General features: G+C 40.8%; 2 protein-coding genes across 3 annotated transcripts; both read right to left on the minus strand.

Annotated features, from left to right (window-relative positions):
• Positions 1 to 1,642: 1,642 nt before the first annotated feature.
• LOC119903520 (interferon alpha/beta receptor 1b-like) lies at positions 1,643 to 34,665 on the minus strand. 2 transcript variants are annotated; one of them, XM_038719755.1, is made up of 8 exons: positions 34,498 to 34,665; positions 24,432 to 24,561; positions 23,881 to 24,071; positions 20,315 to 20,475; positions 15,408 to 15,561; positions 6,208 to 6,365; positions 5,671 to 5,843; positions 1,643 to 5,465 (listed from the first exon to the last, which is right to left on the minus strand). In XM_038719755.1, the coding sequence occupies exons 1-8, from the start codon at positions 34,553 to 34,555 to the stop codon at positions 5,258 to 5,260; spliced, it is 1,233 nt and encodes a 410-aa protein (XP_038575683.1). In that variant the 5' UTR covers positions 34,556 to 34,665; the 3' UTR covers positions 1,643 to 5,257. The 2 variants fall into 2 exon arrangements, with proteins under 2 accessions (XP_038575683.1, XP_038575682.1); XM_038719754.1 differs by having other exon boundaries at positions 1,643 to 5,468.
• Positions 34,666 to 36,262: 1,597 nt separating this feature from the next.
• Positions 36,263 to 57,994, minus strand: LOC119903523 (interleukin-10 receptor subunit beta-like). Its single transcript, XM_038719763.1, has 7 exons — positions 57,590 to 57,994; positions 57,032 to 57,155; positions 54,966 to 55,138; positions 42,543 to 42,697; positions 41,542 to 41,692; positions 37,252 to 37,397; positions 36,263 to 37,074 (listed from the first exon to the last, which is right to left on the minus strand). Exons 1-7 carry the CDS (start codon positions 57,645 to 57,647, stop codon positions 36,892 to 36,894), a joined length of 990 nt encoding a protein of 329 aa, XP_038575691.1. The 5' UTR covers positions 57,648 to 57,994; the 3' UTR covers positions 36,263 to 36,891.
• Positions 57,995 to 60,369: the final 2,375 nt, after the last annotated feature.

Raw genomic sequence — 60,369 nt, forward strand, 5'->3', positions numbered from 1 at the left:
GAGACATGAGACGGAGTTGGAGTTTGTGTCTGCACACATGTGCACTGTGTTGTACTACCCAGTTCTCAGTGCAGAGCAGCGTGATTCTCTGTAGCTGTTTCCTGTTTAACAAACGCCTGAACATGAATAATTATAGGTTTCTGTATGTCCTGCTCAGAGGCACAGGATCATTTTTACTGGCACAATGCTTATATTCTCTGCATTAAAATTTATTGATCCTGATTGTGAATTTGTTATTGAATAACCCAGAGTATGATCACAGTGTCTTGGGATTTATTAGGCTAAAGTGTTTCAGTGAAACTGAATTCATGTAACTCAAATCAAAGCTTACGCTCAGTTTTTGGCTTTCTGTTTATTTCCTCTTCTGAAATCCTTTAACACTACTGCATACAGTTAATTTTCAAGTCACATCTTCAATTCAACTTTATTTATATAGCGCCAAATCACAACAACAGTTATCTCACAGCGCTTTTCATAAAAGAGCAGGTCTAGACCGTACTCTATGATGTTATTTACAGAAGCCCAACAGTTCCCACCAAGAGCAGCACTAGGCGACAGAGGCAAGGAAAAACTTCCTTTTAAGAGGCAGAAACCTCGAGCAGAACCATGGCTCAGGGTGGGCGGCCATCTGCCTCGACCGGTTGGGGTGAAGGGGGGGGGGGGAAGAGAAGAACAGAGAGAAAGAGGGCAGGAGAGGAACAGAGAAAGAGAGAGGGATGGAAGGAGAGAGAGGGGAGGGAGGCAGCCTACACAATATACACACAGAGGTACAGACAGTAAAGGTGATGTTGCTATAGACTAAATGAAAAATGGTACAGATATTTATAGTAGTGTTAATGATAATAATCGTAATGTTAATGATTACAATAACAATAATAATAATAGGACTAGTAACAATAATTGTTGCAGTAGAGGGTGTCGAGCAGGAACACGGGGGCAGCAGGTGACTCGCAACCACAGATTCAGACTCCACAGCTCCAGAGCCAGAAAACCTGCAGGAAGTGATAGGAGGAGAGAGGAGAGAGACGAGAAAGCACAAGACTACCAGAAAGGGGAGAAGTTGTGTTAGTAACATGCAATAATGGGATGAGGTTGCATACAGAGGGAGAGAAAGTAGAGGAGAGAGGAGCTCAGTGCATCATGGGAAATCCCCCGGCAGTCTAGGCCTATAGCAGCATAACTAAGGGATGGTTCAGGACTACCTGAGCCAGCCCTAACTATAAGCTTTATCAAAGAGGAAAGTCTTAAGCCTACTCTTAAATGTGGAGATGGTGTCTGCCTCCTGAACCCAAACTGGAACCTGGTTCCACAGGAGAGGAGCTTTGGCTCCCATTCTACTTTTGGAGACTCTAGGAACCACAAGTAACCCTTTTTGAGAGATCCAGCTGGACTTTGTCAAGACCTTAGACCTGTAGCTGAGACCGAGACAAGTCCGTGTAAAAACACCCAGCAGGCCATGACAAGTCCAAGATAATAAAATGTCTCAAGACCAGATACAGGTACTAAAGGCCTGAACTTGGGTAAAGTAATCTTTACCCCAGATACTTTAACCCTGGGATCAGTGTATCAGCTCGAACAGTGAGCAATGTGGAGCTCAGGATGTTTGTGTGTGAGAATAAATACACTCATTCTGTCACAAAGCTTTGATATGAGACAGGATTTATTTCATTTTTATGATTGTTCATTAACATTGGTGCAGTAGATGCAAAGATGTGAGACCAGACATATACAGTGACATCACCACTGCTTTGTGCACTTCACCAGTACACTGCTACGCAACATGCTTATATACAATTTCAACAGATGAAGCAACAGACCGTGATAGGCAGGATGCTGAGGCATAACAGACTGGAAATACTGCAACAAGTCAAGCAAGAGCAAGCTTCTGGAAATGAAAGTTACATTTAATAAATGAGTTGTCCAAAAGTATATCATTTGTCCATTTTGTGGTGTTGAAAACTTTACATTAATTTGAATTGCCCTGACTTGATATTTGTCTCGTTTGTTTACCATCGCATTCCACATGCAGATCGGTTTGACTTGTTCCTGTTTTGTGTATTTCCTTACCGTCTGCTGCCTCAGAATATCAGCCATACATCCTAGTACTGCAGACGCAGAAAAGGCAATTCATATTTTTTGTTATAAAGCAGATGATGATGAAAGTATTTCAATAAATTGTACAAGTACACAGAGCAGAGACGACCCGCTCCCGGCTCCATTTATTCACAAAATACGCTTGCTCAGCTTTTCATCTTTTTGGAATGTGAAGTAAATGATTCAGATAAATGTGTGAGGTAAAACTTTGAAGTTAACATACAAGACTAACTTAACTGTGCCTGTATGTACAACTGTACATGTGTACATGCAAGTTCTTTTATAACCAAGCTTCTCACTAAAAAGAACAAAAAACAGGCATGAAAGACGAACAGGGGTGTAAATAATAAAACCCAGATGACAAATTTGAAGAAAATATAGTCTCAAATATCTCGTAAGAACAAATGTAACTAATATGCCACCAAGATTCTATAAGAATCATAAATGTATTCAAATGCTCCTGTTACAATGAATACAAGCTTATCTCAGGAGACACATACACATTATATGCACACAAAAGCTAAAACTTTGCTTTCATAATAGTGACTACTAGGAAGTTTTATCTGGGTATAAAGTCATATTGAATTTCTTTGCTGGTTAGAGGAGAACAGAAAGGACAGAAATAAAATCCTTCCTTTCTTTTGTTTAAGACAAAAAACAACAACAACGCAGAACGAGTTCAGTATGAAATTGGATGGAAAATGTTCCATTTGATGTTGTTTTGGATGGATTTCTGGATATCAGAAGAAATCACTCAGTCAAAGTACCCTGTTTAAAGAGGATTTCTCTGTTCCAGTTCATCTAAATCACCACACATTTTAGCAACACGCTAAACAGAACAATTCTAAATATCATTTTATCAGTAAGTGGCAACGACACCTACGTGTTTCTGTTATTTTGTCCACCCATTTAAAACACCTGTACAATTACACAATGCAATTCAGCCGCCCCAAAAACTACAGGAGTCTCTAAAACCGTTTCAACAAAAACTGAACATTATGAGAGAACTTTCTGCAGAGCTAGATGTTCCTAATAAACTGGTAATTGAGTGTATTTGCTCCCTGTTCATTCAAAGCTTCCCACTCCTCGGCAACTACAACCAGGTTTTAAGAAGTCAATCGACTTTGACTTCATCTGCTTGTGTTTGTTTAATGCTACCTAATCAACACCTGTGAGCTCATTACATTAACTCATTAAAAGCAATAATAATCAGTAAACTTACCGGTGCTGCCTCTACTCATATGACTTATGACTTAAAATAATCAATAAATAATATTATATTAACCCCCCCCTCCATGTTTTTTATTCTCTTTTATAAGTAAGAACCGAAAATGAGATGGGAAAAAATTAATCATTTAATTTTCATGGCGTCTGGGCAGTCTTGTTTATTGCATCCATGGAAACGATGATGAATGCAGCCATAAAGGTCCTCACGGTGGGTTTACTTTTCTGATGACCAAACCACTGCATAACTAGATCCTCAGACACACTTAATATTTGGTTATTTGTGATGCAGATGAAGATGTTGCTTTAATCATCTAATTTGGTAGCAGATGTCAGAATGTGCTAGTTCAGGGTATCTACAGGAAGTAAAATTCAATACCTTTTCAACATATTGTAATAATATTAATTCAAATTACAGCTGTTTCAGTCTGTCTTTGTGCAAGAAGAATGCTCTAGGCTACATGATATTCTCCAACCTTGACTTTAGGCAGGCTACTAACTAGTCAGTAATCATACCCATTTATGCAGAGAGTTCAACATTTATATTTGTATTGTTTGTTGCAGCACATCAGACTTTTTTTAAACCTGCTCCATCCAGGCTGTGATGTGTATGACATTGATGAGTGTATCAGCTTTATGAAAAGTTGAATATGTTTCAATAAAAGGCACCAATTTAATTAAATAGCCAGCTAACCATAGCCAAACCCACCGATTCAGCCACTGGCGGTGCATCTCGCTCTTGTTTTTCAGGAACGGGGCTGTTCAAGTGGCCACAGAGCGACCGGCCAACCGGGTTAATCCCGTTACTCCTGATCGCCACTCCGACTATGTTTTGAACAATTAGCATTGATGGTCCGGTGGGGTGGGAGATTACAGTTGGTCGTACTCGTAAATCATTTTCCGGTTGCATGGATCTATTTTTTGGAGTGTTTAAGAGTGAAACAGGCGCACAGTAGATCCCTGCGCCTAACATTACAGAGTCGAATCACACAGTCGCTACTCACTGCCAAGTATTTTTGGCTATGCATTATAAACAGGATTTCACATTGAAAAAAAATCTTCACAATTGAATACCTTGTTAAATGGCGATTAAGACTTTTTAATGGCCTTAATTTTCGCGAAACTGATTTATCACCTTTACAGACTTTTTAAGACCCTGTAGTTATGAGGCACCTGGAGCAGAGCTGGGCTGTGGGACGTGGTGTGTGACGTGATCATCGTTCAGTCGCACGCCATACTTCTTGCCTTGCCCTTGACGACATCAAGCTCACTCTGGCAGTGGTGGTGCCAACACGTGGCCATGGGGGCAACGGCCACTGTGAGGCAATTGGAGCCCCCCTCCCTATACCAGAACAATAATGGATTTAGCCCAACCTTTCTCCAGCACTGGCAGGCTAAAACCAGGTGCAGACAGGTCTGGCTATGCGAGACTAGATCATTATTAACACAAACTGTAAAATAAGAAACCAAAGCACCTCTGTGTTCTGGCACATGGTGGGAAACATTTGGCTGTGCTGGTTGCCTGCTCCAAACGCCAAGAGAAAAATGCTTGTATGATCAATTTACCTTCAGAAATTCTTGAATTTTATATTTTAGGGAACAGAATAGGGGCAAAGCTCTGGAAACACACATATTTTTCCATACTCTCTTTCCACATATTTACCCAGGCCTGGAAATAACTAAAATCAAATTCCAGATTTTTCCTTACTGTGTAGGAACCCTGGAACAGTGAAGAGTACACCCTTCCTCCTTGGAAACTGGAAACACTGAGTGACAGCAGATCAAGATGTTCCCTGTGCGAGTTTGTCATCATCTTGTGATTTCTTATATTTTAAGTCTCACAGTGACTGCTAGAGAAAAGGCATGTTGCACATTTTCTTCCTTAATATCATCCTTGCTTCAGGCTCTTCTCAGCTAACGTCTTTTCACATGCATGTCTTCAGACACACATGTCTACAATGCCCTCGTCTGCGGTCAGAAGCTGACTCTTCAGCCCTGAAGCCATGTCCTGCATCTTCACCTGCTCCATGTCGAAGGGGGCCTGTCCTGAGGATTGGTTGCTGCTGGGCTGCTGCAGGCTGGAGCTGCCACCTGTGGAGTAAACCCCCGAGTCTCTGCTGCTGCTGCTGTCCTGACGACTGTGTCTGCTGCTGAAATACATCAAGGGGAAGGTACATTTATGACGCTGACAACAAATATCCATTCAGCACATATCACCATGTGGGGCCACTGTGGAGTCTAACACTGGCTGAATTATTGAAAATGAAATGTAATCAGTCATTTGTTATTAAATGCATGTGTGCTTTGTAAACATTAGAGTAACACATGAGCTGCATCAGAGATTAGATTGACCTGCTGTCTGGCTCCAGGTCTGCTGGCAAAACTGGCAGGGCCTCAGGGGGAGGGTTGTGGATTTCCAGGACCGGTGACTCTGGACAGACGGTCACCTTATCACACAACAGCTCTGATTCAGAATCCCGGGAGAGGAGGTGGGGAATGTCAGACCCAGGAGAGGCACAAAAATACTGGAGGGAGGATTAGGGTGAGGAGGAAGAGGAAAGAAGAGAGTTTGACCTTCTGGTGGAACTGAATATATAAACTTTAGTGAGATAAACGCTGAAATACAAATGTATGTATGTATTATTTGGTCACTTGTTTGTGAATAATCACCTGCTATATCTAGAGGTTAGCTATATGTTCTTTAACCAACAACAGATAACCTTCCTGTACTGCATTTAATTGTCCAAATTTATGACCCAGGTTATTAAAATCCCAATTTTCCTTTAAATATCTAAATGTAAACATAAGCTAGATGCTGCCTGCAGTCTACACACATCCAGCTCTAATAAGACAAGTGTGTGGCGTCTGCAGTGGGCTGTAACTGCTCACCTTCTTCAAGTGTGGAGGCAGTTGGTCGGGGGGACACAGAGTTGACTTGACAGTCTTGTAGCACCAGAATGAGCTGTAGAGTGAGAGCAGCATAACCAAGAAGCAGATCACCAGAGAGCCAAGGAAGTACACAAAGATCAGCCACCACGGAGTAGCACCTGGTAAACACAAGGACACACATGTACATAGATTAGTTCATATTTGAGCATAGCTGCATGTGGCATGTCATCTACAAACATGAAGACATGAGTGTGTCAGAGGTACAGATGCCCCTGCAGTGCTTTTTTCCCTCTGACATGTGCTATAACAATGCAAAACAGGATTTCTTAGTGAGGATGATACAAATTTAGTTCTGATTTGCTGTCAGTACATAGACCTGGGGTCCATACACAACCTTCTGGGGCCAGCTCAGTGACGAGCCTAATCGTGTACAGCTATGTACACTATAACTGTTAGGGCCTGGTCACACCAGAAGGTGGTACAGCAAAATGAATCCACACGTTTTTCATCCTCACACGTCTGAGGGAACAGATGTGCTTCTATTTTAAACAATCCAGCTGTCTACACTGGCCACAGAACAGATGGCAGTTCATGTGTGTGTAGGAGGAAACACAGCAGGCAGAGGCTGCAGGGTGATAATACTACAGTCTTTTTACTAGTGGCTTTTAGTACCCATTCCTAAATAAAATGATCAGTGTTAGGGGTAACGTTAGAAAGTAACGCATTACTGTAATCAGATTACTTCTGTCTGTAACGCAGTAATGTAACACATTACTGTTGATAACTTCAGTAATCACATTACAGTTACTAACAAAATCATCGCATTACTTGCGAACTGGTTTTTGAATTAGCCGCATAACAGGAGAGAAAAATAAATCCTACGTCCCTTTTCGGTTTGTGTAACACTTTTCCGACCTCACTTTTGACTTTCAAGAGGACGCAGAAAGACGTCTTTCGAGGATGTATTCATAATGTTTTGTGAAAGGACAGCGATACTCTAGTGCGCCTGTAAATGTAAATGCTCCGTACCTGTATAGCGCCTTTCTACATACACTACATCTACATTCAACATTCACACACTGAGCCTAAGTGCTCAAACAGAAACTAACATTCACACACATTCATACACCGGCCGAACAGCCAGGCAATTCGGGTAGGGATGCACCAATACCACTTTTTTTCAGACCAAGTACAAGTACTTACATTTGGGTACTTGCCGATACCGAGTACCGATATGAGTACTTAATAATACCATTACAGTTCTTACAATTTGTTAGTTTTATTTGCATGTTTTGTTCTCACCTGACTGTAACAAATACATCTTGATGCAGTTGCTGTCATTTTAACATTCAACTTTTCCTGAACAAACATGGCATTGTCTGCTACCCATTTCACATAAATTTAACTTGGGACACAGTTAATTTCAGAATAACTAAACATACAAACTGTTGAAGAACAAATGAAAGGACACTGTATGTTATCATATGTAAATGCTGTCTGTGAGGATTAAGCCTTTTTTGGAAAAGTGAGGGGCAGGTTCTTTTTGATGAAAAGAAGCTTCTCTGCATTATCAGCTGTGAGCCTGTTTCTGTTTTCATCCACAATATGTGACACTGAGCTAAATAGCCTTTCACTTTCCACACTACTGCATGGGGCTGAGAGGTATCTGCGTGACATTTGGGCAAGTGTCGGAAACCGCACTTTGTTAACGCTCCAATACTGAAGTGGTTTGTCTTCCCGAGAAGTTGTGTTCTCTCCAAGGTATGTCTCTAACTGAGTGGCAGCACCCATAGGTGCAGTGCTCAGTGATGTCGATGCTTGCGCATTTGCTCTCTCATCAAACACACTCTCCAGAGTGCTGCTGGCCTGGGCCTTGCGTATCTTTCTTGCAGGTGGTTCCCCCAGATCTTCCTGCTTGTCTGCCTCTCCTCTAGACACATTCTGCATCTCCTGCATCACCATCTCTTTGGCCTCTGTGGCAGTGTTTTTGTTTGAAAAAAAAAAACGATCTTTATAACTAAATCAGAGAATTATATTTTAGCTGTTGGTAGACAAGCTTGTTTGAAATAGTAACTGAATGTCGGAAAATATCTTAATAAATTTAATTGATTATTTAGGTTGATATCATAATAACATTTTCTTTTCATCATTCTCTCATCACATGATCAACACACTCACGCACACACTTAACCTTGGATCGAGTACTGTTGCAATACAGTAGAGTGGGTTTTTTCCCGTGTCAGTGAAGCGTCTCTTGATGGCTGCAAAAAAGGTTCCTTTCATTGTTTTGATACCATGGTCCTCGTCTGTTTCTTTGGTCTGAAGCCCTGTTGGGCTTCTGTAAATAGCATCATAGAGTACGGTCTAGACCTGCTCTTTTATGAAAAGCGCTACGAGGTAACTGTTGTTGTGATTTGGCGCTATATAAATAAAATTGAATTGAATAGTACTAACCTCAGCTCCTCTAATCACCTCCCTCCTTTCTTTTCCAAAACCACTTTTTCAGACTGAAAACTGAAAAATAATTGAATCAGTCTGTACAGGACAGAGCTGCAGGCTACGTCAGTTTTGTCTAAGTCTGTACCTGATGTTCTCAACATTGGACAAGTAAGCAGTAATAAAATACAGCTTCCAGTTACTTTCTATAAATTGAGCTAATGTTAAGTTACATAGCAGCTCTGTAGCTGCTGTAGAAGCTTTCCTGCTCAGCTGCACAGTCTGAAGGGGAGATGTTCACTAACTTAGCGCTAACCGGCTTCACTTTTCCAGCAGGTGGGAAACAACAGACTTTTCTTGGTCTTGAGAAGCGAACACACTGTAACAGACACCGTACATTTACTGCCAGAATATTTTCCTCCGCTCGCGTTCACCGTCACTTTCTGCGGCTCGGACAATCAAACACTCGCTACACACCTCCCGATTCAGAGTTACGCTGCTCTTATAACACCATCTGTCACGTATGTTCTGCATAGAACGAGGAGAGGAAGCGAGCCGAGCATCGAGTGCTGCCGTGCTTGCGAAAACATTTGAAGCACATAGTTTAATGATCGTGGGGAATTTTAGTAGCGGCGGTCGTGATTCATATAGAGGATATGCATATAGAGGAAACACTGAAAGAGCATTATTTAAGAGCATTATTATAATAAGGATTTGTGTTGATCTGAAAAGTATTGTAACTAGTAGTGTAACTAGTTACTTACAGCAGTGATTAATCTAGTAAAGTAATTCCTTAAAAAACAAAAAAAAACAAATAACTATTAATGTGTAATTACCTTTTTTGAGTAACTACCCCAACACTGGTTATGATCATCAAGTCTGTGGGCCTTTCTCATTTCCCAAATTTGTGCCTCCTCGATCCTCAAGCCTGTAACCCGGAAATCAATCTCAGCTCACCATCTTGAAGGACATCTCAGTTCCTAAAATGCACATCAAGGAGCGAGGATGGAAGATAGAGGAGGCATCCTGGAGGAGCTATAAGCTAGGATACATCTGCGTATCCTTTGCGGAAGTCTTTTCAGCCGCTGTGACGTTTAAAAGAGGTGTGACATGCAGCTGGACCAACCCATAACCTGAGCAGTGTTCCTGTTCTATTAATTATTTGATATAAATGATCAAATGTGTGATCAAACGTTCTGCCCTTTACTGTTTGTGTAGCGCCTCATAAAGTTGTTCTACCCACATTCCTTAATGTCATATCACTTTGATATCACTGATGTTGTTATTGTTGAATGTGATGTGTGGATGGGCAGCAGGATCATAAAAATGTACACTGAACAGCGGCTGGCTGGGTGAAGCGCCTCACCAGAGACGCTGTGCGCATTTACGCAGGTGCCACAGCAACATAAATTAATAATTAAAAATCTCCCGACACACCGACAGGATCAGTCTGGATCTAATGTTAATTCATGTTCTGTGTTCTTCTACACATCCAAAGAGGTCTCACACACAGTCCAGTTTCATACAGTAAAACAGTGATTTTTGTGTAGACCTATATGAGTATTCCGATCCACGCATCACACCAATTCATCTGCCATAATCTTGAAAAAAACAGTGCAAACATCTGCTGAAGTCAAATTATTAGGCAGTAATATCAACCAGAGTATTCAGTACTGATCTGCTCTGTTTCATGTTTTAATAGTGCCCATGTAGTCTGCACAGGTCATTACAACAGTAGAGTCCCGATGGCATCATTAACAAAACGCTCACCTTGCCAGGTGAAATGATCTCCTGTTTACAGACAAAAGGCGCACTGCCAAAAAAAGTTACTTATATGTAGTGAATGATTGGGCTGCTGTAATCTGTGACTGTTTTCAACAGATGCTAGAATTTTTATTGGAACCTCGAGATGTTTCTTTGCCTTATAATGTTGACGGACACGTTTCTGGATTGTGAGGATCTGATCTGTAGCCTTTAGTGCAGACAGCTGGTCTGCTCATCTGACAGAGATCACAGCTCAGACAGTGGACAGATGATGCAGCTGTGCAACAGGTCATATTTAATAGATGTTGCTTTAAAATGACAACTCAGAGGAAAGGATCTCTCATTTTTTTAAACGCCTGTTTCCTCGACTCCTCTCTCCTCGAGCTTGCATCTCGGGTGGGAGGGACTAAGACGCGCTGCCAGGAGTCAAGGATCAAGGGGGCAAGGAGGCAGAAATTTGGGAAATGAGAAAGGCCCCCGTGTCTCCTTGTGACGGCATCAGAATAACAGCCAGCAGTCATAGTGTGTCATAGTTGAAGACAACCACATAAAAGGTGTTTATGCGCTGAAGTTGAGAAGAACATCACTCTTAAGCACACAGCTGTAAACATGGAGGAATGAAAGAGGAATGGTGTTTGATTTCAGTGAACTTGTCAGTTTGGTCATCTGATAACACCATAACACTCAAGCATTCGAGCAAATAAATCCCATCTGACAGTGTGGCTGCTTCTTACCCATACACTCTACCACAAAAATAAAGCCACTGAGCAAAGCCACTTTTTAGGTGCTCCATTAGAAAAGTATGTTTATTTCTTCTACTGAATGATGACACAATGCAAATTTCCCAGTCCTTTCTGTAAAATTATCTTGGCCTTCATAACTGCTGCAAAGAAATCAGTCAAAAATTGGATCACACACACCCCCCCCCAAAAAAAATTTGGCATCGGAAGATATTATCTTCGGTGGACGATCCACTATTGTCTCAATCTGTCTATATTGTTTTTGTTTATAGTGAGTATATATGTGTTCTCTATACTGTAGTCTGTGTGTAATTTTCATATTGTATTATTAGTAAGCACATTGTGAGCAATGTATAATCCTGAGTCAAATTCCTTGTATGTGTACATGTACCTGGCAAATAAAGCTGATTCTGATATTTCATTTTCACCTCTGCTAACTCTATTTGTTTCGTCTAAGTGTGTGCTGTAAAAAATAGAAAAGAAAACAAAATTATATGAAAACTGAAGTCGTTGTACTGGGGCCTAAACACCTCAGAGACGCATTATCCAAAGATATAGTTACTCTGGATGGCCAGGAAAAAGAGATATTTCTCCTGGTTTAGCTTCTCTGCACTGGCTTTCTGTAAAATGCAGAATAGAATTTAAAGAGGTGGTATTATGCTCATTTTCAGGTTCAAAATCTTATTTAGGGGTAGTACCAAAACAGGTTTACATGGTTTAATTTTCAACAAAGACCATATTTTTGTCATTCTTCACATTGCTGCAGCTCCTCTTTTCACCCTGTATGTTGAAGGCTTCGTTTTAGCGACAGAGGGAGGTGTGTGCTGCAGCTCACTGTTTTTCCACTGGTGTTTTTGAGGGTGTTGGAGCGTTATGAGGAGCATTTAGCTTTCATCCCTTTCATTCCAAGGGAAATGGCTGAACTACAAACAAGCTGTTTTCAGGAAGTTCAAAGCAGAGTTTTCTGTGGGAGATGGGAACTCCCTTTGGGCTTGACTTTGGGCTTTTTCACTTTTTCACACTATTACATGCCCAAAAAATGTATATAACTCAATAAAGGAGAGGAAAAAAACCAAAAAGCATAATACCGCCTCTTTAAAATCCTTCTTATCACTTCACTCCTTCAGCACTGACAGGCTGACCCTCCCACCCCTTCAACATCTGCAGCAATGCTGGCAGCACTCATACATCCATTTCCCCAAAGACGGCCTCTGGATATGACGCTGAGCATGTGCACTCAACTTCTTTGGTCGACCATGGCGAGGCCTGTTCTGAGTGGAACCTGTCCTGTTGAACCGCTGTATGGTCTTGGCCACCGTGCTGCAGCTCAGTTTCAGGGTCTTGGCAATCTTCTTAGAGCCTAGGCCATTTTTATGTAGAGCAACCGTTCTTTTTTTTCCAGATCCTTAGACAGTTCTTTGCCATAACACTAACAAGTCACGACACCGGGGAGGTAAAATGGCTAACTGGGCCCAATTTGGACATTTTTGCTTAGGCACATCACACAGCCATTAATGTCTAAACGGCTGGCAACATACAGTGAGGAAAATAAGTATTTGAACACCCTGCTATTTTGCAAGTTCTCCCACTTAGAAATCATGGGGGGGTCTGAAATTGTCATCGTAGGTGCATGTCCACTGTGAGAGACATAATCTAAAAAAAAAAAATCCAGAAATCACAATGTATGATTTTTTTTAACTATTTATTTGTATGATACAGCTGCAAATAAGTATTTGAACACCTGAGAAAATCAATGTTAATATTTGGTACAGTAGCCTTTGTTTGCAATTACAGAGGTCAAATGTTTCCTGTAGTTTTCCACCAGGTTTGCACGCACTGCAGGAGGGATTTTGGCCCACTCCTCCACACAGATCTTCTCTAGATCAGTCAGGTTTCTGGGCTGTCGCTGAGAAACACGGAGTTTGAGCTCCCTCCAAAGATTCTCTATTGGGTTTAGGTCTGGAGACTGGCTAGGCCACGCCAGAACCTCGATATGCTTCTTACAGAGCCACTCCTTGGTTATCCTGGCTGTGTGCTTCGGGTCATTGTCATGTTGGAAGACCCAGCCTCGACCCATCTTCAATGCTCAGTCCCATGTGCAGAAAAACACCCCCAAAGCATGATGCTACCACCCCCATGCTTCACAGTAGGGATGGTGTTCTTGGGATGGTACTCATCATTCTTCTTCCTCCAAACACGTTAGTGGAATTATGACCAAAAAGTTCTATTTTGGTCTCATCTGATCACATGACTTTCTCCCATGACTCCTCTGGATCATCCAAATGGTCATTGGCAAACTTAAGACGGGCCTTGACATGTGCTGGTTTAAGCAGGGGAACCTTCCGTGCCATGCATGATTTCAAACCATGACGTCTTAGTGTATTACCAACAGTAACCTTGGAAACGGTGGTCCCAGCTCTTTTCAGGTCATTGACCAGCTCCTCCCGTGTAGTTCTGGGCTGATTTCTCACCTTTCTTAGGATCATTGAGACCCCACGAGGTGAGATCTTGCATGGAGCCCCAGTCTGAGGGAGATTGACAGTCATGTTTAGCTTCTTCCATTTTCTAATGATTGCTCCAACAGTGGACCTTTTTTCACCAAGCTGCTTGGCAATTTCCCCGTAGCCCTTTCCAGCCTTGTGGAGGTGTACAATTTTGTCTCTAGTGTCTTTTGACAGCTCTTTGGTCTTGGCCATGTTAGTAGTTGGATTCTTACTGATTGTATGGGGTGGACAGGTGTCTTTATGCAGCTAACGACCTCAAACAGGTGCATCTAATTTAGGATAATAAATGGAGTGGAGGTGGACATTTTGAAGGCAGACTAACAGGTCTTTGAGAGTCAGAATTCTAGCTGATAGACAGGTGTTCAAATACTTATTTGCAGCTGTATCATACAAATAAATAGTTAAAAAATCATACATTGTGATTTCTGTGATTTTTTTTTGTGTCTCTCACAGTGGACATGCACCTACGATGACAATTTCAGACCCCTCCATGATTTCTAAGTAGGAGAACTTGCAAAATAGCAGGGTGTTCAAATACTTATTTTCCTCACTGTATGTTGCCAGCCGTTTAGACATTAATGGCTGTGTGATGTGTTATTTTGAGGGGACAGCAAATTTACACTGTTATACAAGCTGTACACTCACTACTTTACATTGTTGCAAAGTGTCATATTTCTTTAGTGATGTCACATGAAAAGATATAATCTAATATTTACAAAAATGTGAGGGGTCTACTCACTTTTATGAGCTATTGTAAGTAAATCTGTGATCAACCTCATGGTCTGTTGAAGAAAGTTGAATCCAAATTACTTACACCAGGCTACACCTAGTTGCACCACCTCAAACATGCTTGGCCAACGTGAAATCTATAAAGCCATGATGCACAGACTAGACTGGATCAAGCCCCACCTTTTGTTATCCTGGATGTCTGAGTTCTGCTTTAGTGAAACAGGCCTGTAAAATATCCATCGCATCCGACTCTTCCAACGCAATTCCAGACAACAAAATATTATCTATACTATCAAAGACTACAGTCTAGACCTGCTCTATATGAAATGTGCAATGAAATTACTTTTGTCACGAATTGGTGTTATATAAATAAAAATGATTTAAAATTGATTAACATCTCTCTAAGTGTGTTTCTCTGCAAAGTGCTAAAATGAGTCACTACATATACGTTGGCAACAGTTAATAAACCTGGGCATGTAAGTCTGTGTGCAGAAACAGCTTATTTTGGTCTTACAGATTTTATAAATTGTGAACTTTGAGTCTTCTTTACTCATAGTGAAGAATTTCCACGCCGACGACATGCTTTAGCATGTGTGTGTGGCTGTGCCATTAGTCGGTGTCTGTACCCCTGTGAATGTGACGTAAAACGCTGACTGGCACAGGATCAGATATGGAGACTAATTGGCGCTGGTCACCGGCCACAACCGATCAAACTGAAAACTTGTCATTGACCACATCTACTTGAAAGACAAATGTTTTATGTATTCTAAAATGTGTGACGGCCTTTGTCTTGGTGAAGGCTGGGGCCTTGCAGAAAGCTTTGCACTGCTTCAATCATTAAAACATTAAAGCTGGGGTAGCAATGTTAAGAGTTGATTTTGAAAGTATCAACCCAAAAAAATCCCACCCACTCCCCCAAAACCCATTTCATGCACAGTGAGTGCAAAGGCAGAGGTAGGCAGTAAGGCCAACCAATCATTTCATTCTGATCGAATAAATGTAAATGTGTCGTTTTAATATGCATTACCTTCAGTCTGCATGCACTGTGGTGAGGTGAAGCTGCTGCTTTTGTTGTAGTAGTCCTCGCGTGACTGGACGCTGACACAGTACCAAGTCCAGGCTTGCAGGTTTGGCAAAGTCACCACGTTGGCACTGCTACTCAACGTTTCAGTTCTTAAAGCCTGAAGGACACGGGAGAAATGAGAACTTAGGGAGGACCCTTCATTTCATTTATTTATGAGCCAGCACACTACAGTTAAGCAGTTAAGTACAGATGAATAAACTCTACAAATAAAAAAATAAAAAACACTGTATGCACCATTTCGTACTACATCACCAAATTCTATGCATTCTGTATTCGATTCAATTTACCTTTATTGGCATGAATGTGTAACAACAATATTGCCAAAGCATCATACATACAACATAAGAACAATCAACCCCATACATTTCATTAAACAATTAAAGTGTAAAGTAATCAAAGCGTATGTGTGTTTGTGTAAAAAAAATAAAAATAGAATTAAAAATTAAAATATAAATAAATAAAACGGTAAGCGTGTGTGCATTTTAAAATAATAAAAATATATTAAAAAACTAAACAAAACAGTAAGTGTGTGTGTGTTAAAAAATTTTAATATATAAAAAAACAGTAAGCGTGTGTGGAAAAATATAAATATATATAAACAAAAATATAAATAAATGAAACAGTAACGTCTGTGTATATTTTAAGACAAAAACATTTTAAAATAAATTTATTGATTAAAAAATATTTAAAAAAGTGATATTTTAGTAATTGTTTTGTTTGTCTCTGCAAACATATTTAACCCAAGGACATCTGCTGTCCTTAAACTTGCACAGATACTGTATTGGTGGACATATGGGAACACTTAAATCCTAAAGTGAGGGACTACACGTTTTATTCACATCCTCACAATTCATATTCTAGCCTATTTTTTAATTCTCAAAAACTTCTTACACTCTGTCCAGACCTGATGTATAGACCGTGTTGTTTCATCAGACCACGATGCTGCCGAATCCTATGGTATAGGACGCGCCTCTGTGCAATGACGTTTTCATTTCGCGAAATCTGGAAAACCTATTTTAATTAACTCCGCCGAAGCCGCAAGTCCGATTGACACGAAACTTGGCACGGACCATCTCTGGACCGAGCCGAAGAAAGTTTGTAGTGGGAATTTTGATCCATCAAAAAATGTCCCATTTACAAGCTAACAAATATTTGCAAAAACGCTAAAAACATGAAGTATAACATATCTCTGGCTTGGAAAGGCTGATTAACACAAAACTTGAGGCATGCCCCCCTGAGCAAAATTGTGGTACAGTTAGCCCCTAGTTGGCGCAAACAAAAAAATCCCATTGACTTACATGCATTTTATATCTCCATATCTCCATAAGTCCAATTAACATTTGGGGGGGGGCGGCTTAGACCCAGCTTACAACTGCTTGCAGTTCTAGTTATTATCATCATTATCATCATCATGATTATTATCATAAACACTACTATAAATATCTGTACCATTATTCATTCAGTCTAGGGGATTTGAAAGGTCAAAACTTTGACCTTTCAAATCCCCCCCAACGCCCACACATAGACTGTATATAAAAATGGACGTAGAGTCCAACCTCTCTACCTCTGCATTCTAAAGAGCAGCAGAGGTAGCTTCTAAACCCCTGGTGCTGTATGGTGGAGGTTGGAACCTGTGGCCAAGGTAAGACACCGGAAAATATGAAAAATAACCAACATTTCTGTTATTGACATTACGAGGTTTTAAATGCTTTTTAATATATAAATGTGGTAACGTTATTTTGCAACACTTAAATAAGTTATTAATTATGTTAACGTTTACATCTCAAACAATTTGAAGCAAATCAATTAACTCTTTTACATATCGTTAGTTATGTCCCCCCAACCGCCGGAAAAAACTAAGGCCGCCGTCGCCAGCAGACATCCCCCATGCCCAGCACGCCCCCCCCGGGCCGCCGTGCAACACCAGCCAAACCAGCAACGAGGCAAAATCAACTAGCTCAGCTGAATGCCACCAAAAACCAACCCACCCGTCAAGGGCCGAGAACTCCAGGCACAAACCCAGAACAAACCGGAGCACAGCCCTGCCCCGCACCCACACTGCACATCCCGAAAAACTATATACCTCAGTATCCAGAGGGGTCCAGCAACTGGCCGACAGAGAAATGGGGAAGCACGGATCCGAGGCCAATGAAGCAAAACAGGGACGGAAACAGGTCCCTCCAAGCCAACGAGGAAATGCCTCCCCCGGACTCCAATGCACAAACTAAACACCCAGCAGCCATTCAGAGACCCTGCCCAGGGAAAAAGCACAATGCATCAAGATGCATCGACAATCGCCCCACAATCCCACCGCAGCCCACCAAACCGCAATCGGATCAGTTGGGCATGTTAACACGGGGGTCAATGGAGATTGACTGCCTTTTGAAGCCAGCCTCAAGTGGCCATTCGATAAACTGCAGTTCAAGTTACTTCAAGACTGGTATCGGAAGTGAGAGCCGGAGGTTGCCGCTCCTTTTTGATATGGACAAAAACCTTTCATCCACGCATTTGGGGGATCGAGCTGAATCTGGTAGTATAGGCCACACCCATTTCCAGCTAGACTTTTTCCCCGCTACATTGTGATAACTGAAAAACCTAATTTGATGAACTCTTCTGAAACCGAAGTCCAATCGGCACCTTGGCAGGGACAATTTCTGGATGAAGCTGATACAGGCTTGTGCTCCCCAGATTGATACATAAAAAACTATTCCAACTATAAGCTAACAAATCTTTGCAAGAAAACCCGCTAAAAACAGGAAGTGACGTCATATCTTAGGTTTGGAATGTCCGATACGTCACAACTTCCCGAAGGGCTGTATCGAATTTGGTGTCAATTGGTCTCTAAGTGGCACTATTAATCGTATATCCATTAACACTCCTATAGACATACATTCACTTTATAGCTCCATAACCGCAAGTCCCTTTCATTTCAAACTCTGGTCGTTTATTTGCCATGGGCCCTCGACTCGGGGCGAGGATCACGACTGGCGCCGAAGAGATGCCCTTTTGTAAAACAATTAAGGGCAATATCTTGCACCTGGTGCAAAGCTGTGCAAAGCGCAGTGTCATTGCTAGTTTCCAACCGACACACTTGTCATTTCCATTACACATTGCTTCAATAGCATATGAACTGGCGCCCACAGTAGTGTTGGTCTCTAAATGAGGTGTGGTTAGGCTCATTGTTTGCACATTGCTATCTTGAGGCAGCATAAAGTGATTGTGCTTGAGGCACAGCAGTGTAACTTCATTGATTAAAATCTCCTAACAAACTGACGGCATTGGTCAGAATCGAACGTTAATTCATGTTCTGTTTTCTTCTACACATCCATAAAGTCTCACACACGGTCCAGTTTCATATAGTGAATGTGTTTGGAGTAAAGCAGCTGTCCTCCTGATCAATGCTGAGCTCCATCAGAGCATCTAGATTTCAGAAGCTGAAAGAATTATGTTTCCTCTGTCAGTCCAGTCAGGTTTATAACAAAAATTTTTTGTATTCCTGCTTAAATGTCCCACGATATTTGCTGTGACTTTACTGTTCAAATGGAAATGTTTAAATGACTGATGGTCAATTAATGGTTTTAACACTGATTGGTGTACTGCATGTTACACCCCAAAACACACCCATGACTAATTCATAGACCAAGTACAACCCTTTTGAACCATTTTTTGTCATTAAAGTAGCAAAATTGGAGTTGGACATGCCCCAAACGCAACTGCACCACACACTTGGATCGTTAAAATCGGCCGCAAAATATTTTTGCTCATGCATTCTGTTTCACTCAGAAACACACACAGTAATGCTTTATACAAATGCTAGATGGCCGGGCCTTTAAGAACAATCAAAACAATGAATCACCTTGTTCCCTCTCATGTTCCGCTGTGTATTTTTACAGTGAATAAAATGTTTTAGGTAGTATTTTTTTATCTATATTGCCTATATTAATCTTTAATACCACATACATGGTATGAAGGCTTACTGTGTTGACCTGATGTAAAAACAAGGAGTAGGTGAAAGGCCTATTCAGACAAGGAGCGACGCTCTGTCTACATCCTCTCTTGGATCTGCAGGGTCGCTCTGCGCCCCTCATGTGGACAGACAGAAACACGCACAACAGTTTCACAGGATTATGCCTGCTTGTTGCTCTGTCTGTCAGATTGCCCTTGCTTCCCTTCCTGCCCGCTCACCTCTCATGGCCTAAGGAGGCCTTGCATCATCAATGGAGAAACTTCTATAATGTCTATCAATCTCTCTGCAGCACATGCAGTTTTAAAGAACATGTATATATGGTGATACTTATTTACCAGGCTGCTAATAACTGCTGTTTTTTTATATCCTTGTTCGTTGTGTGTCCTTTGTCCAAATTGTTTGACATACTCATCAGCTCTGCATCAGCTCTGGTTATTTTAGCACATGCTGTAGACCTGCGTCTTCCTTGTCAAACCAGTTTTAAAATAGACCTGCATGCTGCAGCTGGCAGGAAATCACCGCACCAGACAAGAACTCTTGCACTCTCTCTCGTGACATTCCGCCTTGTAGCACAGACAGCAAACACCTCTGCTAGACATATAGGGCACAAGTTAAAACCAATAAAACCAACACTCTGCTGAACATAACTGAAACACAGCCACAAGGTGCTAACAGACTGACTGAGTGCAGCATTTGATTATGTTGCTGCTGCGTCTCAGGGGTTTTACCAGGTGTCTTTAGGGACTGAAGAGAAAATTGGAAGTGTGAAGAGAAACTGTTGGGTTTCTCCTGCTGCACTGCATCTGTTTCACTGTTTTTGAACAAAGTACCTATATGAAAGGTATCACATTACAAACATTTCTTCCAGGGCTGCATTCTCTACCTGTGTGTCTACAATGCGTTCCCAGTAAAGGATGTGGTAGTACAGCTTGGAAAGATGTTCCTTCATGGAGCTGTTGGTGCTGGTCAGAGGGTCTGAGATGAAAACGTCCAGGTCGCTTCCAGCAGGAGAAAGATCCACTTTGGAGGGAGGACCCACAGCAGCTAGCAGGAGAGAGACAAGACATGAGATTTAGAAATGATACATTATTTCACAAAAGTGAGTCCATCCCTCACATGTTAGGAAACATTTGATTCCATCTTTTCATGTGACAACACAAATGACAAATATGTGTGATCGAGGTTCCTCATAGTGTCAATGTAATGTAAGTTTTGGAACATTAGTGAGAAACAAGACATTTGAAATAGGCGTTGTCAAGCTGTGATGTGCCTTTTTTTTAATAGACGTTTTATACGCACTATGGCGATTTGGTATTTCTGTTAGTTGCATGTATTCATTTGAGAAGAATTATTCTCCTCATGGCTCCATGCAGATCTGATGGTTTTGTCTGACACTATTTTTAGTAGACTTCAGTCAATGGCACTCCCTCTGCTGCTCCTGGTAGAGAGTAGCTGGCGGTCACATTACACCAATTGTTTAAACATCTGTTGATAAGATGCCTGTCACGAGCTACAGCTACGTAACTGTGTCTAGGCTAGTAGACCTTTGGTGCAGGACTAAGAGAATGAGGAGTTAGATAACAGAGGAATATTTACAGGGGGCGGCGTTATGTTGCAGCAAGCCAGTGAAACAGTCAGCAAGGAAGAAATAGGCTTATTAGCTTTAAGAGAAACCACCACACATCTGTAAACGCTCACAATGAATTATGATTTTACTCATTAAATTATAGTATGTGGCACTCAGAGTTGATATTGTGGCTTGCTGCCACAAATAAATCAGTTAATGGGAAACACTGCAGCGGGTGCAGATTCTAGAGACTGTTTTTTTTATGTCATCTTAGTTAGATAGTGAGATAGTTAAAATCGCCTTTATAATCGGTGAAAGAAAACCAATCGCTGATCATCCCTTCAATCACCAATAAGTGATCCAATCGCCAATCGGAACACACTGCTGTTGTCATCATTCAGTTTAAAGTGCTCTCACACAGCTGAGGGCTTCATTTTGAATAAAACCCTCAACATTTGAATCTCAAAATTAATAATTGAATATGTACCCAACGATCGAATTTTTGGGCCCAGCCATAGTACTGTGGGCGGGACATTGCTTGAGCCCACAGAGTGGCAAGTACAGACCGTACAGACAGAGAGGCGGCTGCAAGGAGCACATTTTTTTTTTTTATCATCATCAGCTATCTGTTTTTAAAATGACAGACTGAATATTGGCCATAATCTGCCAGGCCGATTATTGGTTGACCCCTAATTTTTTGTCTCTCAGTGGAGTGGAAGCTTCAGTGGATGTTCAAGTCACCCGTTTCATACACGTCATGATTTATTCGCCAAGCCTGCTTCCAGTTCTGCTTTGTTGCATTTTGCTTTTATCTATAAACCAAATTTTCTACCTCAACCAAAGATAAAGACATTTATTTGATTTGTGGTATTTTGACTCAGGTTTTTTTATGGCCAAATTTAAAATAGGTGGATGGAAACCCTGCAAAGTGCATAGGAAATTAACCTTTCAAGGGGAATCTGTGTGTTTGTATTTCGATTATTTTAGTAACCGTTCATCCAATCTACTTCAAACGTGGCGGGTGTGTTGCTGTGGACCCAAGGGAATGCAGTGTTGCACTTGGTGCAATTTGAACACGCAAGATGTTCAGAATTAATAAATAGCCTACACAACAGAACAGCACTGAGCTGAGTTCTGCAGTAGCTACGGCAGGAAAGGCTCGCTGGGGCGCAGTGGAGCTCCTCAAGCGGGCGGGGCTTATGCTGCTCAACTCTGCAACAGCGACAGCTGGGTACGGTCAACCTATGGACGCTTATTTTCGTTTCCCCAGCATCTCCTAGCAGAGGAAATTCCTGCGCTTCTCATTCAGGGGAATCTTTTTCCTGAGGCTTTTTTTCAGGAGGCTGTCAAGCATGCCACAGACTCTATTAGATGTCTTTCAGAATTATTCAAAGTAAAAGCTCTTAATTCAACTCGAAATAAAGCATTGCTGCAACAAACTTTCTCCATTATTTATTTTGTAGGCACACTTAAGAAGAAGTGATTATGTGAGTAACTGCTACTTTTATGACTGAGCTCTACAGTATATCATTCATCATATCATCATAGTATTCATTTATTTATGTATGTATGTACATTTCTTCATTTAGTTGACACTTTTATCCAAAGCGACTTATTATTGCAAAAAAGTATGTCAGAGGTTGCACGCTTCTGAAGCAACTAGGGGTGTCTTGCTCAGGGACACAATGGGAATTGAACCCAGGTCTCCCACACCAAAGGCATTTGTCTTATTGACTGCTCCATCGCCACCCCATAATGTGAGGTGTCACATCCAAACAGGAAGCTTCCAGTCAGAGAACTGAGGTGAATGCGTAAGTCCCTGAAACCTGCATTCTATTGAACGACCAGCAGGGGCAGACTCTTGTGGTTGCAAAAAGAAGTCCGGTTCTATTAGAAATAATGGTAAAATGACCCTGACTCTCACCTGATTTATCACCTCAGTAAACACTTTTCCCAATGAGTTTATGGTCTCAATTGTTAGTTTCAAGTCTTCTTCAACAGCATTATGTTCATTTAGTAAATTATGGTCCCATCTAGAGGAAAATAGACCAGAGAGCAGAGTATGCTTTAGGGCGGGATTATCTGTGATTGACAAGTCATTACCATGGCAACCTGTCAATAAGGCTATAGTGACTCGTACCTACTGCACTGTATAAATTTAACCAGCGCCGTTGAAAAAGCTTATTAGTAGTTGGCTGTTCACTTTCTCTGGTGAGTACATTTAGTTTTCAGACTGTTCGCTAGACAACATTGCTCCTGTTAAAATGACAGTGAATTACAGATGTACCTAGCTAAGCAAGCTAGCTAGCGCCACACACGGCTTAGCTCCACTGTCTCGTCCAAATATGGTCACATCCTGTTCGCAAAAAATCAACATGGCGGCGCCCTATCGGCCAAACTCGAGGCTTCAAAAGGGCAGTTCACAAACGGGTGATGTTACGATGACTACGTCCACTTCTTTGGACGTCTGTGGTCACATGGAGAGCTGTAAGCTGTGTGAGGTCCAGCTGCTCTTCCAGCTACATCTGCGTGTGTGATTTTCTAAGCTTGGTGAAACTGTGTTCAGTCATGTTGAGGATGTTTACTTAAGCTACTTGCATGATCTTTACTGAACTTTACACTGTGGTTTTTATAGTTCAGAGCCCCACTACTCCAAACACACAACCTTCCTTGCAATGTTGCTCAGGGCTGTATCAGCAACACATACTCTTTGGTTCAGTTTCTCTTCTACCCACTTTGTGTTTGTGATATTTTGGAAGGATTGTGGTTTACCACCTGAGATCATGTGCTGCCATAGACCCGTGTATAAAATGTCTTCCTGTAACCTTTAAGTATCTGCCGGATTATTTAGAGGGACTGTCTTCATCATCCCTCTCTCTCACCATCTTTATCAGGGCAGAATTCCTTTAGCACCCAGTCAGAGTGACGTCCATTCGCACTGGCTCGTACACGAAGTACGTAGATGCCCAAATAGTGCAAGTTGAACGCTGAAAGGTCACATGACCTGTGTGGTGTGTTGTCACACGCCATGCTCCAGTTCGGACTCTTTTTCTTGGACTTCAGCTTGAACTTCCTGAGGGAACGAGAAAAAAAGACAATGTAAAGCATTAATAATGGAAACTGAAAATACCAACCATCTTGGAAGGAGGTACAGAAGGTACCAGAGATCAAGTACATGGAAGATAGTGACAAGTGCAGGTGCAGAGACAGCTCGTCATTAAAAGAGTATGGAAACTGGCGTAAAGTTAATTTCCTCGATGTTACCTTCAATAGGTCTTTGTCAAAGCCTAATTTAGGCAGACGTTTCACAGTTTTGATCACCTAAAAATCACCAAAGATGACAATGCAGCTTGCAGCGCTAAGAACTGAACAGCCTCAGTATGGCTGGTTTCTTTGCCTCGTTTATGATGTTGTGTGTGTGAGTAAGACTTACGCGACATATTGTGTGGTGAAGGTGACAGCATCACTCTCTGCAGCACTCTGGTCCCAGTCCCAACACAGTGTGTAATTGGTGTTCAAGGCCATCATGGTCACTTGCTGTGGTGGAGCCAGCTCTGCTCCAACTGAAACAAACGGGGAAAACCCACATAAAGTCTGTACAAATTTCTGCTAATTTCTGATGTTACAATATTTAACAATTCAATACAACAAGATTATTTTAATAATTTAAAGTTTTTTAATTGCAAAGGTCAAAACTGAAGCCACTTTTTTAAAACTCTTCACAGTCTGCATTACCAACATGCATCTTGGCCAGACTGTTAATCTCACCTCCAAAAGTCACTCAAACCACCAACATCGAACCCGGGTCTCCCACACCAAAGGTAAGCATCTTATCTATGCACCACCACCCGCCCCCGCCCTAGAACACACTTGTTTCTCAGTCACTTTGGTGCATTTCTCAGATCAGAATTGAAATTCTACTTGTTCAACCTTCACATCATCTAGTCACTTGTGCAGATCATATGTACAAGCAATTTCTCAAAATTGGAAATTGTAAATGCTTTCACACATTTATTAAAAAAAAAAATTTGCAGTATCCTACATTATCATCTGCTTATGTCATGTTCATTACAATGTATTAAACTGGTATATAAAAACAGTCTAGCTTTTTTTCCTGCATCACAATAACATGCTCCTTCAACAAATTACAGAAAGCACAGTAAAGACTTGACTGTGAATCTTGTCCAATCCCTTGCAATGTATAACTCTGCACTGTTGAAATGGATCTATGCCATACAGTAAAGTGCAGCCTTGTGCATTTTCAATCATTGTCATCCAAACCTGAGCCATAGTTTAGCAATACAAATAGTTTTGCAAATGTTCAGGATGATTCTAGAAATGTACCGACTGAGAAAAACTGTAACAGTAACATATTTTCACTTTATTAACTGTACTAAGTATATGTAAGAAGGATGAATCAGAAATTTACTTGCATTGCATTCAGTAATTGCTTGTGAAAAAAAGTTCCTGAAAGTTCAGTGCTGCAATAGCTTCTCAGTTGTTTACACAGTAAAACTGGTATCTGAGACATACTGACCACAACCTGTAATTGATGTACCAACCCCTTGAACCAGTTCTGCTAAAATACAAGCACGTTTCCTGCTTCACACTCAGCTGGCAGTTTTACAGTGAAACCACATTAAAAACACTACATACATTTCTCTGCGCACATAGATGTAAACATAAGATGTTTGTAAACATTCTGCTAAGATTTTCTATATTTTTCAGTCTGATTACTACACAAATGCAGAATTTTTGCAATCATTTTGTTTTGAATGTGATTTAAACAATTTTGGACTCAGTGTGTTAGCATCTGAAAAATGTGCTCAGTGTTTTGCAGGTGGTGAAGTAGTCATGAGAGAAGAGTTCATGGATTTTAGAGAAAGTGATCATTGATCATTTTGTGTGAACGTAATGAAAAATGATTCAGTTTGGGCCACATACACTTCTGTTTCGCCAACTGTGTGAAGAGTTTTGACAATGTGACTTCAGTTTTAACAGTGCAGGTTAGCAATTGAAAAAAACTGTAATACTGGGCTGAAATTAACAATTAGTTTCCTTTTCAATTAGACTGATGATTATTATCAAATCCAAATGTACTTTTATTGCCATTTGTTATCATATGTGATGAAGAAAAGCTATTGTCAAATTTGTGAAGCTGGAACAAGCAAATGTCGGGCAATCTCGCTTTTTCTTCATTTTCGAATGGAACGGTTAATTGCTTGATCAGTTATTGTTTCAGCTCTATATTTATATAACATTGTGAAAAGGCTGTTCTCAGGGTCTGAAGCTAGCATGCGCAGAATGTGGGGGAACTGTTAACAGTGACGGTGGAAATGGTTGGGCCATCTGCCGCTTTGGCAAACAGCAGAACAACAGAAAGGTACAGGTAGTCAGGATAGTGTACTCTGGTGAGACTTGAGCAAAGAAGAACCATGCTGGAAAGCACTTCATCTCTGGCACATCACCATGACCTCAAGAAAGACGAACAAATCAAAGAAAACAAATCACTATGAATCATTGTGGCTCTTCAGAGACCAAGACACCTGTGAGCAGAGTGAGATGGTTCAGAATACCAACTGAAAGACCGTCGTAAACTCAAGCAACTTAAACCACCTGTGGATTCAAAAAAAGGGGGAAGCTGAGTAAAAAACAGAAGAAATACTTACTGCATGACAAAAACAGGAAATATTTGAGGGAGGAAAGAAGGGAGTTTGGGGGAGGAGGGTGGCTCCGCTCAGTGCATCCTGTCTAGGCCGTGTCAGTCTCAGCCTGTTATGTCTGCTGTGGACTCAATTTTGGCTGAAGACGTTACACATTTCCCCACTGACTCAGTTCCTTTATTCTTTTTCTTGTACAATTCATTTTTCTGTCCATCACAGACCAATTTCTCAGCAACTGACATCAGTCACACACGCTAAATGAAATCCTAATGGTTCATCCTCAACCTTGACTCAAACTGGCTCACAAGAACGAAGGGTGCTCCGATCGATCGGTCCGATCGTAATGGGCTGATAATGGCTTTAACTAGTTTGATCAGTGGTCTCTAAAAAGGCCGATCAGAAAAGCAGATCAGATGATGCAATATACAAATTTTCAATAGTAGATAAAATGGTTTCCGTGTATATACCGCGTATTGCATGAACAGTTTCAGACAGGAAGCGACTGATGCGCCCAATGAATCAGTTACAATGAGAGTTGAGCAGCAATCAGACAAGAGGAGCAACAAGCAGGAGCGATAAGTGAAAATGTCAGCGGTCATGCTCATCTCACAGACACGCCGCCCGCTACCACAGTTTAATTGTCTTGACCCACAGCGCATCAGGCAGAGAGACACTGATCCTTCAGTGAGTTTCTGATGCAAAGAGAGGCGCCTCTCAATCAGCTGACTGACTCTCTCTCTCTCTCGCTCTCTCTCCCCGATCTCGTTTTAAAAGCTTTTGCTATGTTTCCGACTCCCTTCCAGATTAAAACAGCGAATCCAAATTTGTTTGTCTGAAAATGCTGCTGACCCCGTGGGCAACAACGACACCGACACTCACATTTGGCTTTCTGATTCAGTCTTATCAGTCATGCAAAGCAAAAATATGATGCTTATGACCGTTTTACTTTTTGTATTTTTATTAAAAGATTTTGTAATGTGTAAATAACACCTGTACTGTGCATGTCGCTGTATTTAATTTGCGGCAGCTCCCAGTCTGCTTTCCGTTGCCACAGTGGCTTTATACTCTCTTGTTACTTTCAGTTCCACCTAGTCGGTCCATGCAAAAACTGGTGTGGTTATTCATCTGTATTACTTTCTTCTTTCGCCAAATCTTCTGCTACTGCGGAGTAGGACCATCCGCTTCATGTTTACACCGGCATGTGCATACCCAGTGTACATGAACGGCCACTATGTGTGTGTTTTCAGTCATTTTAATATGGGCGGAGATCAACTCTGATACGCAGCTAAAACTGCTGTGGCCAGAGATCGTATTCATTATAAAACTGATTACAGAAACTGTAGTGGGATGCAGCCAAATTGTGTCACCAAAGCAAAACTCTTTTTCTAGTGGACTGAAAAGGCCATTTTATTAGTGCCAAAAATGGAGGAAGGAACTTCTCATGTACAATTTAATAAAAGATCGATACTTGATGTTCGTGTTACAGTGTTGCCTTGCAAAATATTGCAATACTATGCTGTATCGACCCCCCCCCCCCCCAACACACCTAACTGACATAGCCTAGTTTTAGACTATTATCACTACAGTGAACCATCATCTGTCCACTGCAGCTCTTTCCACAACATGGAGGAACTGGTATATGAGTCTAGTAGTATAACATTGTAACAATAAATAAAACATTTAATATTAACTTAATAGCATACTGTCAGTATCATTTCATAAAACAGTATACTACTGTAAAACTTCAATTAATAGCCTAGTCCTAAATAGCCGCTTACCCTGTCTACTGGGCTGGTGCAGGAACACATTTTAACAAATAAACGCAGGTCTCGATTAAACGCCTCGTCTGGTTTTTATAGAAGTTTTTTGGATGTATAAAACCTCTTAAACTCTGCGGGGTCGCCCGCTTAAGCTGCTTCTAAGCTGCTTAGATCGTTAATACAATATAATGGTAAAACGTATGATCAATATGGATGTGCTACACATCCTTAGATTGGTTAGATTCTCCACAATTCAGTTCATTTAACGGAAACAACAAGAGCCAAAGTCTGATTCTTATAGATTTACCGATGTAAGGTGCATGGTACAAGAGATGAAAAGGAAAAAAATAAAATTAAATGTAAGAGTAGACTCCCGTTACCTTTAAAGGTAATGTAACCATTAACAAATCACGCTGGATAGCCGGCTCAGAAAGTTATTATACTCTTATTTCTTTGGGCCAGCACAAACAAGAGGAGGATGTGGTGTTCGGTTGTTTGAGCTGGAGTGATTGGATCTCGATTGGATCTTTATGTGGACATTGGAGACGCATTTTACTACCGGGTAGAAATGTAATCAGGTTAAAATCATATCTATAAGCATGTTAAATAAAATAAAAAATTATTTAAAAAATCTGTTTTATTTCTCCGATTCACTGCTTTGTAGTGGCTGTGGCTCAGAAGGTAGAGATTGTTGTCCACTTATCAGAAGGTCAGTACAAGTACAGACATTAACAATTTGAACCCACTAATACCGCTCTCTCTCTCTCTTCAGAGACATTTAGCTCTCTCGACCACCTCTGCTCTCTCTCTCTAGGAGGAGGGGTCAACTTTTACAAACAGCAACTGATAAATGGCACCAAACACACCTAACTGGTAGTCCAACTTTGTTGCAATGGAGATGCAAATCCCTGTTGTGCTGGGCTGAATCAAGCCAAGCCAGCATGTATGAATTGCAAAGGACCTGACTGTTCCTTCACTGATCTGCCCTAGCCAGTGGGCAACAGCATTACAAAAGTCTCCCTTGCTCTTGCAGATACAGATTCCACAGCACTGTCATTGGACCTATTGTATAAGGTATTCAAGGTGTGGCACAACATATGAGTGAAACGGCATTACTGACTCTCATAGTGAAACATACACCCAGATCAACTGAAATGAAACAATGACTCAGCATGAAACAAATCAGGTGACGAGGGGAAAGCACATGACTGAAACTCTATCTCATGACGCTTATGTATTTCATCCAGTCGTCTCACTGAGAACAGAAGCACAAACATAGTTTAATCACACTGCACTGTATCAGCACTGTAGCCCCTAACTGAAAATTTTAGGGGCACAGACAGAACATTTAGGGGTGCATACCTTAAATCGCCATGCAACGCAATTTTTCACGTTCCCAATTTTAACTGTATTACTGATAAATGCTTAGTGACCATGCATTATGCATCTGTCTCTTCATATGTTATGTTTTAAGCTGCTGCAATGCCACCGTAGAGCGGTTTGGCCGTTAATCAATCAGCGGTTCAATCCCGGCTCCCCCAGCTGCATGTCGAAGTGTCCTTGGGCAAGATACTGAACCCTGAATTGCCCCTGGTGGCTGTTCCACCAGTGTATTAATGTGTGTGTCTGTTAGTTTCTGTTTGAGCAGGCTCAGTGTATGAATGAATGTGTATGACTGGTGAATGCAGATGTAGTGTAAAAGCGCTTTGAGTGGTCAGAAAGACTAGAAAGGCGCTATACAAATACAGAGCATTTACATTTACACTTAGACAGACTGCACATCCTGATAATTATTTTTCAGTTTTTAGAGGAGTCTGACAACTGGCTGTTAAAGAAATGAGGGACCATTTTTTTTGGACTTTAATGCGCAAATTAAATGCTTAGTAATTATCCAGGGATCCTGTTTAGAAAGAAAATGATGCATCAAGATGCATCGATAATCATTTTATAATCCAATCGCAGCCATCAGAATCGTAAGGTGCCCAGAGATTCCCACCCCTAATCTGAACATAGTTTTCTGGCGGCTATGGATGCACCCTTAGAAACTAAGAAATAGCCTACACCAATAGCTGCATTTCTACCAAAAGGACTATACCCCGGAACTAGGAACCTTTGGAAAAACTCAGTGTGTTTCCACCGGAGGGACCAGGGTCTAAATCTAGTTCTAGGGTCTTTATTTTACCCCCCAAAAAGTCCCTTGCAGTGAGTTTCTGAATGGGCGAGTAGAGGCTACTGGCTTTAACTGGAGAATGTTTGTGTTTTTCTACAGCTGCTCCTCTCTTTTCCACCTTGTTTGCAAACCAATAAATCACAATCAGCAGTCACATATGTAGCACACATGTCTCGCCGCTGTCACCTGAGATTGGCATTAAATGTGTTGCTTGGAATTAGCAGCCAGTGTGCAGCGGTGTGTTTACAGCCAACAGCTGATGGAGCTATGCTAAATACTGGGTCCAGAGTTGTTGTTTTAAGTTTTCATCAGTCAGAAAGTTTTTACACAGAGCTGAAGTCTGTCTCCTCCTCCCCAAAACAAGCTTGTCGGCTGGAAATGTTTTAATAACCTTCCAAACTGTCGCGATTTTATTTTTGTTTCTTTCTATGTGCTGAAGTTATTTAAAGAACTTTATGGTTTTATCCAGTTTGTTATTAAATTTGTAACAAACTTTATCCTGTGTCTCTTCATTATACTCCTACACAAAAAGCTGCTTTAATGGTCAAGCCTGTAGTTTTTCATTATATTCCAATCAAATCTGATGTTCTTTTATAGATTTTTCTCATGGATAGTGGTTACAAATAATGATGCCTGAAGGCCTACAGCCTACATCAGCTAGTTAATTTCTTCTCAAGTCTTTAGACCACAGTGGAAACGCACACAACAGTGGGCTGAAGGAATCTTAGTTCCTTGAAAAGAGAGCTGAGTAATTTTGGTCGAAACGCGGGTAATCATAGCACATACTAATGTACAAGGCTAGACACAAAAAAATTTGCTTACACAAAAAAAAAAAAAAAAGAGAATGAGATATACAGACTTCTGTTAAATTATTATATTTATATTCAAGAATAAAAGTTGATGTGCCTCTCCTGGGTGGAGGCCTCTCTGACCACTCTCCAATCTGTGTTCCCAAAACAGTCCTGCAGAGCTGCTGTAGCCTGACCTGTCCACACTTTGACTGTTTTAATTGTTGGCTTGACCAACAATTATACATAACTTAGTAAAGTTGTAACTAATATGGAATGTAAATACATTTCCTATAGACCTACTGTATAAACATTATGGAAAAAATGTGTTACTTTAGAAGTACAAGGTTATATAAACACAATCTGGTTTGAAAAATGGTATGTGTGATGCGTTCTTCCAGTGCAGGCTTAGCAGAACTTAGTCAGATTATCAAAGAAGTGCCTCTTGCTTTGAGGTAAATTTTACTAGTTGCCAAACCAGCAGTTGTAACACGGTGGATCAATATATTTGAGCGTCACACCCTACACTCATCCATTCAGTCGATAATATTTAATGTAACACCAGCACGTAGGGCTGGGCAATATGGCCAAAAATGTTAACACAATAAAACAATTTCATACCTATCGATAAGTTTAAAGGCTGATTTTTGCTCCTGACAAAAAAAAACCCAGATGGTTAATTGTGTGGTTAAACTTTTCTTTATGGTCAGAACGTGACAAAACCTTAATGTCAAACAGTGGATCACTTCACAAGTCTGAGGTAGAACATTCAAATCTATTATGATAAAAATCTTTTTTTAAAATAACATGATTTCAGTTCCTTTTCCTCAACAAAATAAATATCTTAATAGAAAAATTAAGAATTTGCTCGTGATTCAAATGAATTCAATCAAACATTTACTGATATATTGACAATTTGTTACATTATTTGAACTGAGATAAGGACGCATTAATTGGTGGTTGAACCGTGGATTTTGTATTGAGCGCTTACTGTCTAACACACTGTGGTGAACTGTTTTTCTTGTGCTCTGTATAGGTAGGCCGACCTGATGATATCATATTATTTAATGATATTTAATTGTTTAACTTTACTCAAATTATTTCTCATACTATTAAAATCTGATACATTTTCTCCACCATTGCTCATAATAATTCATGCATGACCTGATTTCATCATAACACAGGCCTGATCCAAAAGAAAGAACAGTGTATGTTTAAATCTAACATCGCGTTGGTCTGTACACTGATTTACTGCCTGTCTGTTTTGAATAATACAGAAGGTAAAGAGCTTATCCCATATTAAATCACAACATTGGTAAAAAAAATTATAAAAACGCAATTAGATTATTTTCCACAATCGTTCAGCCCTAGTTCCATGCAACTCCATGTTTTAAAAAAGAAAGGAGAAGTAAGTCTTATTGAGTCACAAGTGTACCACGGTATACTGAATACAGGAAATGGAACAAGGTCCAAAACATGCCTTTTATTTTTGAATTCACATTTCCTTTTGCAGTAAAAGAAACACCGGGGTCACTCTTACCAAATCAAACCCACTTTTTAGGTTGCTGACTTTTACCTAAAAGTGCACTCAACAGACTTGTGTATTTGCATTTATTGAAAACAGCCTTGATTAAACATCATTTCTACCACAGCTCTGCAGCACATCAGATGGGAAATGTGGGTTGTGATGTATTCACTGGTAGAAATGAGGAAAAACCTCAGGCTAAGCAGAAACTATGAGTGGCTGGACGAGGCAAACATTCACCAGCACTGGGTTTCTTGGAAGTGCAGGACTGTCAGACTGTTGTTGGGTAGCTGCTAGAACAGCTGGGTGTTTTCAACTAAATTCACCAAGGACTGACAGGAACTGTGTTCTACTGCACCAGATTACATGCTGGTCCATTTTGAGCCCATTACCCCTTGCTGTCATTATATTTTCACATGTCAGCCTGTATCCAGGCGGGTGGACTAACACCCAAAACAAACAAATAATTGGTGTCAAACTGTTTTCACACTCAATATGCAAACTAACATGTCTATTACCTCCACAATATTCCTTTGCAGGTTAGGAATCAAGGTTCTCTCATGTTGCATTCTAGGTATTTCCAGAGCTAATCTGGGTGCACTTCACAACTGATGTTAGGTTGTAAAAATTTTCAGAAAATGAGCGCACAAACTGGATGGAGAGAAACCTGACAGAACGGATGAGGTTAACGTTACTACACTGCTCACAAAGTCAAATCAGAATGCAGCGTTTTACATTCAGTTCATGCTAACAACACTTTTAGGGAGCACCTTTACAACCACTTATTACTTTCATCCACGTCCTTTGCATTTCAACTACACCTTAAACCTCCCCAACACACATTTGAATAAAACAAAAACTGGACAGTGAGTGAATCTGCTTTTAGCCCTCATACTGCCCCAACTCTTCCATTTTGTCTCCATTTCTTTTGAAGGAAGAGCCATTACCTTACTTTCTGTTTCTCTGAGCACAAGTTATCACACCAAAAAATCTTCAACCTTAAATGTTTTCTGCATGTCAAGCATGTTGTTAGCAGCTCAGTGGCTGTATTTGGGTCTATTTGCTAGCAAACCTAACCACTTATTATGACTTTGTAAGTGTGCGTTTGATAAAACCACAACAGTGAGCGTTTTCTGTTCACACACAAGCGGGATTTTGCAGTCAAAATATCAAATTGTCACAACAGCTACGAGACGAATGTAGTTGTATTAACGTTAACATGTTACTCACATATCTAAGGTATTACTGTGTGGCTAGCCAACAGTTAATACAAGGTTAACACATGCGCCCGATGCTCAAATTCGACAAAGCTAAATGGCTAACGTAATAACGTTACGCCATCAGCTTGCCTAAAACAGGGGCTTTCCTAGAGGAATTGTTATACAGTAAGTTAACAACTGGTAGGGAAGCTAATAGTTAACGCCAGGCCTGTAGCTTAGCTAGGAGTAGTTACAGTGTGTAATACATTTTTCAGAAAAACTCACATCTAATTCAAGTTAGCTACACCGACCAACAGACAACACTGCTAACGTTAACACACATCTGAAATACAAACAGACGAACGTTAGATAACTAGCCACCATGAAAACTCACCAGCGTGGAGGCACCAGAACAGCAAGCAGGCATACAGAGCAGCATACATGGTGGACATTTTCGAGGCACTGACTGGTTTTCACGTGCTCGTTGTCTCTGTCCAGGCTCGGTTCGGACGAACTCGGTTCTCCGGTCTGACTGGCTCTATGAGATTGCGTTATGTGTCATGTGAAGAAAACGAAGTCGAATTAGTTCCGGTTGCTCTTTCAAAATAATAGCCACGTCGAAACAAAAATAAAGCACCTGAAACTGAATACTGACATTACACTATAGAAAAAGAGTGAAATAATATCACACGCGCCCATAACCTACAAACATATTTGGCCCTACACACACAGTATGTGGCAGACTACCTAATAACTTGAAAGGACACTGGCCATGTAGAGACTGAGTGACCATGTCTCTGTTGACCAGAGGACAGCCTGAGCTGACACTGTGATGAGGGAGCTGTAGAGACAGAATATCTATCTAAATAAATAAAGATATAGGTAGATAATGACTTAAATTTACTTGTAATAACTTGTTATTTTAATAATGTATTTATTTAATTATTTTATCAATAAACACCTGCATTGATTCTGTCTTAAAATTGCATTACAATTGTACTGTATTGAGAGGATAGTTCAGGACTCACCTGAGCCAGCCCTAACTATAAGCTTTATCAAAGAGGAAAGTCTTAAGCCTACTCTTAATGGAGGCGGTGTCTGCCTCCTGAACCCAAACTGGGATCTTACAGGTCAGAGTTAAGGTTAATGACTTTATGGCTTGTAATAGCATAATGAATACAATATTGTTTGTCTTTAATTCTCATGTTATGATTATTGCAGATAAAATTGTATAGATGTAAATGTTGATGTATTTTTTTATAATGTTCTTCATCTGATATACTGCATCTGACAGTTGTGCTAAGCCCGCACTGAAAGACTCATAACGCATTTAACATTTAGGCCCCAGTCAGTCAGCGTTAATGGCGTTCTATCTGAGAAGCAATTGTCATCCACAGGCTCACCCCAGGGGTGTGTCCTGTCCCCACTTTTGTATCTCCTATATACAAATGATTGTAGGAGTCACCACAATAACAGGTTTCTTCTGAAGTTTGCGGACAACACAGTTCTAGTCGGTCTGCTCCAGGACGGAGAGGTCGACCATGGGCCTGTTTTGAATGACTTTGTTGATTGGTGTGACCACCACTTCTTGAAGTTAAATGTCCTTAAAACTAAAAACGTTGTCATAGACTTCAGGAAAACCACTCAAACTCTCCAACAATAATCAAGGGCTCACCCAATAAGACAGTGGATTGTTACAAGTACCTAGGAACAGCTATTGACAAATCTTGAACTTTGACCTTAACACTTCTGCTGTCTACAAGAAGGGTCTTCAGAGGCTTAGTTTTCTGCACAGACTGAATACTTTTAATGTGGACAAAACTTTGATGACTCTATTTTACAAATCTTTTATTTAATCAATTTGAATATCAGTTGATATATCAATTGATATCAGTGAGGTGAGGTGCCTACAGAGCCCAAAGGATTTTCATCCATTCAAATTCATCCTCAGCACTGCTCCACTGAATACAGTTTATTTCTGTTTATTTTTATAATTGCTTCTTTATTAATGTGTATTGTCTGCTACGTAGCAGAAGGGAATTAAAACCTCAGCTTCACTCACTCGAACTGGTTTTATTGTAACAAAACAAATCAACCTACCTACCTAGATATTGTTTGATGTCAGAATAAAACCAAACCACCAGAGACACACCAACTCATAGCACATTTTCAAATCATTCCTTTATTCATTTAGTTCAACTGAGGACAACATTAATGTGTAAACCTTTGAGCTGGACATTGTGTTAGCTTGGACCGAACGACTAACTCAGCCCTGTGAGATACCACGACAAACACACTTTCTGTTGCAGCTTCTCTTCTAAGAAAATCTTTATATTGCAAATTAAAACTATTTATGCTTCACAAATGTTCCCATTGAATGGCAGATTATGCAGTTTTTTGAAGTCCGCATTCATACTTTAACCCAGAATCATAGACGGTAAATTATGGATGGGCATCTAAGAGCACCATGGCAGCATAAATCCTTTAGTGTGGTCAGCTCCAATGGGCTGTGGCATGCTCCTTCAGTACAGTAGGTGGTAATAACTGGGGGCTACAGCAGGACTGTGTGATCAATCCTGTACCTTCACGTCTCTGTGGCTCTGCCATACAATCACTTCACAGTAGCACCTGCTCCAAGGAATAATATTGGACTGCTGAAGAATTTGTTGCAATAAAACTGAGTCAAGTCATCATTGTTTCTCAGTGTCTTTAATGTCCCAACTGCCTGCAGCCTGCAGATTGGCTCTTCTCTATTGCTCCTGTGTTTTTCAGCCTCACCCTCTTCCCACTATCTTTTCCCTATTGTGCTGTCAGGCTGTTTGCTGCAGCTAGTCCCTGTTGCCTCCAGAGGGCTCCCTTCCTCCACAGTCCCGTTGTCTGAGATGATGCTGACTGGATGGTAGATTTCTTCAGGTGGGTGGGAGTTCTGCATGGCTAGGTACACAGGTGATATGGGGGGCGCCAGCAGGTACTGGGGGGCAAAGTAAGGTGCAACACTTTTTTTTTACTGCATGAATACACATATGCATATAGTTGAAATCAATTTTGCAGACAGATTCACCCAGACTTGTGACTTGCATCATTACATTACGCTACAAACTACCTTTCACACACACAAATCCATGCAGATACATATCAACATACAAACCTCTTTAAAGTGCTGAGGCAGTGAATCTTTTGGGCAGAGAAAGTGGGATATACTTTTCCGATACACCACTGCAGTCACCACCAGAGCCACTGCCACTGCCATGATGACAAACGTCACAACAGCTGCCACCCATGGAGCTCCGCTTTCTGCAAAAAAAATCAGAAAAGGCGGCCATCTGTAATTAAAAGTAGAAGCACATTTTAACTTTCTGCTGCTTGTTGTCACACCCTGGAGAATTTTGATTGCCCTTATCCACAGCAGAACAGGAGGTCAGTGCAAAACTCAACATACGTCCCAACTAGTGATGTTGAAATGTATGTTACAATGAAATGTAACACCCACTGCAGGGAAATTTCACATTAGCCCTTATTGATATGCAGTGGACAAAATATTAGAAACACCTCTCAATTTTAAGCATTCCAGTCCAGCATCAGCACTAACCATGGCCTTAAAAAGTAAACAGTCATCAATGACAAAATAAAAATTAAGAAAATTTATTGCACAGGTTTTGTATTCGAGTGTGCAAGTATGCCTCACAAACTGGTAACCATCTAGTGCAGTGTAGTGTCGTTTATATCTCTGATGTTACACGAAAAAAAGGACATTTTCTAGCAAACGCCACCTTAAAATGATTTGCCAGACACATGTTGTTTGAGCAGAGACCTTTATCCTCTTGCTACATTCTAACCAGCAGCTTACCACCATACCGTACATAGCATTGCATCGCTGTAAGATATGGCTCACTCTGTAGCAATCACAAATCAGAGTCAGCTTTTGATTCTGAGGGTGTCATATACCAGGCTAGAAACAGCAGCAACACTTCTCTGACTGAATTTCTCTTTTAAGATTTTTTAAGTCTTTATTCAATTTCTCCACTACAGTAAGCAGTTTGGTCTCTGTTACAGACAACATGTCCCACAATGCTATTTCCCATTTACGTAGACTAATGGCAGCATGCTAAAATGCTAATGTTCAGCAGGTGTAATGTTTACCATGGTCATCATCGTAGGCTGGCAGGTAGCGTGTCAACATTTCTTTTATATATATATATATATTTCAGGCCGCTACAGTAAGGACTCAGCCCTGTACATGGGGCACGGGACTCTACTAGCTGAGCTGGTAGAGTACCGTGCCCCAACACTTCATAATTAATGTTGTGAGTTCTTCAACTTCAGAGACCCTTATTAAGGATCCAAGCAGCAAAGCTGCTGGAGCCCTATTGTTTTTGTTCTCCTTCTTCTTCTTCGCTAAAAGTGTTTGGGCAGCAAAAACGGCTGCACAAAAACTCACCAAAATTGGCATGTAGGTTGCAAATTCCACCCATGGCCCTCATAGACCTCATGGTGGCGCTATAACAATCATCTTCACATTTTTTGCAATTATCTCGAAAACGGCTTTGTTTAGAGAATATAAGACTTTTTACGACTTTTCTCAAAAACCTATTTTTGCCAACTCGTCCCAAACTTTGCCAGGATCATCCACGGATGTTGCTGATCAAAAGTTATCAAAAGAATTTTGATACATCAATCTGTTTTTTCATAAATTTTACATAAATCTTCACATGTGACGTCACTACCTCAACTATAACACTAAGAGCTCAACTAAGAGCCTCTCACCAGTAGCTCAGTCAGTAAGTCACCTAATCAGGAGATCTGAAGTCAGACTTGCTAACAGTGTTCAGATTCTAGTGAGTCTAAGGTCTCCATTTTATTTGGATCCCGTGACATTTTATTTTTATAAATCTCTGCTTAAAAGAGTTTGTGCAGCTTAAACTTCTAAACTGGAACAAATGTTGCAGGTGGGCTGAACATCACCCAGTGCTCAGGTACATATAATGACACTCTCTGATCTCAAGGTGATGCTGTAAAAAATCAAGTTTGTGTTTCCACATTTATCTCAAAGTCCAAATTCTTTCATCACTTTAATCTCATAAGTTGTCTGCGTTTTTTCTTCTCTGAAAATGTCAAATGTTGCGTTTTTCACGACTTGCTTGGATCCCGATCATTGCCGCTTGTGGCTATATTTAGAAATTAGATTTTGAGATCATGGGTTTGTTTCCGCTTCCTTCTCATTCCGCTTGTCCTCTTGTGTTTCTGCCATCGCTACCATCTGAAGAAGTCACTGACGATGTAAGTTTAATATTACTGCAATAAGTTCAGTAAGGGTAGCATTGGTGCAGTGGATAAGATACAAGCCTGGTGTTGGCAGACCTGGGTTCAAATCCTAAGCAAGACACTCCGAAAGCATGCAATGTGACATTTACAGCGGGTAAAATAAGTATTAAATAGGTGACCATTTTTCTCATTTATTATACTCAGAAACCAGATGTTGGTAACAACCCAAGTAATTCATACATAAAAAAAAACAAAACAAGTTATTTGTAATAATGTGTCTTCATATCTTGACGGTTCCGTGGGCCTCTTCTATGGACTCCGATCTTAAGTTCTTTTCCATTGATTTTCTTCAAGCAGCTTTATTTGCATTATCTGAAACCAGTTAAAAGTTTCCTGTGTGTTTCCAATCATTGTCTTGCTGAAATGTCCACCCTCGTTTCACCTTCATCTTCCTGGTAGATTGAAGCAGATTTTTATGAAGAATGTCTCATTTTCCATTCATCCTTCCTTCAGGTGATGTACAGTGCCATTTGTCCCCCAAACATGGTGTGTATTGAGTTCAATGTTGCTCTCATCTGACCAGACTGTATTCTCCCAGTATTTCACAAGCTTTAATCAACCTTCAGCATGCTTTTTCTTCAGCAATGGGGTCTTGCGTGGTGAGTGTGCATACATGCCATGGCGGTTGAGTGCATTACTGTTGTTGTGTTATTGTTGTCTTTGAAACAATTGGAACTGCCGATTCCAGGTCTTTCTGAAGCTCTCCACAAGTGGTCCTTGGCTCTTGGACAACTCTTCTGATAATTCTTTTCACTCCTCTGTCAGAAATCTTGTAAGGGGCACCTGGTCATGGCCAGTCTATGGTGAAATAAACTGTGGAGTGGATAAGATGCATGCCTCTGGTGTGGGAGACCTGGGTTTAATTCCCACTGTGAGATATCCACCAATGTGTCCCTGAGCAAGACACTTAACCCCCAGTTGAAAGGTGTGCGACCTTTGACATATAGCAATTGTCAAATCGCTTTGGATTAAAAGCGTCAGCTAAATGAGTAAATGTAATGTAAAATGAAATTATGTTCTTTCCACTTCCAGATTATGGTGCTCACTGGAACACTCAGAAGTTTATGAATCCTCTGTAACCAGTGCCATCAGTATGTTTTGCAACAATAAGGTTGCTAAGGTCTTGAGAGAGCTCTTTGCTTTTACCCATCATGAGAAGTTCCTTGTGTGACACCTCGGCAATGACAAACCCTTTTATAGGCCATCAGCTGGGACTAAACAAGCTGATATTAATGGGGCAGGATTGCTTTCTAATTACTGATGGATCTCAACTGGTGTCTTCGCTTTCCATGCTTTTTGCACCTTCTTTTCTTCATTTGTTCAATACTGTTTTACCTTTTCCTGTCATTTGACATTATAACACATAACTTAATTTCTGAACTTATTTGTTTTGTTTTTTTGTATGGATTACTTGGTTTGTTAGCAATATCTGGTGAAAATCTCCTGTCAATAGCACCTTTAGAAATGTTTACTGAGAAAAATGGTGATGTGTTCAATACTTATTTTACATGCTGTAAAGTCGCTTTAAATAAAAATGTCAGCTAAATGAATAAATGTATGTATGTTCATGTAGCAGAAGATCTCGTTTCTCTTTGTATTTCAAGACATCACATTGTCTGGTCAATGTGAAGTGTATTCATTGTACCATTGTGTATCTGTTTCAGAAATTAGCCTGTTCTAACTTGCCTCGTTAAGTGTTAAGCTAACTGGCTAGCTTAGCTAGCTGACTCTTTTGCTGTGAATACAGTATCGTGAGGGGGGCACGAAATGTCTGTAACAAACAGAATGCCATCCATTTTCTGACAATACATCCAGTAGATGTGAGTAATTTTCATTCCGGACCAAAGTGGGAGGATGGACCAACCGACCAAACAACACTGCCATCCCACCAGCCCTGCCACCAGCATGGCAAAAAATCTGTTTACATCAGTCTTTAGTAGTAATTTGCACTAACAGTAACTTGCAGGCCCCGGTCTCCTGCTTGCTACCATGACTTGCAGTAGAAATCATTTCAGATGGTGATGAAAATCAGCATTAGGAGGCTAATCAGCATTAAGTTTATTTGTCCTTACAAATAAAAGCATTGCTGCCTTTGTTGCTTGCAAAAGATCCTTACCATTGGTGGTGCTCGCACAGACACGTTTGCTGGGCTTGCTGGGGTTGGGGTTCCTCTTGGTGTTGATTTGGACTTGGACGCAGTACTTGGTCCAGTGTTCCAGGTCATTTAGAACCATCCGGTTTTGATGTATGTTGCTAAGGCTTCTGGCCTGTAGGAAGCAACAGATAAGTGGTCATGTGTGTGGCCTGGTTTACCCATGATGGCTTGCAGCAGTTAGGCCACCGCAGAGGTTGCAGGATGATTAGAGAGAGAAAGGGGGACCCTATGCAAAGACAGCTTAAAATGCAGTTCATCTACACAGATGTTTGAAACGGCTTCTCTTCATTTTGTTTACCAACGCTAATGTCTGACCTTTCACTACGGATTCCTATTGTTTGTCTGACACTTAAATATAAACATGTTTGCATTTACATTTATTCATTTTAGCTGACACTTTTACCCAAAGCAACTTACAATTGTTATACATGTCAGAGGTCGCACACTTCTGGAGCAATTAGGGGTGAAGTGTCTCTCTCACACCAAAGGCATAGTCTTATCCGTTGCACCATCACCACCCCTATTGCAAAGTGGTTACTTCACTACAAGGATAGCAGTCCCTTCGCTCATACCACATACACCTGTTGATATATTATAAATAAGTATACAATATATTTATACTAAAACAATTTGGTACTACCATTTCTGATACTCTGTGCTTCAAACACACAGGTCAGTACAAAAAGTTCTAGCATTATCATCTATTCAAATTGTTTGGTGGAAAATATATTGCCCTCTTAGTGTTTGTTATTGTTCTCACATTACATAACATTCTTCATGCCAATTCAATACACCTCAACCTGTCAAACATATGACAGATATATTTATCATGGATGGCCAAGCAAGGAATCAGAAACTCGAACCTAATTGTTAATAATGTTAGCATCTTTCCAGTGTGCCACACAAGAACCATAGCAGTATAAGATCCACTCATAAACAGCACTTAAACCAATGCATCCCACCTTTTTAATCTGGTCGTACTTCCAGTAGGTGATGTTGTAGGTGGGTAAGGAGTAAACATCCCTGAGAGACGAGGTCTTGAACACTGGATCTACAATGGTGACTTCAATAGTAGCCCCATTGGAGAAGAGAGTGACAGTGGGTGAACCAATGATGGCTGAGGAAGAGAAAAAGGAGAGTGGAAAAACATGAAGAGGAAACTGTTCTTCCAAAGCTAACCAATCTAAAGCCTTCTGGCAAAGCAATAGGTTGTTGGAGTGAAATAAGACAATGACAATTAAACCCACCTCTGACATGTCATCAGTAGGGACAAAAAGGTGTAATTTGACAATGATACACTGATATTTAACAGATTTAATCATTAGCGATCATTGGTGATCACAAAGAAATTAAAATCATTACCCAACCAGAGAGTCTGAAAGAATGGAGACCTCCGCAACAAAGAGTTACTACTGCCACTGCTCAACATCAGCAACACCAAGAAGTTAATCGTTGATTTTAGGAAAAAGGAGACAAAGACACACATTCTTGTCTACATCAGAGGAGCTGAGGTGAAGCAGGTGAACAGTCGAAATCAGCAACAAAGAGAACCTGACATCTCACATCTCCACGCTGGTGAAGAAACCTCAGAAACGACTGTATTTCTAGAGGAAGCTTAAGAGAAGGAGCAACAGAAAGCATCCTGACTGGAACCATCACTAACATGGGATGTGCACGGCCCAGGACCAGAGGGCTCTGCAGCGGGTGATTAAAACTGCTCAGAAGATCATTGGTACCCATCTCCTGAGCATCAGTGATATCAGTGAGGTGAGGTGCCTGCAGAGACCAAAGGATCCTAAAGGACAGTACCCACCCAGTCACAGCCTGTTCACACACGCTAGACACACTGCTGTCTTCAATCCCAGAGCATGATTGTCCCCTACTTGTCCTCGGTGACAGGAACATTCACTTTGACAATTCAAACTCAGTAGATTTCCTGTCTCTGATTCAGTCCTTTGATCTAACACGGGTTCTCAACCCCCCGACCCACAAAGCTGGCAAGGTGCTTGACCTCGTTCTTGTCCGAAACTGTGCCACAGAGTGCCTAACAGTCACACCTCTACATGTGTCTGACCACTATTTCATTCAGTTCACGGTATGCCTACAGGAAAAACCCATTCTTCCAACACCATTGGTTTCACACCACCGCAACCTCCGCAACCTGTCTGCCACTCACTTTGCCTCAGTGGTAGCTTCCGCTCTACCCTCCCTCAACACATTTTCCTCACTTGAGGTCAATGATGCCACAAAATCTCTGTGCTCTACACTAAGCTCGTGCCTGGATAGCCTGTGTCCTCTATCCACCAAGCTGTGGCTAACTGATACCATCCGTGGGCTCCGTACTGATCTCAGAGCGGCTGAAAGAAAATGGAGAAAAACCAAAGACCCCGCCGACCTTAAGGGCTACCAATTGCTCCTATTCTCCTTCTCAACAAGCATCAGTGCTGCCAAAACTGCGTTCTATAATGACAGAATAAGCAGTGCCACTGACTCAAGGAAATTATTTTCCACGACATCTTTTCCTCTGCCCTCCCAGGTCAGTGGTTGTTCACTCTCCTCGTTTACTCCTCTCACAGAGAGCAAAGTATCAGAACTCTTGTCCCGTAGCTGTCCAACTACATGCCGACTGGACCAGATTCCTACGAAACCACTTTCAAAAGGGCTCGGGTTAGACCCTTGCTCAAAAAGCCCTCACTTGACACTGTCTCGGCGCAGATCACGGACTGTCTATCGGACATATCTGCATGGATGAAGGATGCCACCTTCAACTAAACCTCTCTAAGACTGAACTCTTGGTCATTCCAGCCAAGCAATCTATCCACCATAACATCAAACTACAAATTGACTCTGCAACCATCACTCCAAACAGGGTGGTGAGAAACATGGGTGTCATGATTGATGACCAGCTGTCCTTTTCAGACCATGTTGCTGCTGTCTCTAGGTCATGCCGCTTTGCTCTATACAACATAAGGAAAATCAGGCCCTACCTCACTCAGTACGCCACCCAGCTTCTGGTACAGGCCATGCTTATCTCTCGCATCGACTATTGCAATGCCCTCCTAGCAGGTCTTCCAGCTTGTGCGGTGAAACCCTTACAAATGGTTCAGAACGCAGCAGCACGTCTGGTTTTTGATCAGCCCAAAAGGACTCATGTCACTCCATTACTCAGTGTCCTCCACTGGCTCCCCGTGGCCTCCAGAATCAAATTCAAGTCACTAATGCTTGCATACAGAGTAACTACTGGGTCTGCATCCATCTACCTAAACTCCATAATACAAACTTACGTTCCTTCTCGGCCGCTACACTCCTCCAATGAACGCCGCCTGGCTCTGCCATCCCTTCACACAAAGCAATCCCAGTCCCTGTTCTCATCTGTGACACCACGATGGTGGAACGAGCTACCACACGCCATCAGAGCAGGGGCGTCCCTCTCTAACTTCAAGAAGCTCTTGAAAACTCATCTCTTCCGAGAACCTTCCTAACCTCTAACATGCACTTCCTGTGCTCTTCTTCTTCTATCCCCTACAATGATTTTTTCTTGATTGCACTTTTTGTAACTCTTTCTTTCTTCCCTAGGTATCTACCCCATTGATGTGATATGTACTGTGAGCTCTTGCATGTATTGTCAGTTGTAGATCTGTAGTTGATGCTCTGTAGATGCTTGTATGTTGTTCCTCAAATGTAAGTCGCTTTGGATAAAAGTGTCTGCCAAATGAGTAAATGTAAATGTAAGAGATATAGAAGTTTCTGCTGCCACACCACCAGACTGCAGAGCAGCTTTTCCCCCCAAGCTATCAGACTCTTCAACTCTAATTCATCCTCAGCACTGAACCATGTAAAATTTTATTTCTATCTACTTTTAGTGCTCCAGCAGTGAAGCACTATTGTTTTTGTTCTCATTATTCCTTCTTTCTTTCTTCTTTTTCTCCACTAAAAGTGTTTGGGCAGCAGAAAATGGCACTCATAGACCTCATGGTGGTGCTATAAAAATCAACTTTATGTTTTTGCAATTGTCTCAAACAGCTGCGTTTAATCTCTTCAGTGGTCTTCTGCTCTAAAAATGTCAAATTATAAGACTTTTTACGACTTTTCTATAAAGCCTTTTTTGTGAACTCGTCCCAGACGATTTTGCCAATTGACCTGAAACTTTTTTTTTTCATAAATTTTTACTTTTGTGTAGACCCTAGATTGTACAAAATTCGGTTTGTACAATCTAGGGTCACGATTCAGCTGATGCATAAAATTTGGTAATGATTGCCCAAAGTAGGGGTGGCTCATTACAAGAAACATACATTTCTAGACATTTCTCATTCCAAACTTCAATAAATCTATCGTACGTCCTAGAGAGCTGAAATTCTTTCAGCACATCCACTGATTTGTGACAAATGTTTGCCTCACTGTATCCTATGGTCAATTCAGAAATCAGTCACTCTGTTTTTCAGAATTTGCTAATATGCTAATTCAATTAACAGAATTTGCTAATTCAATTAATATCTATATCTCTACAAGTCTTCAAACGCTACCAAAATCAACACAGGCATTCTATATGGCTGATATCAAGTGTTGCAAAGGAGTCTAACAGTGAGTCTGCAGTGATATTCAGTATCTCGCTATAAATTGTATAGTATGCACAACATTTTCTTTTTTGCTCAGTTTTGGATCAAATGCCATCAAAATAATTAACGACACACCCAAAACCAGCAGATGTGTGATTTTTTTCAGAATTTTCTCACCAGCATTTTGACTGTTATAAGCGTTTTATGTCAGGCACATGTGACGCCCCTACCTCAACTTGTGTCACCTACCATCAAAATGGAATTAATTAACTGGTCACTCAGGTATTGACAAGATTTTCACCCAGAAATGTGCTTCACCTGGTGAGCCAAACTGTCCCAGTGGAACATTCCCTGCAGGGAATTTTATTTGGATCCTGTGACACTTTCTTATATTTCTCTGAGTCTCAGTGTTTGTGCAGCCTAAATGTAAATGCTCCGTACTTATATAGTCTAGTCTTTTCGACCACTCAAAGCGCTTTTTTACACTACATCTGCATTCACCAGTCACACACATTTATACACTGAGCCTAAGTGCTCAAACGGAAACTAACATTCACACACATTCAATTCGGGGGTTCAGTATCTTGCCCAAGGACACTTCCACACGCAACCAGGGGGAGCCAGGGATTGAACCGCCGACCTTCCGATTAACAGCCAAACCGCTCTACCTCCTGAGCCACAGCCGCTCCAAACTAAACACAAATGTTGCAGGTGGGTTGAACATGTCACCCAGTAGTCAGGTACATATAATGACACTTTGTGATCCCAAGGTGATGCTGTTAAAATCAAGTTTGCGTTTTTCGCAATAATCTTTCATCACTTTAATGTCTTAAATCATCTGCATCTGTTCTTCTCCTATATTTGTATATAACGTTTGTTTTGTGAGTAGCATGAAGGGAACTTGATCTCGTTCTACAACCCTGTGTTATAAAATGATAACCTCGATCTAACTTGTACAATCTTTGGTAATGACAAAACAAAAAAGTTGCGTACTACAAAACAAAAAGTTTCTCCCCTCATTGGTACAAAGACGACACAGGCATGGGGTTAGGGTTAGTTCATTTTTCAATGGCATTAAAAAGAAGCAGTATGTGTGTATGTTTTGGATATAAAGCTGTGTTTACAGCAGTTTAGTTAAAGTTCCCTTCACACACCAGTGTTGACTTGATTACTAATTTTAACAAGGTTAACCCTTTCCAGCTCAGACCACTGATACGGAGTGTGCACTGCCGAAGGTGGCCTTGAGCAAGCCGCTGAACCACCAATTGTTCGGGGCACCGTACCAAGTGGCAGCCGCCTCACTCTGACATCTCTTCATGTGTTGTCCCTATAGGTCCTGTCTGTGTGTGCATTTCAGACCTGTGTGTAAAATACTAACAACAGTGGGATTAATAGAGTGTATTTATCTATTGTCCAAAATGTCTTAGTTCCAAGCCCAAACCATAACCCCCCCCCCCCCCCCCCCTCCACCAAACTTTACACTTGGCACAATGCAGGCAAGTACCGTTCTCCTGAAAACCCAACAAAACCCAGACTCATCACTCCAGAGAACACGTCACCTCTGCTCTTGCGCTCTGCTTTACACCATTGCATCTGAAGCTCTGCATTGCACATGTAAAGCTTGGCCATGGAAACCCATTCCATGAAGGCCACACGACGTTTAGAGGTTCGTAGATATTGACTGCAAAATGCTGGTGACCTCAGCGTGCACCTCAGCGTGCACCTCAGCATGCACCGACCCTGCTCTGTGATTTTATGTGGCCTAGCTGCTGTTGTTAGCTCAGCTAGCTCTGCAACCACTGGTCATATTAGCTCACTCTGCCCGTACTGGGAGCTCAGAGAACAGGGGGAGTGTTAGTGTTTACCATAGACCAGTTTAGCGATGCTAAATGAAAGCTGTTGTTTGATAGCTTTAGCCTGAGGCTGGCTGTAATCACCGATAGACGTGAGTTGTTTCCCCTGTCAGTGGTGTGAAATATGTAGTTGGATTAATTTCATGTCGCCTACTTATTCTCCAGCCTGTGGTTTGGCTTTTCTGGTTACGTTTGTGAGACAATCAGCTGATCATTAATTGGCTAATAAAAGGCAGCTTCCCACATAAAAGTTCAGATCAGCCAGCTAAACCTTTACTGCCCTGGTAGAAAAAATATGTTGTTGGATTGTAATTTAATGTAGTACAGCGCTCTATTATGGCTTTGCAACGTGGACAGAAATATGCCTTTACCTTCCTGAGACAAACCACTGATGAATATAATGAAACGGTAACAGCAGGGAAGCTCAGATCAGCAGCTAAACTTCACATTTTACTTAAAGTGGAGAGGAGCCTTGATCCTCACCTGACTATGCCTTTGTAAACTTCAAGTATTATGTGATTTATAATGGACTGTGGTGAAGAAACAGTGAGGCTCACATTGTCCTGTTATCTGTAAGTGATCATACTTGATGCACTAGACTGAGATTTTCTTTACTTTGGTATGGTAGTCCAGATGAGCCAACCCTCCCAAGATGTTACAAAAAGTATGATTACAGTAAAGTAAAATACTGTATTACAGGAGTATGAGACATCATGTAACACTTCATTTCTTGATGTGGCTGTTGTTTAATGAACAAGTAACAATAGTATTCACAGTAACATATGGTTTTACTGAAGAATCCAGTAAATATATTTCTTAATATATCAATGTAAGACACCTGATTTCTTGACTGGCAACTGTGCCATCTCACTGTCCTGTAACTATAATAAAAAATATCCTCAGAACTGCCGCTTCATTACATCATTTATTTTGACTTAATCTCAGATGTTGAGCGAAGTTTGCGGTGTTGCCAACACATATCACACACAAGTCCGATTCATACAAAATTTCGGTCATTTGTTCCCCATGTGTCCCTGATAACACCTGAAAAATTTGCAATTCAGACTAAAGGTGGCTCTATAATCAAAGTTCAAACACCGTGAGAAAATCCTATTAATTTCAATGGCATTTTGAACCAAAGGACATTTTGCCTCATTTTGAATAAGCGACAGTACATCGCACATTCAAAAACCTTATGTCTACGTGTTTGAGGGGTGCTGCCAATTTGTATGATATAGGACACGCCTCTGTGCGATGATGTTTTCTTTTCACTAAATCGCAAAAAACTGATGCTATAAAAAAAGAAGTGATGTCTTATCTTAGGTTAGGCATGTCCGATGTACACCAAACTTGGGTACCTTATGTGGCTGTAGGTCTCTAGGTGGCGCTATTAATCGTATATCAAATAACACTCCCATAGACATACATTCATTTTGTATCTTCATAGCCGCAAGTCCCTTTAATTTCAAACTCTGGTCGTTTATTCACCACGGCCCCCCCATGGTGGGGCGTCCGGGTCGACTTGTGCGGCCTCCTCCCCGCTTACAACTGCTTGCAGTTCTGGGGCCGTATTACAAAAAGTTCCTAACTGGCAGATCCTATCCTAACTGCTTGGTAACGGCCATTAAAGATTAACAGTTCCTAAGTCAATATTCCTTTCCTAACTTTAGATAAGAAAAGTGTATGACAGAAGTATCCTAACTTTGTAAAATCTTAAATAAACTCTCTGTTAAGCTGTCCTAACTTTACTTTTCCACCAGGTAGTGTTTACTAACTCTTTAATTGCTTTTACAAAATCAACAAAATGTCAAAAGGCGGAACTTAGTTGATTCTACCGATGCATTTGGTGACAAAACACTCGTGAGTAGAAAGGCTGTAGGCGATGTAACGCTAGATAATGTCTCATTATGTAACATAAAGTAAAGGTTTGAAATAGGATCCTAATGCAAGTGTTTGTTAGGGGGAGATCGTTAAATTCATGAAACAGACTACATGAAAAACATGATGAAGTTAGCCTGCAGCCTTTATTATTATTTGCTTTTTTCATTATTAGAGCCACCAGCGGTTTTCCTCTGCTCTTTGGATACAACAGCTGCCTGTGCCTTCATATCACCGTAAATGGACTTATTTTCTTTTTAATAGCATCAACGCTGGACGTCGGATATGCGGCGGAGACTGTGTCCGCTATTTTAGCCCACTCTCTCTCTTTAACCTCCTGAGTTAAGCGATTTCTCGACAGAGGTTATAAACACCTCTAAGTCACCTGACTTGAAGTTCAATGATAGTTGTTTCTGCTCCATTTTCAGTTTATGATTCATTCAAAAACATGACCAAAAAACAACGAAAAAAGCCGTATAACTCGGCGAAATGAGTAGTGGTATCGGTTGCTAGGTAAGAGACATAAAAGTTAATAACTGATGTTGGATAGAGTATTTAGGATTTCCTAACCTGAAATAAGACAGGATTCCTAAAGTTAGTTAGGATTTGCTTCTTTAATACCAAATTGAGAAGACTCTTCCTATCTTAACTTAAGACTTAAGATAGGACCTTTCTGTAATACGGCCCCATTTCTTTTTTTCTTCCGTAAAGAAAACTCATAATGCAGCCTAGATGGTTAAGTGGTACAGACGCAAAACTCATAAGGTAGATTCAGGTCACCGCAATGAACTCAGGCGCAAAAATTCATGCACTTTTACCTCTAGGGGCGCTAGAAGCAAAGTCAACGCATTTGGGCATGGAACTCCCGCATACTCAGGCGCAAAAACCTTATATCCACGCGTTTGGGGGTTCGAGCTGAATCTTGTGGTAGGCCACGGCAGATTTCAGTCTATAATTTTTTCCCTGCAAAATTGCAAAAACTGAAAAATCTATTTTGATTAACTCCTCTGAAAACGCAAGTTTGATCGGCACTAAACTTGGCACGGATCATCTCTGGACCAAGCTGAAAAAGGTAGAGCTCCCTAGATTGATTCGTCACCATGTTATGTGGCATGCCCCCCCTGAGAGGCTGTGCAAGATTTGGTGCAATCAGCCCCTAGGTGGCACTATTTAAAACAAAATATTTGTTCTTCTATAATAGAGCTGCACGATTTAGAGAAAAAGTCATACTGCGATTATTGTGTACGATTACAATGGAACAAATGGTACTATTAGTCTACTTGCTTAATTATCAAGGAATGCATGAAATACTGACATTTTGAAATGTGTATTTCTCAACTTGAACAAAGAAACAATATTTATAACAATAACTAGTAAAACAGAGGAGGTGGACAGAAGCAGCAAATATTGTCACACTGGCATCGGCTCAGTGTACATCTGTCTAATGAAGAGTGTTTATCCACAACCAGGAACTGTACACGAGTGTATTAAATAAAGAACACATAACAATAATATATTAAATACTACATTCATTAGAATTTCATATAATAGTATACTTTTACATTGGTCTGTAATTTGTTAATGCTAAGTACTAACTTGTCAATAATCATATTGTTCAACATTTGAAAATTTGCTGTAGTTCGTCAAACCTTTTTTAATGTCCCGCCCCATCCGGGCTGTGATTGGTCGGTTAGTGAATAGTGAAACTTACAGGCACGTCGGCTTTATGAAAAGTTTAGCAACAAAAGGCACTGATACAGCTAACGTTAAATGGCCAAAGCTTCCTTATATTGTCCCTGTTTTCTGCTGTCTTACTGCTTCAGCTGCTGCCGACGTCGCTCTGTCAACCGGAGCACCGGCATTTCTCTCGGTGCTCTGGTGGCGAGTTTGACTATGTTTTGAATGATTAGCGGCGGGGCGGAGACGGGGTTACCGTAGGTTGTTGTCTTAAAGGTTACTGGCACACTGCTCATAAAACATTTAGCTCATTGCTCGTAGGCTTTTCTGTTTTTAGAGGCACATGCGAGAGCCCTGTGTGGGTGGAGATAATGAGCAGACTGCAGCGACACACAGAAGAGAGTGTCTCACATACTTCTACTGTTTTATTAAATCGCACACTTTTTGCGGTTATGTTATAGCACATGACGACATCGCAATTGCAATTGCGATTGCAATTGCGATTAGATTAATTGCGCAGCCCTACTCTATAACCACAAGTCAGATTGACATGAAACCTGAGCCGAATTGTTCAGGATGGTCTCCTGACTCCAGGGACCAAAGTTGACCCAAATATGCCCATAGGTGGCGCTGTTATTGCACATCAAATACGTACAAAAAATCCCATTGACTTACATTTTTTATATCTTCATAACCACAAGTCTGATTGATACAATATGTTCCCCATGGGACCCTGATGACACCTGAAAGATTTGGTACAATTCGGCATATGGGTGGCGCTATAATCGAAGAACAAATACCGTGGGAAAATCCCATTCATTTGAACCAAATGACATTTTGCCTCATAACTACTGCACATTCGTTAGTCGTGTATATTAGTGTTGTCTATACTGTAGTTTGTGTCTGATTTTATTATTGTGTGGTATTTTTGTATGAGTAAGCACATCATGAGCAATGTACAATCCTGAGTCAAATTCCTCGTATGTGTACACATACCTGGCAAATAAAGCTGATTCTGACTCGATGATACGCCTCTGTGCGATAACATCATAGCCACAACTGAAAAACCTATTTTAAGTCCGATTGGCACCAAACTTGGCATGGCTAATTTCTGGACCAAGCTAGGGCTGAACATTTTTGGAAAATAATTTAATTGAGATTTGTTTTTTTTACCAATTTTGTGATTGCGATTTAATATGCAATTCATTTTTAAGCTCTTTATCTTCTGTATTATTCAAAACGGACAGGCAGTAAATCAGTGTATAGTGTGACCAACACAATATTAGATCAATTAAACATACACTGTTCTTTCTTGTGAGTCAGGCCTGTGTTATGATGAAATCAGGTCATGCATGAATTATTATGAGCAATGGTGGAGAAAATGTCAGATTTTAATAATATGAGAAATAATTTAAGTAAAGTCATGACATGAAATGATATAATATCATCAGGTCAGCCTACCTATACAGACCACAAGAAAAACACAGTTCACCACAGTGTGTGACAGTAAGCGCTCGATACAAAACTCACAGTTCAACCACTAATTAATGCTACCTTATCTCAGTTCAAATCTCCCAGGAGTCCATCTTTCTGTATCCCAGTAAGCAAACAAAAAAATACTCAATTCAAAAGTTGGCCAACGAAAATACAGCCAAGTGACACTATTAATCATGTATCAAATAACACTCACATACATACACATTCATTATATAGCTCTGTAACCACAAGTCCCTTTCAGTTTCAAACAAATTTATTCACGAGGGGCCCCGAAGCCACAGCGGGGCGCCCATGTCGACTTGCGTGGCCTCCGTGGGGCAAGGGGCGCGGCTGGTGCCAGGAGGCTTGGACCCTCCTTACAACTGCTTGCACATATAGTACGTATTACGTAACGCCATTACATGTAATCCATTACTCCCCAACCCTGCCAACAACTGGTTTAGTATAAGCATAAATATGTAAATTGTAAAGTTGAGTAGAGGAAAAGTTATCAGTTAAAGTTGTCATCTTAGCTGGAGCTGAAATAAACATCACAGCCTGGATAATAGTAAGTTTGGACATTTTGTGAGGGGCAGGGTGCCGCTGTAAAGGAAAGGGTGCGCTGGATTTAACCAATTTAAGAAAACAAGTGTCATTGCGCATAATAGTTGTTTTAATTCGATTAATTGGATTTAATTTTAAACTTGTTTTTATAATTGTTGGAAGCCAAAATCGAAATTGTGACTAAATTTCAATTAATTGCACAGCCTTAGTTTGTCATTATTTCCTGGGCACCATCATCTCCCAGGACCTCAAGTGGGAAATTAACATCACCTCCCTCACCAAGAAGGCCCAGCAGAGGATGAACTTCCTGCCGCAGCTGAAGAAGTTCAGCCTGCCAAAGACAATGATGGTGCACTTCTACACTGCCATCATTGAGTCCATCCTCACCTCCTCCATCACCATCTGGTTTGGTGCTGCTGCTCTGCAGAGAAGGTGATTGGCTGCAATTTTCCATCACTTCAGGACCTGTACGCCTCCAGGACTCTGAGGCGAGCAGGAAAGATTGCAGCTGACCCCTCCCACCCTGGACACAAACTGTTTCAGACTCTCCCCTGTGGGAGGCTGCGGTCCATGAGGACCAAAACCTCTCACCACAAAAACAGTTTCTTCTCGTCTGCAGCTAACCTCATTAACAAGGCCCGGGTCCCCCACTGACACTCCCCCTTTCAAATAATACAAACGCCTCTGCACATGTAAATCTTATTTCATTTCATATCATGCACAGACCTGGCACATCACACATATTTGTTTTATGTTGTCAATTTATATATTTATGTACACAATATTCTCTTCCGTTGCAACACGTCTGCACAACACAAACCTGGAATAATGCATAAATATCTGCCACTTCATCTTTTTCTGCAAATAGTTATTATTTTTCTCCATTCTTTTATTATTCTTATATAACTTGTATTTGTTTATTCCATATTTATATATTTCTACTTTTATTTATGTCGACTGTATGTTTGTCTACGTGTAGCACCTTATCACCAAAGCAAATTCCTCCTATGTGTAAAACACTACTTGGCAATAAAGCTCCTTCTGATTCATTACCTTTTAACACCTTTCAAACACACAGTCAAGTGATCTATAGTTCATATACAAATATTGATTAATGCAGCTTTATTGATTTATTTTGTTTGACCAATCGTTCCTGTAGTCTATAATTATAACAAATCAGTCCATCAGAATGTATTTCTGGTCATTGACTAATTGGCTAAGGAATCATTTAAGTGCCAAAATCTATCTTAAAATAATTCATCACAAGATATGTTTTTGAGAGAAGATGACCTGTATTTGCTCAACATCACTCTGCAGTTTTGTAATCCAAATGTTCAGTATTTTACAGTGAAAAGCCTTGAAGCACAGAGTTTCTACTCACTGTCTTTGTCCACGGTAATCTGGTTACTCTCCACCCAGTTGGAGCTCTCAGCCCCCAACTGCGCCCGCACTCTGCCTGTATACTTTCCATACATGCTGATGGAGAGGTTGGTAAAGTCACATTCAAGTTGGGAAATATTCACACAGCCCACTTTGTAGGATGTGACTGAGGTGCTGTGGACAAAACAGAGGTCTGGTGTTACCGATTTATCAGTGGTGATGTACTGCTTGTATAAATCAGCAGTCTGAGCAGTATCTACATTGATTTGGAGTCATGTTTCTGCTCAGCTGATGAATGTTAGTCCAACACTCACTTTCCTATTAACTCTGTTCAGCTGCTCAATGTTCCAAGATGTTCACCAGCTACTTGCTAACTGTGTCTGTCTGCTATTTGCTGCTGGACAGGTAGTGGACACTGGGATTTATGGGCTTTTCCACAGAAAAAGCTGCTGCTGGTAACAAGGGTGATAATGTAGTGTTTCTGTCCACCTGACAAATCGAGTCCAACATTTCCCTCTCTCTAGCTCAACCATCTCTTTAGCTTTTAGATGTCTCACTAGTTGGCTACTATCTTTCTTTGTCAGCGCTTTGTTGTTTGGCAGCTAGCGTACAGCCATTTTCTCAGAGGATTTCTGCCCTCTGCAGCTGCAACCAAGCTTCATTAAAGCTGAAAGTGTGGGACAAACCCAAACAACAGTCCAAAATGCAGGTTAAGTAAATGAAGAACAATGAGCTCATAGTTCTCTCTTTTGTCAACAGTGTAATGTGTGTCAGGACACACCAACGTGTTAACATGAGTCAGTCACAGTATACTGGGTGTATCAGTCCTCTTTACCAGAAGAGAAGGAACTTTCGTACAGCACCACTCATATGGTTGTTGATAAGAGGAATGTCTGCTGTGTTATGGGGAAGTGGGGCTCTACAGCTGCTGCTGATTTGCCATGTGATTTTGTCAGTTAATGTAATTAAGTTGCTGATAAAATCTGGATGTTAAACAGCAACCATGTAGCAACAAATCAGCATGGCAGATGAAATTGCTGTTTTCCTTGTAAGTGGCCTGACTTCAGAGAAACAACAGAGTATGGAAGCAGATATAGTCTATTCATATGTAGGGCTGGGCGATAGGGCCAAAAATATTATCACGATAAAAACATTTCATACCATTCGATATCGACAATTATCACGATAAATGTCAAATTATCAGTTCTTTCAAGATTAAAGGCTGATTTTTGCTCCTGAAAAAGTGAAGAAACCAGTTTATTGTGCGGTTCAACTTTTCATTATGGTCAGAATTGGACAAACACTTGATGCCAATTTATTATTATACTGATATGTAAAAATAGCACTGGCCTATAGCTACTGGGTATTACTGTGGAATCTAAATGATGGACCGAAAACATTTTAGTTGTGTAACTCCATACTGTTCTGGGAGTGTGGTTTTATAAGTTTGGAAATTGGTACTGCTGAAATGATTAATTTGTTATTTTTGGTGTAACTTTTTAACTTTTATGTCTTTTTTTTTTAAAATCTAAAGTGTCCAAAATTCTGTGGTTACAGTTTTTCAAGTGTAATATCTGCTGGTTTTCTTTGTCTTATATGATAGTAAACTGGGTTTTAGACTATGGGTCAGTCATAATTAAATGTAGGGCTAATGTACGACAATTATTTTCATTATTCTGTCAATTATTATCTTAATTAAATGATTAGTTGTTTGGTCTATAAAATTTCGATCAGTGTTTCCCAAAAGCCTAAGAGGACACGCTCAAGATATTGAGTTTACTGTCAGAGAGGAGGAAAGACGCCAGAGAACATTCACATTATTTGATTCAGTGTTGCAGTTGTATTTGAACATGAAAACAACATGTCTCAGGCTCTGAAAAAGTATGACATTTTCAGTTTATTCTGGTATTTTACAGACAAATTGATTTATCAAATAATTGACACTGAAATTAATCCACAGTTGCAGATCTAAAAATCAGACAAACAAAAATTGGCTGTGATGAGCGTCTCAGAGTGAAAACTGTTTGCAGAAGCAGAGGGTTTATTGGTGCTGAGATGTTGACTCACTTGTACTCAGCTGTGTAGAGCAGACCGCTGGATGCCCCTTCAGGTGAATCCCAACTCAGCACCAGATCCATGTTCGAGGACTTCAAGCTGACATTTGTGGGTGTGCTGACGGCTCCTGTTCCCACTGCACAGTCAACATCCATAGTAAAAGGGCACAGAGTTGGTATTTCTTGGATCTAAGCAATGGTACTTTGATTTCCTAATGAATAAACTAATATCAGTAACTACAGGTGTGACACTGACTGTCCTTTTCACTTGGAACACCTTTTGAAGGTGATCTGGATGGTGCATATTCTTTTTCTAAATATATACGTCCACTGTGTTTGAAGCCACACAATCTAAGTTACTCAGTCAACTTCAATCAAAATGTTGTATTAAAAGCCAGAACACACTTCAGTCATCTCCTTCTAACGTAAGCCCAAATCCTAAACTAACAGTCTCATGATGGTTTAAGGAGCTACTTGTTGGGGTCGTCCATACAAAAGCTTAGAGAGAATCTTAGAGACCAGTTCCCGTAAGAACCCCGCACACATCCGGTCTGCTGAACAGAGACCTTACCTCTGGGTCCGCACAGTGCTGACAGCGTCAGGATGAAGGCACAAACAGCAGCTGCCATGTTACCCGAAAGTCTCTGTCACTTCGGAAGTTAGTCCAGCAGTGCGCGCGTGCTGAGGGTCCGTTTCATTTATAAACCCTGTATTTCCTGGTAGCATTCACTAACGAGAGGCGGGGAAGTCCGTGGAAACGCAACGCCTTCCTGCGCGGAAACGTTCGCGGCTTCAGGGAAGCAGGGGCCGCTGTGAGAGGAGGAGAGCTGACGTGCTGGTACAGGGCAGGACTATGTAGCTTCGCTGTCATATCAGCAGCAGAAATAAGAAATGACCTGGAGACGATAAAAGACAAAAGTATGCAGAAGAGTTACTGCCACTGCCAGCTTCCTAAACTCAGCCAAACTCCGTCTTCTTCTTATTCAGGCGGTGCTAAAGACCGGAGGTATTACCGCCACCGCCTGATGCGGAGTGTGGCTCAAATGTCAAGTATTAACTACCTAACACGACTTTTGTTCCTAGGTAGTAAGCGTTCTATCCTAACAGCGGTGGACGAAGTAGACAGATCGTTTCCTTAAGTAATACCACACTGTAAAAGTAGTATGTTACAAGTAAACTACAAGTAAAAGTGTAAGTATAATCAGGAAAATGTACATAAAGTAAAAAGTAAGATGTAGAAGTAGAAAGTGGCAAGTAAAGTACAGGTACCTCAGATTTGTACTTCAGTACAGTACTTTTGAAATGTACCTATTTCAAAATATCCAGGGGTCCACCAGCCTAAAATAATGGTAACAAGTACTCATATCTACTTAGTTGCTGTTTGCTAATTGCGTATGCCTCAACCATATAGAACATTATTATTATAATTTGAAATGTACCTGTTTCCAATGGGAAACCGGGCAGATGCGTCTTTTCATTCACATAAAGTAAGAAACAAAACAATGTATGAATCCAAATGAACATGTACTTCTAAATGTATTTATACAGTCTTAATGCACCCATCTTGAAGTCTCCTAACACCCCCCAACCATACTCATCATACTTCAAGGCGTCCAGCAAGGTCTTGATGCTGTAATCCTCTTTGAGGTGCACCGGGTGAGCCAGGGGAAGATATGAGTCACAAAAACAAAGTTTGTGGGGAATAATAGCCATTTTCTATACTTTTGAGGCATAAGCAAATAGAAAATAATACTTAATGCCCCGGAACACTAAAGAATTTTCACACTGTGTTATCGTACACTGTATAAAACATATTTACATTATTAAACACACATAACCTCATTTTCTCAGTCATATCAGTCAGTCTAAGATCTATTAAATCAAAGTCCCTACCTGTTGTCCTTCTTTCTTCCTCATACTTCAGACAGAGAAACATAACATGCTCTACTGTCTTCTTGGCCACAGTCACACCTGCCTGAGTTATGTTTACCTATTCTGAATCTGTTCAGTCTGGTGATGATCGTCTCCTCTCTGCTCTTCCTTCCTGTGCAGCTCATTTCTCCCATTTTCCTCTGAACTCTGTAAACCACAGTCTTTTCTCTCTTCCTCCCACCTTTCCTTCATTCTCTGTTTAATAATGGTCTTGATCTGTTTTACTGAAGCTAACTGCCACATCACTGTACACTGATACCCACATGTGCTGCTACCCATACAAATCTCACCCATCTTTTGAACTATATGTTTGTCCTACTTCTATCTAATGGCCTGCTCCGCAGTCTGAATGGTTGCTCTGTAAACTGCGAGCATTTCTCCTGTGTACACTGATAATCCCTCACTGATCCTTTCCACTATTCTGAGATGGTACTCTGGAACAATAAAGGCTACTCCCATTTTATTAACTAAACTAAACACGATAAACTATGTAGATCTGGTGTACCTGTGGTAACAGCAGTATAATGCCTGTATGGTATGTGATTGCGAAATCAACTCCCTGTCCTTGTTCTTCTTTTCTGATGGATGTCAGGAAGTATCAAAGGTGGTACCGTTGAACTAAAGCGTAATTTATCTACTTTAATTTCTGTTGCTTTTTGTGTCACTGTCCATCCAAAGCTTTGTGTCTCTCTCCTCTCCTTTTCCCAACCAGGTTTTAAGGTGTGTTGTGTTGGGTGATCTTGACTGTGGCCTGTAAATGAACCCAGTAATCAGTGATAGCTGCACTAAACTCATCTCATGTGACATTCCTCCCATTTCCATCTGAAATGCTGTTGGGGTTGTCTAAAATAGCACCCTCAAGGGAGCAGAGGGCAGCTGCTGTGCAGCGTCCGGGGACTAACTCCAGATTCTTTTTATCAGTGCCCGGTCAATTGCACTGACTGAAGAACCTAGCATGTTGCCCAATCATGTGACCTATGTCACGTGACTTAAACACGTGGAGACTGCAGCGACTCAAAGGAGGTGAACCCCAGCTGCTAGCAGGGTCACCGGTCAACATGCATACACATCACTAACTTGGGTTTAAACACACACCCCTGTGAAGGTTAGCTAAGGGTTAGGGGCTACGGGGGGCTGTCAACGCATTTAAGACTAATAGAGTTAGCTAGCTGGCAAACGCTAAAGCTAATGCTATTTAACTTTGTTGAAACACCAAATCCATCTTGTTTCACAGGTGAAAAGCAGCTAACTTGCTGAATCTTATCTTACTTTTTGAGAGATGTGCTTGCTGCTGATCTATACACCACACAGCTGTATTATACTGATCTCATTAATCCACTGTAGGGCCTTCAAAAGTGTTCTATCATTCACTTCCAACTAAACACCTCACTACATTTAGTACTTTCTTACATTTCTGAC

This window comes from Micropterus salmoides, unplaced genomic scaffold (assembly GCF_014851395.1).
Source record: "Micropterus salmoides isolate LMB-PRFRI ecotype aquatic unplaced genomic scaffold, ASM1485139v1 Ms_hic_scaffold_15, whole genome shotgun sequence".
Taxonomy (NCBI): Eukaryota; Metazoa; Chordata; class Actinopteri; order Centrarchiformes; family Centrarchidae; genus Micropterus; species Micropterus salmoides.

Bases quoted from the DNA above. Each gene is read 5' to 3' on its own strand.
- LOC119903523 (XM_038719763.1), bottom strand. From the start codon at position 57,647: ATGGCAGCTGCTGTTTGTGCCTTCATCCTGACGCTGTCAGCACTGTGC. The intron at 55,139-57,031 runs GTGAGTCAACAT...TTTTGTCCACAG, and splicing joins CTCTACACAGCTGAGTACAA to CACCTCAGTCACATCCTACA. The intron at 37,075-37,251 runs GTTTGTATGTTG...TTTGCCCCCCAG, and splicing joins TGCCTCAGCACTTTAAAGAG to TACCTGCTGGCGCCCCCCAT.
- LOC119903520 (XM_038719754.1), bottom strand. From the start codon at position 34,555: ATGTCCACCATGTATGCTGCTCTGTATGCCTGCTTGCTGTTCTGGTGC. The intron at 15,562-20,314 runs GTAGAGAATGCA...CGTGTCCTTCAG, and splicing joins AACGCATTGTAGACACACAG to GCTTTAAGAACTGAAACGTT. The intron at 5,844-6,207 runs GTGAGCAGTTAC...TCCTCCCTCCAG, and splicing joins TGCCTCCACACTTGAAGAAG to TATTTTTGTGCCTCTCCTGG.